Source organism: Aulonocara stuartgranti (assembly GCF_965226115.1).
Source record: "Aulonocara stuartgranti genome assembly, chromosome: 15".
NCBI classification, from domain to species: domain Eukaryota; kingdom Metazoa; phylum Chordata; class Actinopteri; order Cichliformes; family Cichlidae; genus Aulonocara; species Aulonocara stuartgranti.
The window spans coordinates 13,993,807-14,062,965 of NC_138951.1; the positions used below are offsets into that span (position 1 = coordinate 13,993,807).

The window sequence follows — 69,159 nt, forward strand, 5'->3', positions numbered from 1 at the left end:
AGTAGCGATGTTTCCCTTACATTTTTATTTCATTTTAGTTCGTTTTTCGAGTTCAAAAAATCATTTTAGTTAATTTTTTTCAGATTTCTTATTACTACCATTTTAGTTAACTAAAATGTTTTTTGTTTTTTCGTTTTTTACATCTAGTTTTAGTTTTAAGTTTAGTTTTGGTTAAATAGATTTTTTTTTATACAAAGCCAACAGGATCCTCACGCGATATGATAGATAAAAAGATAGTTTTAAGGGTCAAACTACAGCACGAATAAACAAATTACAGTTTTGCTTTTATTTCCTCCTACGGTAGGTTAATTTATTAATTAACTTTTTATTCATTTATTTGCTCTTACCCAGGGGTCTGTCTTATGTACAGACTCCAGCGTATGAGCCCTGCCACCTGTTATCAGCTACAGTTAACGTGTGTTTTATTGGTGGGCGGGATTTGGACACAGTGACACCGGGAGAAGCTGGAAGTTCAATAAAAACACCTTCGCAGGCAGCTCCGGAGAAGAGCAAAGCGGACACCAGCTCAGCTAAAGCATGCGGCTATCTTTGGCAGCTTCTTTATTTCTCTCTCTGGGATTAATACATCCGGTGTGGACGTCGGTAAGTCATTTTTATCTTGTTCAACACTTTTAAAAAGCCATACGTGACGCTAAAGATCTCGCGCTCACCTTTCTCACTTCCTGAAGTTAACCGGGCTGCATTAGACTTTCGAGCAAGAGATGTTAATGTGTACATTTTCAGCTAAGAGTGTCTTGTGGTTTGTTTTTATTTTTAGGAAAAGTCAACTGAAGATAATACCAATTAAAGACCAGTTTCTGGCTTTTGTAGAGTCACGTGACTGCAAAAAACAATAACACACACCTATTATCCACCATATTGTTATCGGTAGCAGTGATGAAGTAGTCTAATTCTATTAATCAAAGCTGAAATTCTTAACTATAAAAAATAACATAGAAATAATCAAAAGTATTAGGAGGCTTCTCGCTTGTTTATAACGATGCATGGTGTAATGTAAAGGCCGTAAAATCAGATTATTGTATCTGGAAAGCAGGTTTCAATAAATTGTTCAAACCTAAGAATCCGAAAATATTAATTATTTATACAAGAAACCGTTTTTGAATCAGTCGAAATTTCTTTATGAGATATGGTTTGATCTTTTCATGTAAGCCTCGTTAAAAGGCAAACTTGTGTCTTCTTCAGGGTTTCGATTGGAGCCTTTAATCCTCCCTGAAACGTACATGATGTATGAGGCCTGTTATTACTAAGGCTATAAGCTTAAGTTGGGTTAGCGTCACGACTCTGATTTGGCCTCCATAGCATTAGTTTTCTTCTCGTTCAACCATTCTGTTGTTGATTTACTTGTGTTCATTATGTCTGGTTTCAACATCCAGCCTCTCCTTACCTCAGGGCATATACACCTGCTGTGACACATGACTGAAAAAATATTTTGATGCGGTCTTAAAATTAATTATGATCTCAGTGACTGAAAGCCCTCCAGGCCCTGAGCACCTATAGCAGGATTGTAAGACTGGTTCTTATACAGTGCCTTCCTACTCCGGTTGAGCACTCAAAGCACTTCCTTCTATGTTTAGGTGTATGCAAGCGTCGGAGCACTTTAGGGTTCAGTATCTTGCCCGAACATGCAGACAGGGATCAAACCATTAACCTTCTGATTAGTAAACAGCTCCACTTCCTGAGCCACAGCCAGAAAAGATGTTATGTTGTTGTGGAGTCCCCCCCCCCCTCACTTTTTGCCAAAATGTTAAACTTTAGTGTCATTTCTTCATGAGCATTGTCATAATGGTGGTGTAGAGCAGGGGTGCCCAATCCCGGTCCTCGAGAGCTACTATCCTGCAGCTTTTAGATGCATCCCTACTCCAACACAGCTGAATCAAATGGTTTGATCTCTTCAGCATGCCATCATGTTTGGCAAAGGCCTGATAACAAGCCATTCATTTGATTCAGGTGTGTGGGAACAAGGATGCATCTAAAAGCTGCAGGACGGTAGCTCTCGAGGACCGGGATTGGGCACCCCTGGTGTAGAGGCTTCAACAAGTATTTTTCTCATAACCTCGGGTTCTGTTTACCGCCTTCTTGGAGGGCATCCACAATCTGGGAGAGCATCAAGGGTTCTGATTCCATCCATAATAATACTGTCTGTCATACTCAAGTCATTGAAAATGGTTTATTCAGTGAATGTTGTTCATGGTTCAACCAATTTTCTTGAGAAAAGCAAACTTTCCCAGTACAGACTCTGTATGGTGGGTCATGTTTACAACCCACGTTCCATATCTCATCTCTAAAACTGGAACACATGAATTCAAGTAGCTTTTGGAGGCTGTGCTATGACTCAGTGGAGCCTCTGTTTATTGGCTTAGTATGACTGTGTTTGCCTGTAACTGTAACAGAGCACATTTTATTTGTGATAATGCAGAATACCGGTCAAAGAGTACACAAACTCTTTCTTGCAGCTGTAGAATGGCTTCCTTATGAGGCCTGTATCTGTTCATTACACATAAACAACAGATTGTATATGTTTTATTGTACTTTGGGTTCTGAATTCACTGATTATGAGGACTAGACATTCCCATCTGATTCCCATCTGATTGTTCTAGCTAAAGATGTCACCTGTATTTATTATTACTCCCTGAAGTTGTATTTTGTTAAGTTTAATTACTTTCCAAATGGGTGGAGTTGTATTCCCGCTTAAAGTCATCTACTTGACACTACATGCCAGTAACAATCTAATCACTTGTGCCATTATGGGCTTGTCAGCCACAGTGTGTGTGTTTCAGGTTATTTATTTTGTTGTGGGACTTTGTATCCTGGACATGATTCATGTGTTTATTGGCTTCTTAAGGAAAGTACCTTCGTTAGCTTCCTTCACCTCTTGTATGTTTTCATATCTAACAATATAACAGGAAGCAGTCAGCATGTTTAAATACCCTCTTGTGTTTTTTTTCCCCCCATGATTAGCTTTCTGTCCCTCCAGAGGAATTGGAGGGATCAGGCTATGACCTGGATGGTTCTGGTTCCGGTTCTGGAGATGGGTCAGAGGAGGGTAATTCTTCATCTATAAAATGTTAATGACCCATTTTACATAATGTACATGACCACTGTATGTTTCATCCTCTCTAACTGCACTCTTGCCAGGTGTAACTGAAGATCAGCACAACAGCAAAGACGGCAGAATTCTGGCAGAAACCAGAGACGAGACCAAGATTACTTTCCATGTATGACTTACTTCAATCAGTCCCATGATTTCTTCACCTGTTGATGTTGGTGGTGTAACAGGAAGTGATCGTGTGTAACTGTCTTGTCTTTTGCTTTAGGGCTTTTCAGACAAGACGTTTGGCAACACGCACAGGTCAGCAGCAGACGATGACTCTGGATATGTTGCTATAGCAAACAGCAGGAGCTACTTTGAGAATAGTGAATTCCTTGCAGGTACTTTGCAATATGGCACAATGAGAAAGCTATAAGCTGCGACTTTCTAATATAGCTCACCTAGGTTTATGTTTACAGGTGTTATTGCAGGGGGAGTAACGGGATTGGCTCTCGCAGCAACTGTGGCAGGAATATTAATCTACAAATGGCAGAAGAAAGAGGAGGAGGACCGATACAGTCTGGGCCCAGAGAAGGCTTTAGATCATAATTATCAGAAACCAAACAGGGAAAAAGTATTCCTTGTTTAACCACACCTGCATCTGATAACTGTAAAGCTGTTGTTTGAAAAGTTGATGCTACTTGGCAATTTATGTACCTCAAAATCTACTGTAAATGCATACTTTACTCGTGGTCTCTGGAAGGAAGGTGGGGTTCATATTTCTTATGCACTTAAAGTGAAATATGTCTATTGTTGTTGAATGTATTTATATTTAAGATAAAACATGAAAGATTTTTGTAGTCGATGATCTTCCAGGTGTCCGTCTTTTAAAAATAATTGTGATTCCTTCGTCGTACACTGAGTAGCTGTAGCACTGGGGTCGTATCCTCTGAGTTTTGGGTGATGTGGGATTTTGTTACGATGTGTAATTTTAATTGCCTTCAGTGTGTTTGGTTGAATGAAGGTAAAGCAAAGATGCACCGTTTAATATGTAATTAGTTATCATTATATGAAAGTTTCTGTTTAATTGTTTTGAAGAGGTAGCTTATTGTAGCATTTATATTTGCCTTTAAATGGGCAAAAAAAAATATCTACTGCACTTCTAAAGAAAATGGAGTGAAGCAGGCCTGTCCACCAGACATTCTGACAAATCATAATGCAATAATAAAACACAAAAAAACAGGCAAATTAACATTTTTTGTAGAAACTTGGCTACTCTGTCATGTTTTACAGGGACGGGTGAATAAATGAGAATCATTGTTAAGTTGCCAGAGAGTGATAATCAAAATTTCTGTAATGTGGTGACCATTGATAGGCAGGAAAATCTCTGTCATTCACCATTACTTTAAGCTATGTGACCCATGTGATAGATATGAATTGAAGGGGCAGCTCATTTAAGAGTGCATAACACCGCTATAGCTGCTGTAATGCAACATGTTTTATGTTGCGTATATGTATGTCTATTTTTGCATGTAATAATCAATAATAAAATAACTTTGTAACAATTAAAATCTGATTTTTTTTTTAATGTTTTCTGTGCAGAGGTGGTTTCTTTGAACCACACAGTTTGCTTATACGTGCATATGACTGAGAGTTTGTGCATTTTATTGCATGGCATGTGTTACTACTCAAAGATGATCAGAACTGCAGAGCCTTGTTTAAGTAGAAGGTGGTTTTATACACTGCATCCTGTAGGCTCAATATGAACTGAAAGGCTTTAAATTGTAATACCCTAATGGGTAAATATCATCTGTAAGATATTTTGTGTTAGTGAGCTTGATTATTTGCAGCATGGCATTATTATTATTTTTTTGTTGTTATTATTATTATCATCGGAGATATAAGAGCGACAATGACAGTAGTGTGGTGTGCAGTAGTAGTGATTTAATTTACAATGGAGATGGACTGTGGACTATGATGTTTTCAGATGACATAGACCAGGTAAAAGAGAGCGTGGGAAGGTGGGGATTTGCTCAGGAGAAAAGAAGAATGACAGTAGAGGAAAGTCAGAATATGTCTTTGGAGGGGGAAGATGAAGGTAGATGAGTTTAAAAACCTGTGGTCAACCTTCCAAAGTGAAGAAAAGAACGCAGGCAGAATGGAGCGGATGAAGATGTGCGTTAGGGATAGCAGCAAGTCTAAAAGGTAAGGTTTACAAGATGTTAGTGAAACCCGCTATCATGTATGGTTTTGAGACAGTGGTAGGACTGACAAAAAACACGTGAGGTAGAGCTGGAGGTGGCAGAGTTGAACATGCTGAGAATTTCACTGTGAGTGACGAGGATGGGCAGGATCGGAAATATGCGCATCTGAGGGACAGCTCAGGTCGAGGAGTTTGGAGACAAAGTTAGAGAGGTAAGACTGAGATGGGTTGGAAATGTACAGAGGAAAGTTATTGGATCTTGAAGATAGAGCTGGCGGGTAGGAGGTTTATGGATGTAGTGAACGAGGATATGCAGGGGTTGGTATGGCAGAGGAGGATGCAAGGGGAAAAAGTGAGGTGTGTGAAGATGAAATACAAATAACAATTTATGAACATTTTTGCGTTGCGGAATATTCAGTAAAGTAAATCTATTTAGGCCTTTTTTTTTATTATTTCTTTGCGGCCAATGGTTGAATCCTCTGTCAATCAAACCCTGGTGTCTCTGCCTTTTCCTGCCCGTCAGAGGGTTTGTTTTCATGCGCGCTGCGCGCAGGCCGTCAGGGAAGTGGTGGGCGTTCCTCTTCATTCGCTCGTTGACTGTTGATACTGAGAAGAATTTCTCCTCCGCAATCAGCTCTTCAGATGTTTCTCCCTACGCTTGTAGAGGACATGCATCATTTTAAACCCAGTCGAGACAGACTGTACACCACTAGGTGTTGCGGATGTTGCCACGTCCGAACGGGGACGATCATCCTGGGAACATGGTACATGGTACGTACTGTGGTTCGCAATGATAGGGGTCAGTAAGCTAACGTTAGCTAGCACTTTACCAGTTCCGTTAAGTTCCCCAAAGTAGGAAGTTATGCAACGAAGGATGTTAATACAAGGTGCAAATGGCTCTGAGAATTTGTTGCAGTAGTTTTTAGGGACTAAAATATGAAGTAGCTGTTACTCTGGACTCTTTATTCGTCGAGTTAATGTTAACAGAAAGCTAGGGTTAGCAATAACCCGCTACCGCTGTCATGTCGGATTTTGCTTTCTGTTAGTCTCAAACTCGCACAAGTTTGAAAAAAAAAAATCGCTTAGTAAATTAAAACAGAGAAGACGTAGTGGTTCATCATTTTTTCGAAGTCATCAGCAGCTGGTTGGTTATTATGCGTATTAAAATACATGAAATTTGACTTGCGTAGCTGACATTTCGCTAACTTGCTAACATGGCGTTTATCAAATAGTGGCCATAATAGCAACCCAAAAAAGCAAAAACGCGCATTTAACACAATAACTAATTATTGTGTCTCACATATGTGGTGATGGCAGTTGTATTAAAGTAGTCAAAAGTAAAGTAATTGGGCATGCCCACGTAGCTAAGGTTAGCCAACTGTTTTTTGCGCATCTTGTTGCTGCAGCTCTGCTGGCTGGTTAGAGTTAAATCGCTCACTGAATTAATCCCCTTTTCCTTTGCCCACACCACGTAGCAGATGTTGCATGCTTTGGTTGCTTATGTAAATCCCGTTTTGCTTTTTTTTTATCCCTCTGCAGCTGCACAAAATTTGCCTGGTTTAATCACGTGAACTGCGACTCCCAAATCACTCGGTCGTGTCCATAATGCTCTCTACTGCAGTCGGATAAATGAATAACAGTCGTAATCGACCGGGGTGTCATTTTTACATTATTAAATCCCACCGTTACAACGTATCAGATCAATGTCTGGTAGATAAATAAATACTAGCAGTTACACACATTATACCAAGCTTATTTTCTCAAATTAATATCCATAAATACTTCGATGGAGTTTATAAAGTTAAGCCCTCCACTCTTTCCTTTGTTGTTTTGTTATTGTTTTTTTGTTTTTGTTTTTTTAGCCCAGCTCAAGCCGTATATTTATATGTTTGGTATTGCTCACTATTTCGGGTGGGTGATATAGCCTCAATATTACGTCGCAGCATTTCAAGAAAATTTGCAATAATTATATTTCTGACAATATAGAAAAAAATACTAAACAGTGTGTTTTTTATATTTGCAGGCGGCTGCATTTGTAAGTTGATGACCCAGTTCCTAATTTTAGGTGTGAATCAAATAAAACAAGACGCAAACAGCAGGATTATAGTTCAACAGTTGTAATATATCTAGTGACAGCATAAATCAAATGTCAGCACAAAAGTAGCTTAGGTAGTTTTCTCTTGGGATATTTCAAGTAAAAATAGAAAATGTCTGCTTAACACTTTAGTTTAGATAAAGTAGTTTAACCCTGTAATACTACAGGAGCTGTACAATATTGTCAGCAAAAAAAATCTACCTGAGATGTTGTATCTTGTGAGCTTTTTAACCAGCTGTTGAAGCCCTACTACAAGGTAACCACACGAGTAATTTCCAGCCACTGTTTGCTCTTCCTGTAATGTGTAGTGCATCTAACAAGTTGCAGTGCTGCTTGGTGGAGTCATTTGTTTATATTTACATTGAACTTCATCAGCTGTTAGTATCTCCTCCTTTCCAGAAATTTGATTCTGTTCATTTGGATTTTAGTAGGTGAACTGTTTAGTCACTCATCCAAGTGAGTGGATATTATTCATCCTTACCTGGATGATTAAGCTTGCATCAAGACATATATCCTGCCTTGTAGCCTGGTTGTACTCGACTGTGTATTTTTTATTTATTTTCTTTTTTTCTTTTGAAACAAGTGTGTTGTTTCCACCTTTAGCGGGACCATTTTTCTAGCATATTTTAGTACTGCAAGTACTGCACTTTGTTGGAGGATGTTGAAGTAGCTTCCTTTTTAAGTAATAAATTATCATTGGACCCGTGGCTCTTGCTTTCATGTTCAAGCTTGTATCCTTGTTGCACACTGGGGAACTTTAACACATGATGTTGCTGTAGCAGTGCTATTGTGATATGACACTTTTATAACACGTGGTAAAAATGATCATGGCTGTTATAATATGGCACAGCTCTACTCACTGTGCATTCAGACAGCGCTACACAACAGCAGGCTCTGTAATTTTCTATACAGAGTATGTACTAACATGGTCTTTAATGTGGTTTCGGCGTCTCAGGCTTGTTTGTTGTTACCATTAATGTAAAAAGCGGAAGTAGAGTTACTGAGAGAGGCGACATGAAGACGTACCTACTAGCTGGGGACTTTATTATAGTTGATGCAGCATAGTGGTGCAGCAGTTAACAGTGTTGCTTCAGCCAGAAAGTTCCTGTTCTGAATCTGCTGGCCAGCTGGGGCTTTTCTGTGTTTAGTCTGCAAGTTGTCCTTTTGCTCGTTTGGATTTTCTCCAGGTGTACAGACTTCCTCCTACAGTCATGCACGTTAGGTTAACGGATCCTAAATTGCATGCATGCTGGTGTCAGCAATGATAGAATGATTTAAACTAAATATTCACCTCTTTGTCAGTAATTTTGATCTAGAAAATTTAAATATTGTGTCTCAGATGTGTCGGAGTCACTTAGTCTTACCAATACATATGTGGTCACATTCAGTAAAGAAACATTAGCTGCAAGTAAAGATAGCTGGTAGTACTAATTGGTAAGCTAGTGTCATACATTACAGATTTTAATTATTGAAAGGTGTACTTAGTTTTTTGTAGTGTTTCTTTTTTAACAATTTTGAACTGTTTCTGCTTAAATTGTGCTACTTTAAAATGTTTGGGGATGTTTTGTTTACTTTCAAGCTACAGTTTTCTCAAGTGCTTATCCAGCTGGGGCTCCCAGTTGTCAAATAGCAGGTGGAGTCCATGGAGGTCCATGATAAAGTCAAACTAGTTGAAAGTGACTTTGATCACTTTAAGATAAGGAGAGTGTTTTCCTGTTTCACTGTCCACAAATGAGTCACCAAAAACATTTTTAAAATGGTGTTTGGTTTAACCTGTCAGTATGTGGGCTGGTTTTTCAAAGGCACCGGGTCAGAACTGGTCCCGTGGCTCATTTGTGGGAAGTCGATAATGGTGTGTAGCAGTGATTAATTCGGGCATCCACATTTGGCATAAAAATGATTTTTCAAGCAGATGATATCAAAGGAGAATTTGAAGGCTACATAACAGAGACCCAGTGTAGGTTTTATTTATGTCAGTGAGTAATTGGAGCATAAGTTGAAGGGCACAGGTGTAAGGGGGCTTCCAGATTGGGTTAAAATGGCCTGTATTTATATAGCGCTTTACTAGTCCCAAAAGACCCCAAAGCGTTTTACACATCCAGTCATCCACCCATTCACACACAGGTGATGGCAGCTACATTGTAGCCACAGCCACCCTGGGGCGCACTGACAGAGGCGAGGCTGCCGGACACTGGCGCCACCGGGCCCTCTGACCACCACCAGTAGGCAACGGGTGAAGTGTCTTGCCCAAGGACACAACGACCGAGACTGTCCAAGCCGGGGCTCGAACCGGCAACCTTCCGATTACAACTCTTGAGCCACGATCGCCCCACATTGTATGTTCATCTACTTCACTTAATATCTTTGGGCTTAAACAGTATGTGCTAGACTCCTAATTTTGAAAGCATTCAAAGAAAACAAAAACAGAACAGTTTCTGAAAGATATTGTTGTGCCTTCTTGAATCATGGAAAAAGACGAATACCCAGATAAGGCAAAGAAGGAGGTTTTGCAATCTTGTTGTGATCTTTATCTGATCATACAAGTTTACTTCTCTCCCTTTTACGTAACCAGTGGTTTCAGTTGATCTTTTTCAACAATATACTTGTTGCTGTGCCTTTCAGCTTCAGTGTTGGCATGTTTCTGGAATCTAAAATGTGTCCTGGTAATTGTATGTTCATCTACTTTTGGTGAAGGAATACATATCTATGTATTTTAAAGCCCATTTTAACCTTCTCTTTCCTCCACTCAGGTAGTGAACCTGTTGATGGGCATCCTGCTCACTGTCGCTGTGACCCACCCAGAGAACGTCCCCACTATCGACCTGCAGTATGAGGTCATTGACCACTATTTTGCTTCTGACCGGATGTCTGGTAAGTAAAAACAAATTGTCATAAAACTAATTTCATAACAAAAAAAACTGGATTGTATTCTGGTTAGTGGATCATACACCAGTATTAACTTTCAAAGGTTGGTCTTTGAATTGTACTGTGTCCTATGACAGTAAGGGCTTGTGCTCTGAGGTAGAATGAGTGAAACATTAGTTCACTCCATTGGAATAAATAGTGGAGCCATGCCTTTTCTTTTCAGTGCTTTTCACTAACTCATGAGTCGCTGTTATTCTGTGGTTGATCGTGTGATTCATTTTCCACTGGGAGATCAGCTCCACACTCACTGCAAAACAAAATTTACAAGGACAGCAGAACACTGTTAAGTTGTTTACGTGTCATCTTAAAATGTAGTTTGGGGTGTGGTGCCACTGGTGCTACTTCCTTTGTGATTCCTTGAGGATTTATGTTTGTTTAGATATTTGTGTGTGCGCGACGGGGCAGGGCTGGCAGGACTGAGTGCGTGTTCTGTTTAGCTGGCAGTTGTTTTGTTGGTTGGCTTGGTGAAGGCCTCTTCATTTTAATAAAACAGTGACTCAGCGAGAGAGGAGGGGCCACATCGGCCATGTGGTGACCTTCCCATAACAGGCTTGTGCCAGCACACAGGACATTGGAGGATGTCCACTGCTTGCAAAGGCAATCTTAATATTCAGATGGGTTAAGTTGTTAAAAGTCGTGGCCATTAGGGCAGCTTCATCAGCCTCCACTCATTCAGCAGTTGAAGTCATTTTAAAACGTTGTGCAGCTGATAGAAAGAAGGGGTGAAAGTGGCTCTGTGGGTTTGAGGTTAAGGTCATTTCTTTAAATACTCCTTTTAGATATGCTGGTATAAATAGGAAATCCTGTGTTAATAATATCAGAATTATGAGTTGATGAAATTTTAGCTGTTCGTCTTCCTGCTTTAAAAAATATATTATAATATATTATTGCGGTGTGTGCGTTTGCCCCTATCAAATTTATTTTTCTTGAGCGGCAGTCCCCTGTCAGGTTCATGCATCAGTGAACATGTTGTTCTGCCTGAGCTACTGAATAACGGAAGATTTTGTCTGGACCGCATTTCTGTAGTTGCTCACTCACAGGCATCTCCAGTGCAACAGGCAGAACAGTTCAGTATGAGAGAGACTGAGTAAGTGATGAGGAGAGAGAGGAGGATATGAAAGGCAGACCTTTTAATTATCCCAGACTGAGTTTCATTACGTCTTTACTGACTGAAAGCGAGAGGCTTAATGCTCCCCAGAGCTGGCCTTTAAAATGGAGTGAGCTGGAAAGAGAGAATCCCTGGAGACTGTTCACTTAACCCTGAATGCAGCTGCCTCAAAGACCACAGGCAAAATGTTTAACAATAAAGCCAGTGCTGTAGTAAAATGTAGTAAAATCTTTAACTGTATTCATTCAGTGTATTCCTTCTGTCTTTTTCTCATACAGAAAATGCCTGTGTTGGATTTGCCATCTCTCTCTTGATGCTCACTATCAGTGCCATGATGGTGTACGGAGCTATTACTGTAAGTGTGCACTGTAAATAAATTTTTTTTCTTTTTAAATCTCTTTGACAGCGTGTAATATATTTAAAGTGTTGTCGTGGTTTGTTTTTTTTGTTTTTTGTTTTTTAATGCAAAAATGTAATCCCAAATGTCGTGTTTAAAAGTGTGAAAGAAAAAGAAGCAGGATAAGAGGTAACCAAAGGAGAAAAACATGCCAAATAACCCTGATGTCATGGGGCTGAAGCACACAATACTGTGATCTTATTGCCTGTCGTCTTTACCTCACAGGCTTGCCTGATGGCATCAAGACTGACAGGTTTGATAGCGTTTTGACGTGGACCTGTATTTAGCTGCTAGTATGGATGACTGCACAGTAAAAAGTATGACACCCATCTGCAGGCTGGGTATACTGTGCATGCTGGTTACTGTGCAGGTAGAAACCCAGAGACAAATGTGGCAGATACCCTTTTCCACTGTAGTATACCAGGTACCCCTTTTAGATTCCACCCTCCCCATTGTAATAAGTATTTAATTATAGTGTACCAAATCCAAATTCCTACTTAATGTTAGCAGTGAAGAAGATTTTCGTCAGAACCTGAGTACACTGTGCTTTGGTAGAAAGAAAATGTATCAGAAAGGACTGTTTTGCTGATTTAAACCTTCTCTGTATATATTTATGATAATGCCTGTTTATATCCATGGGTGCTTATTGTTAGCTGTTTGTTTACCTCAAAGCACATCTGATATTTCAATCTGAGCAGTGGAAAATCTCAGAATCGTTACGTTTAGAACTTGGAAGAAGACTTCTTAAGAAATGAGTAGTGCACCCACAGCTGTAAGATTTGTAGATCTAAATAACATTAATATGTTTAGGGTTTATCTTAACTAAGACAAGTGTTTAGAGATAAGGTTTGAATCTGCACTATAGTTCTTCCAAAATTATAAAAGATCTGCCCAAGTGATTCATTCTTTTAATCATCTTTCTTTCTTTCTTTCTTTCTTTCTTTCTTTTTTTGTTTTTTTGTTTTTAGCACCGTGAGGGCTGGCTCATCCCATTTTTCTGCTACCAGCTGTTTGACTTTGCTCTGAGCTGCCTGGTGGCCATCAGTTCTCTCACGTACCTACCCAGGATCAGAGACTACCTGGACCAGCTGGTCAGTTCAAAGTCCGATGTTATTTTTCACAATATCTCAATCTGACTACACCCTTTCCATGACAGTATCTTTACAACTTCTCACTTGGCCCTCATCCAGTATCGCCCTCTTTGCTCTCTCTAAAGATTTAGTGATTCACACCATGCCCAGTTGGAAACTGAGATTTCGGACACTTATTAGTCAACATTTTCCATAAGTGCTGTTGCATAAATGCAAAGGTTGTTAAGGAGGTAGTGTACTTTTGTGTCACACTGGAAGTCTCATGGACACTACAGCGTATAAATGTAACTGGCTCTCTTCCACAGTCTGTCTTTTAACCTGTCTTCCTCCCATCACCCCCAACCGGTCGCGGCAGATGGCTGTCGCTCCATGAGGGGAGGGAGTTTTCCTCCCCACTGTCGCCAAGTGCCTCTTCAAAGAGCGTTGTTCGATTTTCTCTCCATTATTGTAGCGTCTTTACCTTACCATATAAAGTGCCTTGAGGCATCTGTTTTTGTGATTTGGTGCTATATAAATAAAACTGAGTAAATGTGCACATTTATACATCAAACACTCAATTACTAAACAGTCAGTATTTATAGGGAGTCCTTTCAGATGCAGCCATGACCAATGAAGCAACAGTCAACAGTCGCCGTATCCACAACCTAAGCTTTTCATGCTTCTAACGATAATAAGAGAGAGAATTCTGATTTTACCATACGATTTATCTCTACACGTACAGAGATTATTTCCTAGAGGGAAAAAAAATGTAAGAAAACAGATGAGCTCATTGTTATTCTTTCAGTAAGGGTGCTTCCAGAAGAAAAAAAAGAAAACGATAGTAGTCTTTTTACATTTCGAGTGTGGAAATGCTGACAGTAAAGTGAGTAAGAATCAACATTTTGTCTCCTTTTCCTCCTCAGCCGGATTTCCCATACAAGGATAACCTCCTCTATATGAACTCCAGCTGCCTGCTGCTCGTTGTGCTGGTCTTCTTTGCCTTCCTCATCATCCTCAAGGTGAATCTATCAATTATTCACAGTCAGTCACAGTTATATTAGGATGTTTGTTTGGTTTTGGCATATGTGTTCATTTAGGAGGAGGAGACAGGAAGCTGTCGACTGTAACGATACAAATATTTTTCCCTCTGCTTTCCAGGCTTATTTGATCAACTGTGTGTGGAACTGCTACAAGTATATTAACAACAGGAACATGCCAGAAATCGCTGTGTACCCTGCCTTTGAAACCCCTCCCCAGGTATGCAAGCCACCTCAGCATCTATGAACAGAAAGTATTGAGGCACTGGCACCGTGATGCTGTAGTTGAGGCAGCAGGCGACACGGTGTCTCCACACTGAAAGCTGACCTGCTGAGAGGATAGTCTCACTCCAGATATTCTTTACGCCATCTTTAAAGAAACATTTAATATTACCGGTAGTTATTATTTAGGTTGCACTAAAACATGCTTCTACTATGGTAAAATTAATTCATAACTCAGGCTAAAATCGACAATATAAATGATTTAGTTTGCCGGTTATCTTCTCAGTTATTAGACTGAAAATGTGTCTGTAGACAAACAGAAGTTGCCAGCATTCACATTTAAAAAGCTCCGATTCACTTTGTGCATTTTCCTTTATTTTTAATCGAGTTTCAGAATAATTTCAAACTAATTTTAACTTCACTGATGCTGCTCTGCTCAGAATGTGCTGAATACTGCAGATGGGCCAGAGTTCTGATGTCATCGCAGCTTAATTTCATTTATTGATGTTGAATTCAACAAAGGAACTGAGAGTCACAGAACATGACTCTCAATTCCTTTTTTCAGAGACATGCTTGGTTGGGTTTTTGGTTTCATGTTGTCTTTTTCCCCCCTCCCTGTACAATGAGCCCTCACTACTCTTTAAATGTTTCTCTCTCTTCTTTAGTACATCTTGCCTACTTACGAGATGGCCATGAAGATGCCAGAGAAGGAGCCGCCTCCTCCTTACATGCCAGCCTAAACACCAGCCCTGTTGCCAAAACACACACGCACACACAGCCATCATATGCATTCCTTCTTGCCCTCACCTGATCCCCGACCCCTCTGACCTGTTGTGTAAGTGTAAGACCCCTGAAGATGTTTAGTTCAACCCTCCCACCTGCCCTCAGCCGCTGTATTTCTATAGTGTCTATAGAGCGTTCTGGAGATGAGAGGAGAAAGGTGGCAAATGAGAGCATGACTGAAAATGAATGAATGAATGTGTTTAAAAAGAGGCACAAGTGTATCCCTGTCCCACCCCATCTTCTGCCAACATTTTTTTTTGTTGTCTTAGTAAAAGGGATATATGTGAAAGTTAAACTGCTTGAAATGCTCTTATCAATCCAGCACATCCCATTAATAGATTGATATATGAAGTTTAAAAGAAAAACAAACTGACAATCCACTTACTATAGCACTTATTGTTGCATTGTGTTACAGTTTTCCCCTCAATCATTAAGAAGTAAATGATTCTATCTCAGTCTTGAATGGAGTCTGTAGCATTTTTTGTCTGTTATTTATTTAGCTTCACTGTAATTAAGTTTTACCCCCACCTTAGACATCATCACCACTCTCTGCTGCCCCTATGTGTTGGCTAAGGTAGTAAACTGTGTTCCAGCTAAGATAAACGTGTGGGGGCAGAGGGCACTGATGGTGGATCATTTTCTCTGCTTTTTCTTTTTAACTTTTACCTGGTACCTGTAGAAAACGGCTAGTCTTGTGAAAATTAGTTGTTGCATGCTTATCGGCAAACCTTACCCTCGTTCCTATATTGGTCATATGATTTATCCTAGTAGAAATACATTTGACTTCAATAAACCTTTCAAAACTATTACATCTTAGTTCTCGTCTTTTTTTCTCATCATAAATAAACTGAAGGAAAATCGAGAGATATTAAAAAGGAGCTCTCACTACAAGTCTTGAAATAGCGTTAAGGACAAAAAAAACAACCACATGGTCTCATAGACTCATATGCTGGTGATTGATAATACTCATACGCCATCTAGTGTCAGCAGGTAGTAATACAGTGTTTAGGGACGTCCTCAACCCAGCCCTTATTTGTTTATTTTGTTTCCAAGTAGCCAGACTTTCTTTTAATTTTTGAAAGTGGTCTTAAACAGTAATTCTTCAGAATTTTTTAAGCTAATGTGTTATTGTCTATAGCTCCACAGGTTTTATAGTAAGTTATTCAAACTCTGGACTTTGTTGGTAGAGTGTATTTCAGACAGCATGTTTAGATCAACAAAATCACATATTTACCACTTTATTGTCCCAAATGTTTTTCATTATGCTAAAACAAGATTTGCATATTTGCAGCACTGTTGCAAAACATTGAAAAAGTAAGAACAAAGAAACATTTTTGGCTCTTCTATACACCTCCTGAAGTTCATGACCCACCTTTTTGGGGCAGACAGTTTGACGTGTCTCACTCAGGTCTCCTCCTACTCAGTGGCGGTTTGACCCCCTGATCCTCACAGACAAAGTGTTCAGAGAGGTCAGACCACAGAAGGCGCTCTGCACACTGAAAGGATGAAGGCTTTTCACTGGATCGTCCTGTACTGCGCTGCACCCCTGCTGTCTGATGTACAGGGCACATACCACCTCATGGCAGGGGATCCCGAGCTAATGGCTGCTCAGAGTTACGCTCAAACCAGAAATAATGGGCACCCACCGCTCAGGACCCTGAATCCAGCAAGTAAGTCTTTAATTTTTAGTATTCTGGTTTTACACAAAAGTCTAGCAGTGGTGGAATAGGTAGGCTAGGAAAAGAAATACAGCAGCTTACAAACATGTAAGACATTTAAAATATCAGAGAGCAGAGCAACTAGAATTTGACTCCCAAGTTTAGTGGAGTTGACCAAGTACAAGATACTTGAGTGAGCATACTTTGTCCACCGCTCCTTTCTAGCAGTATTATTTTTGCTTTTTTCCACAAAAGATTAATGCACATTTTTTGTAGTAAAAATCATTCATTTTTAATATTACAGATATTTCATTCATAAAAATTCATTCTAACAAATAAATTTTACACTCTTCTCAAACACATCCTGCATGAATTCTCAGATCTTGGCTGGGGGTTTCACAAGCTCTGTGCAGACTATAGTAGAGGCTTGTCTGAAACAGCCCGGATGGCTGAATGCACATACTAATAATTTGTCTGTGATCCAAAGTAAACAAAAGAGATTATTGCACAGTATGTTTTACTTACTACACAATGTCAACTTACACAACTTTCCTGTTTACCTTCTACCAACCTACTAATGTTCTCATCACTTTTCCTTTCTGGTGGCCTCGTAGTTCACAGAAGTGACTACACGTATAGAGAAAGGTATCACTACCACTACCAGCCACCAAGGATCCCTCCACCGGTAGTGTATCACCCCTTTCCTCTATCTCCACCAGTGACTTACCACAGACCCCCAGTCCCTATATCACCTTTTCACCACACATTCAAAGGCCCACATATGCATCACATACACAAAGCTCTCTCACCACCACTGGTTCGTCATCCCCAACATGGGATCAAAGACCCGTTCCCTTACAAAGTGAAAGGTCTCTGCCCCTCACCTGTGGTACGCCCTCCAACTGAACCAGAACCGGCAATTCTACCAACCCTGCCAGCGAGTACAGTGCCACCGGTGACCGCTGTGCCGCCAGGGAAGACCACCACTCCTGTGACGCTACCGGTCAGTACCCAAAGCGGCTTCATCACCACCGTCAGTCCTGTGCCGACAGGTAGAATATTACCAGTCAGGTTTGCTTTCCAAACCAACCAATGCTCTTTTTTCAGGTCAGATATTTTAGTTCCATTTCATCAGTGATGTTTATGTAAAGAGGTAAACACTCCAGAAATGATCTAGTTTAATGTATGTGTGTAAAACTGGACTGGCAGGGATTCTAACTGCCATTGACATGCCATTTTTCATGTGTTGGGCATCCTTTTCAGTCAGGAAAATGACATGAAAGGATAAAGCATGTCTCTGATGGACTGTTGAATCCCTGAAATGATGCATAGTATGTAAAATAGCATACAATATCATTTTAGAGGAACCACCGCGGCGATGCTCAATTGTTTCATTGAGTGCATCCCAAAGTATTCTTTCTTCTTTTGTGGATGAATAACTACATAATGACCTCAGAGAAAGTACAAATGTTTGTCTGAATAACGAACTGAATTTTTTTTGTATTATATCGATTTAATCCTGCCATGGTTTGATCACAGAGACAGACTCTCAGTGCAGAAGCCATTCCCTGGACCTGGTCTTCATCATTGACAGCTCTCGCAGCGTGCGTCGAGGAGAGTTTGAGAAGGTTAAAATCTTTCTGGCCAACATAGTCGACACCCTTGAAGTGGGCTCAGATTCCACCAGGGTGGCTGTGGTCAACTACGCCAGCACGGTCAAGACAGAGTTCCTGCTCAAAGACTATTTTAGCAAACTAGACTTGAAGAAAGCCATCTCCCGCATTGAGCCTTTGGCGACTGGCACCATGACCGGCCTCGCCATCAAAACTGCAGCGAATGAAGCTTTCACCGAGCAGTCTGGAGCCCGGCCTCGTTCTAGGAATATCTCCAAGGTGGCCATCATCGTGACAGACGGGAGACCTCAAGACCAGGTGGAAGAAGTGTCTGCTGCAGCCCGGGGAAAGGGTATCGAGATCTACGCTGTCGGGGTGGACCGTGCAGACATGCGATCCCTTCAGCTGATGGCCAGCACCCCTCTGGAGGACCACGTCTTCTACGTGGAGACCTACGGCGTCATCGAGAAGCTCACGTCCAAGTTCAGAGAGACCCTGTGTGGTAGGACAAAGCCGGCCTGCAAGACCTTTTTCCATCATTAAGTCTGGGGGAGGCTTTTATGGGTCATTGACAGTTATTGGTAAAAATGTGAAAAAAGTATTAGAACAGATGGTCTCAGCCCCCGTATGGACTGCAGATGTCGGCTCTAGAACGTGCTTGTAGTCGCCAATTTAAACCCACGGAAAGTCTTAAGACTGTCAGCTTCTCTTTAAAAAGCGAAACGTTTATATGGTGATCATAGATTGATTATTTTTGCAATCAAAGCGTCCCGGTTCTCTGAATTTTTCCTTAGTCTGTGTTGAAAATAATTAAAACGTAGAGTAAAACCTCTCTACAAAACTTTTAAACATTTGGAAAACTGATTAGAAAGCATTCAGATGAACATAACATGATAAGTGAAATCCATCCATATAAGCTGATTTTATTCTTTTTGAAACATAAGAAACATCGAATTTTCAAAGTAAATTTATCAGACACAATGATCAACTATCAAAAACAGTTTGCTAACTTGTGTGACTGCTCTTCAATTACATTCGTGTACTAAAAGACAGATGTTGAAGGTTTGAAATGGATGTTTTGCTGTATTGTTTCTCCATATGTGTGAATTTGTGTGCGTCTGTTCGTTAACTGTCCAAACTGATGTGCTTTGTTATGTTACCTCAGTTGTCCAACACACAGCAGTTCACAGATGCGGTGAAGGTGTTTCCGCCACATGTGTGGTCAACTACAAATATCTTCGAAAAGTTTCCAGTCATACTTTTTTAACTCGTGCATGCAGAAAAAAATCATAAAATTCCAAAATGTGAAGTAAAAAATAGCTTCTATCTTTTTTTAGCATAGTCTTACGTTTCACAAGCTACCCACCTTGCTTGCACGCAAAAAACTGTACCCATGCTGCCATCCCTTAATCCTGGCTTATTCTAGGTGTGGACCCCTGCTCCATGGGACACGACTGCGAACACATTTGTGTCAACAGCAACGCCTCGTATTACTGCAAGTGCCGGAAAGGTTATATCTTGAATGCGGACAAGAAAACATGTTCCCTGAAACGTAAGATCATACTGTGTGGATTCCTGCAGCTCTTTGGTGTCATACTAATGCTCCTCAACAGTTTAAAGACGTGTAGATACCCAGCTTGGATTCTGATCAGGGCTTCATAACACTACAAAAATCCTGAATCTGTAGCAGATGGTTTTTTTTTTTTGGACAGTTTACATGAAATTGGTACTTTTCTGCCTTAAAAAGCTTCCATTCATTTAAGCTTTGTTTTGTTCTCCATCAGCAGTCTAGTGGGGGAAAGTGGCGTGGGTGGTGCTCTGTGTGCTTTTTCACTCTCTGCGTGATCTGTTACCCTGATGTGAAATTTGCTTTCTCCCGGCAAAGAGGTGAAGGTCGAGGTGGTGGAGGATCCCTGCAAATGCGAGGCTAGACTGGCTTTCCAGAAGCAGATGCAGGCAGCCATCCAACAGCTCGCAGCCAAGCATATCCAGTCTGTTGTTTCAGATGGATGACAGTTTATTATAAACAGTCTCTGCAGCTGACAGCTGATGGTTTCTTCGTGTTATTATTGTTACTGGTGTTATTGCTCCATTGTATAATTGTCAAAAAAAAAGTCCTTGACTCCTCAAACTTGCTGACGTGACTGGGAGAATAGAGCGTCTTGAGAACACGGTGGGCCGTGCCTGAAACTTTGCACGTAAGTAAGAGTCAGCGGCTTTTTCCTCCATGATTGGTAGTAAAAGGTTCCCACCCACTGGGAGCAATCTGACCTCCTGATTATTTATATTCCGCAGAGCCAGATGACTTTTGTTGCTCCCACAGACTACTGCATCATGGGGAGGAACTTCCTGCGATCCACTCTAACTTCAACCACAGACTGAGAGAAGCAATGACTCACAAATCAACCCCCCAGGTTACTGACTGCTGAGCAACAATGTCTACAAATAAACTTTATTTTAACTTTTTATTGATGATTTTTTTCCCCCCAAATCTACTGTAAATGTTACTTAAACTAAACCCCCAGGAGCATATTAAAATATATAGTAATCTAACATTTCTTTAATCTTTTTTTTCTATTTTGTATAAATGAATATTGTATATATTAGCCTGGTGCTGAATTACACGTAGCCTTAATAAATGTGCAACTTGAATTCAACTAAAAATACGGAATAATGAATATTTTCCCATTTATCAGGTGGTGACACAAACATGTATCATACCATATATATAGTAAAAAATTCCATTAAAATCTAATCTCATATTTGTACATTTGTTGTTGTATTATTTTTGAAATAATATTACATGATGCACTCTATAAAATACATATTTAAAAAAATACAATTACTATCTAAAGATGTAACAGCGTTATAGTAAATTCTTTAAGTAGTAAAATTCTAGCTGATTGACTGAAAGATGGCATTTATTTTGTGAAAATATTTAGGATTATAACTCTGCATTCCAGAATTGTTACAGTTTTTGTAATATTTTTTTTTAGTTTAGTTTAATTGTATTTACTTTTCAGTGTATTTTTCCTTGTTTAAGCAAAGCTTTTATTGTTTGGAAATGATTAGTTTCATTGGTTTTAATGTTAGTTTTAGTCTTTTGTAGATGTTACTGTATGGAGGAAATATGCTAGATGTAGGAAAATGAACACAAATGTTACCAAAAAAACCCAGAATTTCTTTGAAAGCAGGTATCTTAATTAAACATGTCTGTTTAAGCCTCACTGCTCACTGCTTACCCAAAAAGATTACTGTAAATGAAGCCTGGCGCTCAATGATTAAAAATCAAAATTAAAATTAAATGTATCAAACTGTCTCTGTAACTCTTCTAAAATTCATTCCAAGTCCTCTCAATGAACATCTATCTTCAAAAACTTGAAGGTATTTGGGAAAACATGTAGATACAAAAGAGTCTCTTACATAACTGTACATTTTTATGGCATACACATATTTCTATGTCAACTTAGAAAGGCAAATATGAAGGTAAAGCGCTAACATTTCTGTTTACAGTGCGCTGTAACACTGTTTGGCTTCACAGAACGGTAAAGATGTGTGGGGTCAGGGGGAAATTAGTTTTTAAACCTCTATTTTTTTTCACTCAGAAACATCTTTGATAGTAACATAACATATAGCAGGATTAAAGTCTACAGTTTACTTCTCTGACTGCTCTGAGTTGAAAACTTTCTGGTTTTGTACCCTGCTATCTTTTACGCTTTGGCTGGTGCCAGAAAAACAACAGACAGACAGAGGTTACCGTGTCACCTCTGGAATGACTCTGCAGCACAGACAACAGAGCTTCTCTGTCTGCGCTGTCTGTGTGAGTCAACATGCCAACGTTTACCTCAGGTCTGCTCTGGATCCTCTCCCTCCCTCCTTTAAGCAGACAGCTGTTTTTGGTTTGTTTGGTATTTCAGTTCATAGTTACCCCCCCCCCCCCCCCCCCACCCCACACACACACACACACACACACACACACACACACACACACACACACACACAGGCACACAGAGGTGAGCCCACCAGTGTTTCGGGGGGGAAAAGATGAATGGGACTCACATGCAACCAAGAAAAGGAAAAGACACTACAACGGATGTCTCTTCAGGAGGTTTAAATAGCAGAATCCTCTGCTTACATTCATTGATTACTCTGTTACTTTAACAGCTGCACATGTCCTCATTGAAATGCTTTTCTCGTGTCTCCTTATAATAAACCGTTTACCGTTTCTCACAAGTGTTAAGCTGGGGATGGTTTAAAGTAACCATATGTGCTCGTCAGAGGTGCAAAGCAGTGAACTCCCTGCTAGGTTTTTATTTTGGGAAGGGAAGTGTGAGGCCACTCTCATATCTACACACTAAATATTAAACAGCTTAGTATAAAACCTGGAAACAGGAAGAGAAGTGAAAATGACCATAATTTTCATGACCGAAAAAATTTGCCATCTGTCTCAGGCTCCAGAAATCAAATCAGCCTCATGGATCAGCCTCAGCCTCTTGTAATCACTAATCCAGACAATAACTGTTTTGTCATTAGAGCAATAACATAAAAAATGGACTTTGACTTGTGTAACAGCCAAATCTCATGATAAACAGTCTGTTCTGTAATTGCGATCGATGTATCTGAATGTATCACAGTGCAGACTGAGAGTTTTACATCAGTTGCACTTCACACGAGCTCCACATTGTCAGCGTTTTTCATCAGACAATTTATTTTAAATCTACATTTCTATATCATGTTTGTGTTGTATGATGCACGCACAGAAAGGTTTATTTTTATGTTGTTTGTTGCCACGGTTGCATTCATTTCTACTTAATTTAAAAATCTGCCAAAATACTCATAAAAGTGTAGACAGCTATATGTACGAATGGCACATATGTTTTACCTTCAGAGTGACTCTGTGCTGTAGTTCACCTTCAATAGGACCCTCTTATTGAAGGTGTGTCTTTCCTGGTTCTGTCAGTTCACAGTGATCTTGGATGTTTTGTGTTAATTCTCTCAGCAAACAGCAACATTTTGGGTGATGAGACTCGGCGGTGCTGAGATTTCTGAACATTATGTTTTCTTCATGATATCGCCGTCGAAATAAAACGGTTAAATCTTAAATAAAATGTGACAATTTAACACATAACCGCAAAGCCAACTTCTTCCTCTTGGATTCCTGTCATGTAATAATTTACAGTCACACTGACGTGAAAATTAGTATATTATATCCGTTTTCTCAGTAGTGTCAACAGACAGTGGCCTACATGCCCTTCCTCTGGTCCAAACTGTTTCTGTTTGATCCGTTTCAACTCGTCCACACAGTCTGGAGATAAATGGGCTGTAAAAGGGAAGTGCACAGCCTCTGAATGACCTTTAGCTCTTAGGGTGTAATTTGTTTTCAGCGGGACAGTTGACTTCTTCACCCTGGACATTCTTCCTTACAGAATTCCCTTCTTGTTGTTCACTGCAGTGAGAGTTCCCATTGTCTTGTTACTGGTGTTTGGGGTGATTAATAAGCAGTTTTTTTCTTTAAAATATATTAAAAAAACGTCTTTAAAGATATGAAGCCTCTTGTTGGATTTCCTACTCAGATGCTTTTTATAGATATAATCAATATTATTTGCACTAACTGCATCATTTACTTTTTAAATCAAATCTAAGTTGAGTCTGACACCTGCTGTTAGAAAAAGAAAGCACAGTTTGGTTTTCACTCACATGGTGTTTTGTCTTCTGTAACATCCATCCATTTTCCACAACATATCCAATTTAGGTTCACATTAGGGCTCGAGTCTATCCCAGCTGACATCACGGAAGAGGCGGGGTGTATCCAGGACAGGTTTCAAATCTATCGCAGAGCTAATACATAGAGACAGACAACCACTCACACCTACAGAAAGCCAGAGTTCCTGTAGAGAAGTCATGGAGACACAGAGAACATGGAAACTCCACACAGCCAGCTGGTGGATTCAAACCCAGGACCTTCTTGTTATTAGGTGATGGTGCAGGTAGATAGTTTGCCCCCTGAGAGGCACAGTAAAACAATAAGAAGATAATCTCTCTTCCACAAATGTGTGTACACATGAAAAATCAAGAAAAACAGAGAAAGATGTAGTTTAGTAGTTATTATGAGCAAAGAAAATAATATAGGAAAGGTGCATTTCTACGACAACTAAATGAAGAAAATGGAAGAGAGAGGAGAACAGATGGAGAAAGGTTAGTAAGGAGGGGGTGAGGGCATCTATGAAGAGGATGGAAAGGGGACAGGCAGGTGGTCCTGATGGCACACCAGTGGATTTTTAACAGGTTGTTTAATGCGATTATTGGGAGCGATCGGATGCCTGAGGAATGAGGAAGGTGTACTGGGACCAGTTTTCAAGAACAGGGATGATGTGTAGAGCTGTAGTAACAACAGAGGGATACATGAGCCATACCATGAAGACATGGCAAAGTATTATTAAAGGTATGTTAAGAGGACAGGTGACAATCAGTGAGCTGGTTTCATAATGTGAAAGAGCACTACGGATGCAACGTTTGCTTTGAGAATGTGATGGAGACATACAGAGATGGTGCTTCACTGTGGCTTTGTGGCTCTAAAGAAAGCATGTCATGGGGCGCCAAGAGATGAGCTGCGGTACTAGATGAGGAATTCAGGAGTGACAGATAAATATGTCAGAGTGGTACAGGACATGTATGAGGACAGCGAGACTGTGGTGGGGTGTGCAGTAGGACAGACAGGTTCAAGGTGGGGGTGGTATTACATGAGGGAGATGCTCTGAGAAGCTTCAGAAAGTGGTGACGGACAGGCTGACAGATGAGGTCAGGCAGGAGTCTCTGTGGACAATGCTGTTTGTAGATGTCAAATCTGTAGTGAGAGTAGGGAAGAAGAAGAGGAATGAAAGTCAAGCAGAAGACCTGTTTGTGAATGATAGAGTAGAGACAGCGAAAGTAAATGAGTTTCTATACCTTGGATCAACCGTCCAAAGCAATGATTAGTGCACAAGACAGACAAAGTTGATGGTTTGGACATGTATAGAAGATAGAGATTAGATGAAGGATGTTGGCTTTATAAGGAGCTGCCAGGCAGGAGGGAAAGAGGAAGAGCATAGAGAATAGTGCTTCGTAGTATTCAAAACAATAAAAACGATTTTTTATTTTATTTTTTCTTACTAATAAAGGTTTTAAAACTTTATTCGTGTTTAGTACCATGAACCCTCACTGATCTACGCCGACATGTGAACCACGCTATGATTGGACAGTTTGTAGTGCAACGTCACATCCGCAGGTGAAAAACAAGAAAACCTTTCGCACACATGGAGGAGAATAATTCCCAGATACTCGAAAACGCCCACGCTGAGTTTAAAAGGGAGAATTTTAAAATGGCAGAAGAGCTGTACACAAAGTTTATTTCTTCCTGCTTACAGTCCAGGTATCGTCATTTTATTCTGGAGACGCTAAAGGCTAGCTGTTGTCGTTTATAACATGGTGGTGTTACGACACATTCTGTTACACATTAAATTTTGTGACCCGTTGTCGCTAACTGCTAGCTAATTTCAGTTCCCTTCCTCTCTCTCATGTTCACATTTAACTGTAGCCATGATTTTAAAAGGGGGTTTTAACTGTGTTATATTTGAACAGGGAATGTGAAGCAAGCAGTTTAGCAACTGCTTATAACAACCGCGGGCAGATAAAGTACCTCCGGGTGGACTTTCGTGAAGCGGTGGATGACTACACCTCTGCGACACAAGCTGACAGCCAGTTTGAAGTGCCTTTCTACAACAGAGGACTAATTCATTATAGATTAGGTAAGAAGAAGCAACAATTAAGCGACAGACAGCTCGCAGCAGCAAGCCAGTTCACATCAACAGCCAAAAAACCCCACCTCAGCTTCCGCCCATTACCTTCAAAATAAATGTCTTTTTCTCTGCTTCGTTTTTATTAACCTCTGTAGGTCCTATTTGAAAACAGTCCACTAACATTGTATACCATATAAAGAAATATAAGCACACACTGTGTATTTATATGTGTGAGGTCAACATATAGGTTGAACATCTCCATTATAGCAGACTTGCCTGTGTTTCCTCATAATCATCATCTGAAACACAGATGACACTACGTCTATTAGAAGAATGACATTACTCCTTCCAATTGCGTTGAAAAGGTGTTTTAAACTATTTTGGCTATCAGTATTTATGTATCAGTATTTATGATACAAGTACAAGTCAGGTTTTTAGATCCAATCATAGCACAGAAACAGCTGTTATCAAAGACTCACAGAGAGTTTTGTGTTTCAGGTAGTACATTTAGATCTGCAAAAATAAAAGCTCGGAGGTTCCTCCGTTCTTGGTCCATTATTCTGACATGCTCCTGCTTGGTACTATCATGAAGGATCATTATATATCCTATCACTTTTATGCATATGATACACAGCTGTACCTACCTATTTATCACCCTTTTCTCTGAAACACTTTGAAAAAGACAGGAGCCATGTTATCATTTTGATCTCAGTTTCGATCGCTAATTAGCATAATGTGCTTTCTACGTTTAAATATATATATCAATAGTTAGAAAAATATCATCTCAAACTGACTCTTAGAAATGGGTCCGTGCATTCATATCGAGTAGGTTAGACTACTATAACGCTCTATTTGTAGGATTATCCAAATCATTAGTAGGACAACATAAACTCTTTCAGAATCTGGCAGCCAGAACACTTACACGTATACACAAATTTTAACATATTGTCACAAAATGTGGCTTAAAAAGAGATGTGATGATCTGTGGATGGCTGCACCTCCACTGAAAACTAAAGATGATTACAAGAAAGGACAAAGACAGCAAAGGCAAAAGACATTGTATATAAGAATAAATGCAAGACAGTAGAAACAGTAAAGGCTTCTGAAATCGTCAACTGTTATCCTGTAACTGTTTGGTGCTTTCTTTTCTATGACACTAGATGGAGCTGTGTATTTGCACTTGCAAAGGGTTGTGGCAAGTTGCCACAACCCTTGTGCTTTTACTGCTGACTCTTTAAAATCCAGCCTAGAAGTTTATTATAAAAGATACCCTTATATTTAATATGTATTTACAATTTTTATTATCTTACAGGCTTTTTTGACGATGCCAAGAGTGATTTCCAGCAGGCATTAAAGCTCAACCCGGATTTTGAAGATGCCAAAGTGAGCCTTCAACAGACACTTCTGGACCAGGAGCACAAGATAAACAGGGGATACTGACAGCTTCTGAACCTACATGTCACGTGTAACCTCTAATCCTGCTGATAACAAAATGTACACCAGTGCACTTAATATCACTAATTGTCCAACTGTTTTTATTCGCTTGTTATTTTTTTGTTTTTAAATATAAAATCATTTGCACAAAGAAAGACAGAGCTGAAAATCAGAGGATAATTGATCTGATGAAGCAGACGTCCCACTGGATCAGGGGTCACAGATGATGGATTTTTTTTTAAGAAGAGCATTAATATTCCTTTTTCACACCGACTCAAGCTCCTCTCAGTTAGTGAAAAATTGATATCCCTTTATAAAGGGCCGTATAAGACTGAGACTGGACACTGCAGACTTATCGACCCATCAGGTGAAAGCTTGATAAATGTTGAAGCCCCCTGTTGAAGGTTGTAGGAGAGGCTTTGTGACTTTAAATGAACCCTAATCAGAAGCTGACATAAAATAATAATGAGGAATGTCTCAGCTGCATAAAGCACACTTTGTGTCCTAAATTGAAGCTCAGACACAGCTTAAGTTTTAATACAAGGTGATGTGGTTTTAAAGGAAGGAAGTCAGCAAATATAGAAACAACAAACATACACAGAAGACAATATAAATATAATATAGACAAATGTAAATAGAATCACAAATCAATGACAATAAATTTTTTAATGACACATGTCTGTCTCGCGCTTGCTTATTCACACAAATACAGATTTTGTGATGTCCTACGAGAAGCAAAGGCATCATAAGTGGAGCCTCCCCACAGCGAGTGAGGCAGGAAGCATCACTGATGCGTTTCACCTGTGCAGAGGTGATTACCTGCTGTATAAAACAGCTGCTGACGCCTGAATGAAGCAGTCAGCTCTTTTGCGTCAGAGCTGGTTTGTTGGTGGTAGGTCTTGCTTGGGGTTTCAATGCCAAGCTCTGGTTGTGGTTGGTTTCAGTAAATTTTTGTTTTTGCATGGTTACATTGACACTGCGACATGTGGCGGCTTAAAAACATGTAAGTTTAAGTTAAGTCTTGTTTAGTTTTCTGACAGTTACTCTAATTTTTCTAAAATGTGCATTTTTTTTCTCCCCCTTCAAGTTTATTATGGAACTTGATGGCTGCAGTAATTGTTTTAGGTCAAGCATGGCCAAATACGAAGCTCGCTTCACAGTCAAGTAAGACTAACTCGTTAAACTGCTCCAGATCAAATTGAGGCTACACTACCTGACCATCGTCTTCTTTCACAGGCAGTGGTTTAAAGGCAGACTGTTTAGGAAATCTAATGAGGCTGTCAATGGATGAGGCTTTAGCAGTGGGGAACCAGCTTGTAGTGGAAGCCATCAGTGAGTTAAAGGGCTAATTGGGAACAGGCTATGTCATTGCTTTGAGAAGAGATCCCTCATGTTTGCATGTCATCTCCAGATGGCACCCAGTGTGTCTTGTTGACACCCACCTTGGCTGCTCAGTGTGGGTACAGCATGGAGTCTGACCCCTGGGGTAACACAAGAATCTACATGTCTCTGATGGGCTGCTTTGTGGACAACAAGGTATGTTGAGCTGAGGTGGAACTTTTTTCTTTCCAAACATTACAAATTTAAATATCACCTAGATTTTACTCCAACCTTCCATTTAATAGAAACTTTAAAAGTTTAGGTCTGCAAGTTTTGCAAATGAGTACAGGTAATAGTGTATCAGGAACGGACTTTCAGGGGGAACTAACTGCTTACACTTCTCTTATAGGATGATGCAACATTTAAAATTGGCTTGAAACTCCAAATGTACAGCCAGAGGCCATCAGATGTGGTAACTCATGAAGTGAATCAAACGTGCAGCTACACTCGCTGGGCCCCTAAAGAGATTCTCTGTGACAGGAACTACATGGAAGTGGGTTACGTAACACTGCCAGGTTTACTTTAATACTTATGCCCTTCAAACTCTTCAATTAACTTTGTCTTGTCTTCTAGGTGTCAAACTACTTGATGAAAGCTAATCCACAAACTAAGCGGCCGGCTCAGGATCAAAATGTTGACTCATATCTGCTTGAGGTGCCTAGATTATAGAGTTAAGAAAATTACTAAATGCAATCCAATGAAGGCTCAAAATGTTCCATTTTGCTGCAGGACTCTGGTGCATCACATGGTATCTGGAAGATGACATTTTTCACCCCTGAACCAGTGGTAATGGTGCCAAGGGAGGCTGAACAAGCTGGCTACAGTGCAATGACTACCTCTAACAGACTGATTATGCGAAGCCCTTACAATACACCAGAGACCTTCTCAGAGGATGTAAGGATTACTTCATAATGGATAATTATTTCTGGTAATTAAAACTGACAGTAAAGTCCATATATTTTTTTTATTATTTTTCCTTAAGGTGGCTGGAATCCCCATGGAAGTCTTCAAGGTGAGCGTCTACAACAAGGCAGAAAGTGGTCTGGGTATCGTGAACTTGGCAGCAGCTTGTCCCACAGGTGAGCATCAAACCTTCTTCACAGTAAGCATTAAAGTGTAGAATTGTCAAGAAGTTGCTTCCTCTCTTCTAGGGGGCGTACTCTTCACTGAGAGTGTGATCTCTTGGTACATCCCTCGCCGCATGACCCCTCTAATGGACGGCACATTCAGAATTGTAGAGATGCACATGGGCATCAATGGGCAGAGGCTGGATAGGTCTCAGATGGCTGCGAGAGGGTACACACTATCCACCACAGACTTTCACATTGTTGCCGAGATCCCAGTGGGCTCACCCGATGGTTACTACAAGGTCTGGAAATCTACCTCAACATGCGACTTGTGTGTTTGTATGTGCGTTTTATTAAAATGCTATAAATAATTGCAGAGTCATGCCCCAGAATATCAGTACTATGTCACCTACACTGTGGAGCCAATGCTCGAGGTACTCTGGAGGGCGGATGGGACCCAAGATGATATAAAATACAAGGTTTTGTTCCCCATTACAACGCCTCTGATGCCCAGACCTCCCCAAGTGGAAGATTGTAAGTCCCACTTAAAAGTAAAGAACTGAAAGTCGAGCCTGCAGAAAAAGCCTAAACGTGTGGCTTGTTCCTCAGATACGGTTCCAGAGGACGGTGTGTTTAGCGTCATGTTGGGGGGCTTCTTTCATGATGTGGAGCTGAAGAACATCACCTTTGTTACTGGTGTTCTCACTGTGGAGGAGAGCAATGCCAGAGGCCTGATTGTCCAGGAGCACATCTACACCAATGGCACAAAGGGCTTCTCTTTACAAGTGTCCTTCAATGCCGATGTTGTCCTGAAGACCGTATGTGGCCAACTATTGGAAATTGCACTAAAGATTGTATTCCAACTGCCAACATAACTTTTTTTTTTTTCTCCCCCCCTTAAGAATCCCGAACCCTTGGTTACAACCTACTCTCTCCCTTTGACCGTTGGGCTGATCATCCTGCCTGATGGAACTTCCTTTGCTCATGAGGTGACACTGCAGGCGTCTCTGCAGGATGTTGGTGAGACTCTTTTCTAGAATTGCACATTGAGCTTTGAACTCCAGATTGACTTTTCTTTCCCTTGCAGTGCTGCCTGCACTTACTGGCACCTGTGATCAGAAGCACTTTTACATCAGGGTGAAATATGGCAGTCAAGACCGTAATTTTGAGACCGCGGTTGGAATGCGACAGCTAACCCCCGACCTGGCTAAAGCCTACAAGCTGCAGGAAAACCGCACACACTTGATCCTCAGAGTGCCCTACAATGCCCAAGACTCAAACTTTGAGGTGTATATAACATGACTCTTTGAAAACCTTCCAAGCACAGACCGGAAAAGCCCTGTAAATGCCAGTCTCCTTAGGATCCAAATTAAATGTGCTCTGAACATTTTCTTGCAGCTGGTTTCCTCAGTTTCCATCCAAGCCAGACTTGACATCGTGCTCTGGGAACCAAACAATCAGTGGGTGCTTGGTGACCTCTCCCTGGCCTGCAGCTTTCCCTTGATGACAACTAGTAAGATTTGATCACTTAAACTACTCATTAAAATAACAAACACAATCATAATAATGTCTACTTTCTTCAGAATGCTATCCTAATGGAACAATAACAGCAGTGGCTGTGAAGCTGGAATCTGTGCCCAGTCTCGTCCCAAGTCAGCTAACATTGAAGGACCGGTCTTGTAGACCAGTTTTCAGCAACGATCGCTTTGCCCACTTTTCTTTCTCTGCAGATTCATGTGGAACAAGTAGAACAGTACGTTTACAGACCTTTATCAGTTGAAAGTGCCTTTTGGGAAATGTGTTAATCAACTTGTGTTTTTTGTTTTAAGTTCTTTGACAACTACATGGTTTATCAAAATGAGATCAGCCTGTATCATAAGGTGACAGCAAAAACCTCACCTGCTGAACCTGGGTACAGGTAGGTAGACCTGACCAGTGAGTTATCCCGATGAACTGCTGATTCAAAGTTTAAAATGTGGTGGGTTTTTTTTCCCCCCATCCTGTTTAGGCAAACCATCTACTGCTACTACATGGTCAACAAAACACAAACTGTCGCATTCAGTCACAAACCAAGGAGCGATGATCCTAGAGCAGAAATTGGGACAGGGCTGCTAATGGTGCAAATGAGGCAAGCCCAGGGTAAGTCTGACAGTCGGTTTGCTACAAGGTGGAGAATTTGACATCTGTTCTCTTTAGGTGTATACACTGCCTTAGAGTTCTAATTGAGCTTCTCTTCCAGATGCTGCTTATCAGCACTTTTACAAAGCTGAAGATTATCCACTGAAGAAATACCTGAGAGACCCCCTGTTTTTTGAGGTGGTGCTGATGCAGTCAACAGACCCCCAGTTGGAGCTCATCGTGGAAAACTGCTGGGCTACTCTTCAAGAAGACAGGACATCTGTACCCCAATGGGACATCATTGTGAACAGGTGATGGCATAAGTAAATGCCAAAGTGGAAAATCTCCACTACAACTATGTAGTCCAGCTAACTTTGCCATAGTCTAGAGTGGGTGGTTAATTCACTTGGAAAATGAGTCTTCATGGTACATTTAAATTATATATTCTTCTCACTAGTTGTGAGAATCGCGATGACACCCATGTGACAGTCTTCCATCCAGTTAAGGATAATATTGCCATGCCATCCCACGTCAAACGCTTCTCTATGAGGATGTTCACCTTCACCAATAACAACGAAGTTCTGAGAGATCAGGTGATTCGGGCAATCTAGTCATAGGGCTGTCTAATGCAATACTGTATCAATGTGTGCTTAACCTTCCAGTCTCCCCACAGATCTATGTGCACTGTGATGCAGTGATTTGTAATACAAATGGCCCACCAGATGGCATCTGCAGAGGCCAATGTGTGCATCCCACAGGCACAAAGGGCACTAAATTTCAAGGACTCAAAGGTGCTAAAAGGGGTAAGTGTTAATGGTGTAAGTAAGACTGGGACAAACTTGAAGTTTGAAGTGCAGTTGGTGACTTTTTTCTTTCCCATTTGCAGAGCAAAGAAGTACAGAGTCAACCCACCAATGGCAGCTCTCCTCTGGACCCATCCTACTTTCAAATTGATATTTCAATAAAAATAAATCTTAAGCTATATGGTGTCTAAGCTTTTCAATTTGTAAGCTGGGTCATGACTGTTGTAGATGCAGGCCTCAAGTTCTAAACTGGTCTGACATCTTTAACTGGCTATAACAAGGCCTCAAATGTAAACGTATCAGTTTAATTAAAACGATGCCGCTTGAATTTGCATATTGCACTTGTCTGAACTCAGTGTTCAGACAAAAGGGCATTGAAATGTGAAGTAAACTGCATGGTGTAGTGTCATGGGCTGAGCTTCACATGAAGCATTAGGCTTAAATTACTTGTACAGCATTGCTAAAACTTTCCAAAGGGTGTAACTGTTCATAAATGCAATACTCTGTGGATGGGGTGCTCAATTCACAACCCAGTGTGGCTGAGTCAACTTCGTCTTTCTAGCTGACATCTTGCTGTTTCCCATGGCTCGTAAATGCTGAGTGATTCTTAGTGACTGAAAATGGTACAGACTGTGGTTAATGCAGAACAAAGTATTCAATTGTGCTACTATGGCATATTACAGAACTTCTGTAGTTGAGCAAGTTCATCTAACAGAATTGCTTCTCATCATATCATATTTTAGTGACAATGCATTTGTGCACCTTCATAGCTTTTAATTTGTCTGTGCAAACTTCTATACTTTAAACTAATCACCTGTAAATTATGATGGCAATTAAGCTACAATTTTGTGGTTTGATAATTCTGTTTAATCCTATAGTTTAAGTGGCTTGGAGGGGTAAAAAGTCTTTAATCAGATCTTAATGAAATAAAATTGCTCTTGATATTCACTAATTTGAGAATCAACTCGTCAAGGGTTAAAATTGCACCGCAAATCAAATGGTTTCATTTTTATAATCCAGTTTTCACAAAAGGCAGCTTATGGTTGCCACAGATCAGATGTTGTCATAGTCCTTTAATTTATGTAGTCTTGTATAGATGCGCCATAAAATCACACCCTCACCCATAAACTTCTAATTGAAATGTAAGTGTATAGAGCACAACTCAAAATGCATGTGGAATAAGGACAATCACTGGCTACAGGGAAAGCCATAAATTGCTTTGACAAAACGTTTATGGACAAACTAAAGTACTTCGCTTGCTCTGACTGCCAGAAAGTGGAGTCAGCATCCATCTTGTGCTTCCAGGGAAGAAGGAGACGACACATTTACAGCAACACCGGCTCAGACGCCCCCGCACAGAAGTGGCTTGAGCAGATGGAGATAAGATAACCTTTATTAGTCCCACACGTGGGAAATTTGTTTTGTCACAGCAGGAAGTGGACAGTGCAAAAGTTATGAGGCAAAAATTAGAATACAATAAGAATAAATACAGTACACAACTGTACAGAATAGAATAAAATAAAATACTATATACAGTAAAATAAAATAAATATATAATAAGATAAAAATAGAATACAAATACAAATAATAATGAATGAGTGCTGACGGAAAGCATCTTCTTTAACCAGATATGTCCTTCAACATGCATATCAAACAAATATGTAGGACTGCTTTCTTGCATTTGTGCAATATCTCTAAAATTAGAAACATTTATGACAGTAGGCGGGACTACTGTAATTGATATTACAAGGCTAAAAACTAACAGAAAAGCCTTTGGTTGATTCCAAATGCTTCTGTGAGAGCATATTTCTCTCATATTAGCTCTTATTAATTGATCCTTCAGCTTTCCAGCTTTTCTCTTCTGTGGAATGCTCTCACTTTGGGCTTTCTTTAAAACCGCAGAGGTGTTAGAGCTCCATTGGAGGTCTGTGTCTATGTGCACACCCAGAAACTTGAAACTGGAGACCCTTTCCATGCACTCCCCGTTGATGCTGACAGGCTGCAGCTCAGACTTCCTCCTTCTGAAATCAACTACCAGTTCTTTTGTCTTGTTGGTATTGAGGTCTAGGTTGTTATCGACACACCAATCTGACAGCCTCTGAACTTCAGCTCTGTACGCCGTCTCATCTCCCCCTGAGATGAGCCCCACCACAGTGGTATCATCTGCAAACTTGATGACTGTGTTGTCTGGGTGGGAACTAACAGTAATGTGTGTACAGAGTGTACAGTAGGGGACTCAGTACACAGCCTTGTGGAGAGCCGGTGTTAAGGCTGAGGGCTGAGGAAAGATGATGCCCCACTCTAACTCTCTGTACACGGTCTGAGAGGAAGTCTCTGATCCAGCGGCAGGTGGTAGAAGGAAGTCCAATTTCCAGCAGTTTAACTATTAGTCTGTCCGAGAGTATTGTATTGAAAGCAGAGCTAAAGTCAACAAAGCGCAGCCTGGCGTAACGGCCCTGCACTTCCAGGTGAGAGATGGTGGTGTGGAGCGTTGTAGCAATGGCATCTTCAGTTGATGTGTTAGCTCTGTATGCGAACTGGAGCGGGTCGAGGTTGGGTGGCAAGCAGGACATGATGTGACGTCGGACCAGTTTCTCGAAGCACTTCATTATAACAGGTGTTAGAGCAACTGGTCGGTAGTTCAGGCTGCTAATGTTAGTACGTTTTGGCAGTGGGACAATTGTGGCTGACTTTAGGCACGGCGGGATGCAGGACTGGGACAGTGAAGTGTTGAAGATCTATACAACATCTATACGACACTTTGCATTTAATCATTAGTTATTAATCTCTGGCCCTCTTCCACAGTGCGTCTTTCATCCCGTCTCCCTCCCCTCTGACCCCCCTGGTAACGACAGATGGCTGCCACTCCCCTAAGGCTGGTTCTGCCAGGGGTTTCTTCCAGTTAAAAGGGGATTGTTTGACTGTTGGGTTTTCTCTGTATTGTTGTAGGTCTTTACCTTACAATATACAGCACCTTAAGGCTACTGTTGTGATTTGGCACTGTATCAATAACACTGAATTAACTCCAATCCTGTTGTTCCACCATTGAGAGCCTCCTGATAGCACAAGATCAGAAAGATGTGCAGAGGATGGCAAAAGTGGCCTCATTGGAACTACACTACTATGGAAAGATGCACTGGTCGACTGCTCAAGAAAGCAGAGTACTCTGTTTGATTTAATTAGCTTCATTTACCATTCAGGAGCTGCTGAATGTCATTTAAAAAAATAAATAAATTCCAGAGTATCTATTTATGAAGAAATATTTTGAAGTGGAAAAATGCACCCACCACACTACAGAAATCCTAGTTAATGCCTCTGAAAATATGAGTGTGGAAATTGTTCCTGTGGGCTGTAAAATGAGTCACTTTATACTGATGCATTTCGAAGACAACTACAAATATTTATTGGGCTTTCTAAAGTACAAAAGCAACTTTAAATTATTAAGATTCTAATCAGTCTTTTGGCTACTTTAGGCACCACGTTAGATCTTTCATTTGCATCCTCTGTCATACACTAACATTCTGGTCTTCCTCCTGCCTGACAGAGCAATTTGTCTCCAAGCTAAGCTGTCCTCCAATCATGTCTCGTCTGGCACCCCCCAATGAAAATATTGGCACCTTCATTTCTCCAGCTTTGACTGGAGTTTTCGTGAGTGCCACCATCTCAAAACCACACGTCTCTCCATATCATAAACCTTTCATTTGTCTTTTAAGACACATGGTCACTAGTACTCCTCTTGTGAATGCACACTCACCTCTGCAAGAGTCCTTAACCCAAAGAGGTACATTGAATTATGACTTCTCACATAATTTGATAGGTGAGGCAACACAACTGACTACATACTCAGAATTATAGGTGGAAAATCAAATTTCCACATGTAGCAAAGCATAGGAAAGAACAGACAATAAAGGTGAATTTAAAAAAATCTTTATTGTATCAACTCATAATTACTGGTCCAAATGTCACAAATGATTTTGAACTTTGTTCCTCTGAGATATGTCTTTTACCTGTGGAGAGAAGAGAATGAGGAAAGTTAACAGTAACCAATTTCAGCAGGCTGAGAAGAAAATTAGTCTGAGACAGAAGTACTATGGCACACCATGTTCTCTTCTTTTTCTGGGTCAAACCCTTGAAACAAAAGGTTCCATTATAAAAGACCTCATACTATACCTCTTCTGTACTCTGGGTCTGAACATTGCCCATTACAAATGCCACCTAATGGATTTCTGGTATCACAGATCACAACGTCACAGTGGACAAAGACCTAGAAGATGCAAGTGTTTTTATGAGTACAGATTTGCATGTGCAGTTTTCTGAACCATGGATTTTTTTATATATATATATTTTTTTTTTAACAGGCTGAGTTACCTGAGGACTTAGATCCTCTTCATTTTCAGTAAAGGCAAACATCTGGACCTCAAAGCGCTTTAAGTGAGAGGGATACTGAACCCTAGCATCAGTCCACACTGGATGGAAGACCACATGGTGTGGGTCTGTGTGTGGACAGCTGGACAATTTCAAAGATACATTAAAAAGTTAAATTTTGTCCCCCTACCCCATCCTTGCATCAGTATGAAGGAAGAGCTTATGCTAATACGCAAACACCAGCCTGAGCGTTACCCGTTTATGATCAGATCCCATCTGGGTTGGGACATCTTGTCCTCATCCAATGTCGCCCAGCAGTTCTCCAGCTCCAGTGATACTTGAGGATTTATTGCACTCATGAGCTCCACCTCAAAATACAGCGGCTGCTGGAGATGTTTCATGATGGGAGAGTCCTCGAGTCTGTAAAACTCTCTGAAGGAGTCGTCTAAGTGCAGAGAGACAGCATGAAATGACATAATGACAGGAGGCTTTGAACAATATAATCAGCTCAGGACATTGAGGTTTTTCCTCTCACAAATGCTGCATATACACCCGCCAATTATGGCCATGCACGGACCTACTTACTTGGGAGCTGCCAGCTCCCAGAACAAATTCCTGATTTGCTTCTTGCATAAAGCTCAATATCCAAATTTTCTGGGATGTTAGAATAAAAACTAAGATTAGTTAAGGCTTAGCTACTTTAATGAGAGCTGCGCCTAGGGATAAATTCAAAGTAGAATGACGAAAACTAATACCAACTCCTTACACGCAATAGACAAGGCATTTTAGATTATAGGAGCTCCTGGAGTAAAAACCATTGAAGCTGATTGTCAACATTAAGCAGGAAAAATTAGCCACATGCTGATGACAGCAACCTTTAAAGTCTGAACCATCTAGTTGCCAGAAATTTTAAAATGTTTTCAAAAACTATTAGATCTTCTAGAGATAAAGCAGTAAGGTTTAGTTAGTAAAGGCAGTTAAAGATTAATTTAAAATTGCTTAATGATTTGAGGATGACTTCCAGTTTAAGGGAGAAGAATCTTAAATCTCTCCAGTGCTGGAGTTGTATTTGTGTTGTGGAAAAATGAAATTATGCCAACTTCATACCCAAAGAAAGTCTCATTGCCACTTGCAGCTGGCCTTTTGCATTTTCAGCATATGGTTCACTCCTGCGAGGTCTGGTGTGGAAGGACACAGCGTGGGTTGTGTTGAGGTCGTAGTAACATGAAACCCTTAGCCTAGAAGACAAGCCATGAGATTTGAATGCAGTCAGAAGTGCAAAGACCAGAGAGAAAAATTCCTACAGACACTCATCTTTGTCTCAGGATCAAAGATTGAATAAGGGATAACGCAAAGCTGAAGGAGTCCATTTAATCCAGAGATTCAAGTTACTTTTAAAAACTTTAGTCTCCTAATTTTCCTAATAACGATCAGCCACTCACGCAAATTCTGCTTCCTCAGAGTCTGATGTACTTTTTGTTTCGAGGTCATGTGGCACAGAGATGTCATTTTCGTAGAGCATCGCATTGGGCAAAAACTAAGGGAACAAAGTTAAAGACAATACATCAGATCAGCCTCACCATTAATAGTCTGTATTAGTCATGAAGTTGTGCAGTGACAGTACCTTTCTGGTAGTCCCACAGGAGTTAGCAGTGAAGACAAAGTAAGCGTAGCGGTCATCACTGTAGACTGGACCGCAGGTGGGGTCGAGCAGCGTGAGCTCACTGGGGTTCAGGCTGGGAACAGACTCCAGTTTCACAGCCAGAGTGGTTATGGTACCATTAGGGAAGCACTCTGAAAAGAAAAGTTTAAAAACTCGACTCAAACTCTCCAATGAAATTTAAACAACAAGAAACCCAAACCAACCAGTAAGCGGTGAGAAGAAATTGCAAGCCATCGAGAAGTCACTGATGGGCACGTTAGATTCTGGATCCTTCAGGATCACGTCAATTCTGGTCCTAATGGAAGTTGGTGTAATAGCCTGAAACATTGTTCAAGTTAGAGCAAGCAGGACATTAAACAGAAGATTCTCATCTACAGCAAAGCACAAAATACCTCAAACTCAACATCAGGGGCTGCAAACGGCACAACAAGATTGAAGTGAGTTCCATTCTCCATGTAGCCATACTGCTGAGCCAAACCTGGTGTCAGCAGTCGCTTTCCCACCATGGTATGAAAGTTGAAGTCTGAGGTTCCATGTTCCACAAGGACATAAAAGTTCTGGTAATCACAGCTTCCAGAGACGGAAGGAGGAACTGCAGGTAGATTAAAAAAGGCATCAAGAACCCTGGCCTGCAGCTGGTGCAAGGTCATGACAAACATTTCAGGCTTGTGTGTTTACATTTGTATATAAACAGCCATACAGACCCTTTTCTTCCAGTGTGGCTTCCAGGTAAACCGTGTGAGAAAATGGAGCAAACTCATTCAGCACCAGCAAACCAAAGGTCAGGTGAAGAGAGTAGACTATAAATCCCATTCCTCTCTGTAGGGAAATGGAAAGATTAGCAGTCAAATTAAATATGCATTAATATTCTGCCCCCCCAAGCTGAAATTACATCTTACCGATTGTAGCACGGCAGGGTCTGTGAAGGGCACTTCAAGTGTAAAGACTTTCAAGCTGCTGTTAGGGGACACATGCTCTCTGATGTTAAAGCCTCTGGCATGGCACTGTGCTATAGTCAAAACCTCAGAGGGGAAGGTGATGTTCATCAGCGCCACGTCAGGAGCAAAATGCCCAAGCACCAGCTTAAACACTTGCTGTTTCGGAACAGTCTCTGTAGGGACGAGAGAAGAGGAATTCAGTGAGCTTGCACTTTACACAAATAATCATAATATATGATAAGTGGAATGGAGAGACTCGCCGTCAAAAACTTGAAGATTCAGTGACAACAAAGGCGTCGTGATGGGAAACAAGACTTTGTATCTTGTGTCTTCTCCATCTTCAGTCCAGAGCAACTCCAGCATGGGTTCGATTGTATAGGAGAGGAGATACCGATTTCCCTGGATATGGCTCTGTTTATCATTTTAAAACCAAGAATTTGTCATTATAACTACTCCTAATGGAACATATTTAAAAGCAGAACAAAAGCTGTAATAATTCTTTATAAGATTCCTGCTTTAATGCTTGTAGAGCAACTCTTTTGGAGGCTCAGCTTTGGAAATGGGCCCTCATTTCACAGTGAGAAGTGGCTTTTACTACTTTGCCATCTTAAAAGGCCAAGGAAGCCATTTATCAGTATATACTTGATGCAAATCTTGATTTCTTATAAAAACAACTGCCTTTCACCTTAAAGTATCCACCGTTGGCCCCAACAGGAAGCTGAACAATGATGTACGAGTCGTCGGTAGACAGCTTGGCCGGCATCTGAGTAGGATCAAGCGTCTGACCGTTGATTCCTAAGTACACCTCCAAGAGCTGAACCCGCCCAGAGGACATTAAGGGGTCAATGCGTTGGGGCAGGCGCCAAGTGATCATGGTGGGCGTGAAGGAAACACTATGACCTGCACATAAGGCATAATATGAGGCCAAAACAGACACTACTATAGAGGATTTAGAGGCTACAAGGTCTGCTGGCAGACAACTTTGCTAACAGCTTAGCATTTCTAAACCACACATGCATACAAGTCTTCATATTAAACCTGGGACAGACAGCAAGTTAATATTTCTAAACGTCCAAATGCATCACCACCCTAGGAATAATGAAGACTAGAAAAAACAAATTTGCAGATTTAACTGCTAAAGCCTTCAGGTTTTAAACACAAGATGACACAGGCTCCCTGCAGCTTTCACATGGTTAGAGTTTAATTACCGTCCAGCACTGGACAAGCAGCTACAGCATCAACTCGAGCAGTCAGCCACTGCTTCTCAAAGATAGTCGAGGTTTTGAACACCTTCATGGGCACCCCTGCTACCTGCAGGGTGAGATAACATTTAATACATTGAAGATAAAGCATGTGTGCAAAAGAGCAGTTCGTTAGAACATGGAAATGTAGGCTAATGGGCCATATGTACTTTATCTTGTCAAATGTCAGACCGTAACAAGTTTAAAAAGGTAGTCTGATCATATAATGAATCTAAATCCAATTGGTTACTGACTGCAAGTGTGAGCCATCTAATGGGCTACAAGTACTTTAACCAGAGTCTGTCTGTAGAACAAGATGCCAGGTCATGTCAGGCATGTGTGAAAAGCATGCGATCTGCAGTTTACTCACAGTCTGGGTGTACGTTGCCAGTGCAGACTTTGAACTCCGGAGAATCACCCTGGTGGGAGTGTTTCCTACCCCGTACCCCCTTTGGTGGGCCTCAGTCGCCTTCATGATCCTCTCCTCAGGTGTGAAGAACACAACTGTTGTGATTATGTATCCTGCATCTATGGGGCGTTTCTGTAAGGCAAACACCAAATCGTGACTTTACATGCAGAGATGGGGTCTGAGAATAGACTAGAGGCCAAACGAGCTCCTCCAACCTTTGCGGCTTGTCGAGTAGAAGCAAACTCTGGACTGCCCTGTTGCTCTGAATATGCAGGAAGGCCATAATCATCTGCAGCTGCCCTCTTCACGGACACCTAGAAACAAGACCCTTCGAGTCAATGATAAACCATCTCTCACCTCTCTAGGAACTGTTTTAGCCTTGATGCTCTTATGGGCTATAGCACCACTGTCATATAGATGGGAACATGACCACAGAAGGTTTTGCTGCAGTCACTTGCCTCCATATAGCTGTGGTCACAGACGATTTCCCTGAAGGCCCAGGGAGTGTAGCGGCAAGTTTTAACCACCTGGTACACCTCGTCTTCAAACAACTGGTTTCCATGCAGTCGAACATGCAAAGCAGTGGTGAATTCTTTATCGTCCTACAAAAAAATAAATATTTTTTTAAAAAAAGAAGTTAATACTAGAAGCATAGGACACATTGGGTGCTTTGAAAAAAAAGAACAAAAAAAACAAACAAACAACCTCTAATAATTCTGTCTTTATCTTTGTTACGTTACCACATTGTGAGCAAAACAGTTTTGAAGAGAGGCATAAATCAAGGCGTTTCCCAGCAGATCAATCTTCACACTGATGCCACACTGCGAGGCTAAACTTGGCGTAAGAGGAATTGCAGTGTTATCTGAGGAGAGGATAAGGAACACAAAAAAAAAAAAAAAAAAAAAAAAAAGTGGGAAAAATTAAGCTTTAAGAGGCAAGAAGCCAAAGAAAAAAAATTTTTTTTTTTTTAAAAAGCTTACTCATGACGGCAGTAATTTTCATAAGATTTCCTCCAAGTGGACCAACATCCACACGCATCACATTCCCCAGACACTGAGCGGTGATATCTGGAAATAAACATTGACGTGAGTAAGTAGGCAGTAGTTTGATTAAGTGACATTTTTAGGAAAAATTAAAAAAATAAATAAAACTTACTTAAAGGGGGCCTCTTTTGAGCCTGTGTGTTCATAACAACTACCAAAAGAATGAACCACCTGAAAAAAACTTAGTCAGTTAAAGACAAAAATCTGAAAGTTTGACTAAAAAGGTTCTTAGAAAAATAAAGCTACAAACCCCAATCCTAATGAGTGACCCATGGCACAAGAGGTGGGGAAGTGGTAATCTTAGCGTCTCTGTTTTTGCCGTTTTTAAAGAAGTTTGTAGGGGACCTAAAGGCACCTCTTTGGGTAAGATGAGGGAGGTTGCAGCCACACACAGGTGGATCTCGTTGGAGCCTGATGAGGTTGATTGGGTGGAAGTGAGTTTTAACCAGAGCTGCAAAAATGCTGACGGCACTTGTACTGGAATTAAATTCAAATATGCTTGTCCAACCAAATGAACTGTTGTAAAGTAAATAATTAATAAAATGAAGCATGTGTGTTTGTTTTGTTTTCTTATATACTGAGAATTCATCCAAACTCTGAACAGCATTTAAAAATTAAAAGTTATAGTACAAAACCAAAGCAGAAATGAATTTTAAAAAGGCAGCAGTGTTTTGTACTATTGCTAATAATTGCTGGTTTTATGTTCTTCAGTTGAGGGAGCAAGTCTATGTGAATAAAGTAAAATAAAAATGAAGGTGTGAGATTTTTCATACAATCTTCCAATAACTTGCCGAAGTTGAAATGAGTGGTGCAAATTCAAAAATGTCACAAATTCATTTTGACTTTTTCTAAAACCAATTAGAAAAAGTCTAAATGAAGTTGGGGTCTTGAGAGGTGCCACTGAGGTCAGAAGATTGTCCTTGTGCAGGTTGTGAGTTCATGATGGTTGCGCCACAGAAGAGCAGAATAACTATAAACTTCTGTAGCCCTGAACTGTTGTAAACAAATTTATTCAGAAAGCATGGATATTAAAATGGCAAATTGAGTTTTTAAGTCCTAAAGAGCAGGAAGCACTCAGGAAATCCCCTGTGCTTTTAGGAAGTGAAGAAATTGATTTTATGGTTATGATTTTACTGCTAAAAATCAAAAATTAAAACAAACAAAGATACTTCAGACAAATTATCATCAAATGCACCATAAAATATTATTATAGTTAATTTAGAAAGCATGAAGTAATTTCATATTTCTGTATTATTTAGGTTTTCATCAATCCCCCTATTTATTGTTTAGTTCATTTTATTTTATTATTTATTTTCCTCCACTAAAACATTATTAATTAAATTTAAAAAAAAATACCTTAAGTAAATACTTATACAATCCAGCAATAAAAGCAAACAAAATAAATTATATCAGTTTTTTTTAATGCCTGCATTAATTTATTTTAATTTTTTTTTTTATAGCATATGCATTTATTGTGTCAAATTTTTTGTGCTTCTTAACCTTGGCCGTTTTGGTCTTCCGTATCGCACACAGAAGTTGTGGGAGATGCTGAGGTTTCTTTCTTTGAGGGGATAAAAAACACGGAGTTTGGTAAGTTATAAAACCTGATTTATAAACGTTGAACAGCAGCTGTTTGATGAGTAGCGTTTTAGAGTCTGGTTTCTCAAAGTGGATTCAAATGTCATTTATTAGTTACTTCGCTCTCTGCAGCCAGTGCGCTGTCTCCGCGTTGGTTCAACTGCAGCTGTTTCACTCAAATACAGAACAAGTGGGGTTTGTAAGGGACATTGAGCACATCTGAAGTGACATTTAAAGAGTGAGTAAGTGATAGCCCAGGACAGAAACATAATAATTTTGGAGGCTCTTTTAAAATAAAGCGACTAGGTTACATACGTTATAAATTTCTCAAGAGGTGTTCCCAGTCTCTCGCTGCCCTCTCCTCTCCTCCCTCGCCCCTCCCTGTTCCCTAGAAAAGGGAACAAACTGCCTCCGTGCTTCTGTCCCGCCTCCAGCTCTTCTTGTCCCGTCCGGGGAGCAGCGGCGCCTCACTCCCTCGCTGACCTGCTCTGTGCGGCATTTCAGGAGAAGATGAAAAGCAAAACGGGAGGATAAAAGTTCTTTTTCATGGAAAGAAACGCTCCGAATACAGGTATGTTTTTCTACCTTTGCCTTAAGACCCTATAATTAACAGACTTATCAGGTCCTTATTAACCAATTTAAAAAAACAAAAAACTTTAATTTGAAAAACTCAGCTTCACTTAAGTGTCTAGAATTCAACTGTTTAAAAATATCTACACAAAAATGTAGACGAGGGCTGGAAATCAGTTTGTAAAATGATATTTTTCTAGTGGTAATCCTGTACATGTGACAGCACCTCATGCCTCTCTGCTCTCTCAGTATAAGCCATTTCCTGTGTGTGCTGTATTGATCCCCCTCCCTCCTTCCGAAGACTAATGTATTCTACAAACAGTGCAGTCAAATGTGTCTTGATAGAAACCATCCATTTAAACGTTACAGTTAGTCTTCACTGGGGTATCCTTGTGGGCATTTTAGTTGTCATAAAAAAAAGACACAAAAAGTCTGCTAGAATGAACTGACTTCACTGTAAATGTCTTTTCAGGATCATGGGGTATGGGCAAATCCTCCACCGGCGAGGGGATGAGGAGGACCAGGTCCACCTCAATGTGGGAGGGGTACGGCATGAACTGGATCCTGATATGGTGCTCCGCTTTCCTCACACGCGTTTGGCTCGTCTGCTGTGCTGCCAGAGCGAGGCGGCAATCCTGGAGCTGTGTGACGACTACAGCCCGGCTGAGAAGGAGTACTACTTTGACAGGAATCCTCGGGTTTTCCTGTGCGTGCTTAACTTTTACCACACGGGACAAATCCACATGATGGAGGAGTTGTGCGTTTTTTCTTTCTGTCAAGAGATTGAGTACTGGGGTATCAAGGAGCTCCACCTCAGCCCCTGCTGCAGCAACTGGTACCACGAGAGGAAGGAGTACATCGAGGACAGAGACTGGGACATCAGGAGCGAAGACCAGCAGGAGCCGAGCTTCGACTCCTCGTTTGAGGAGCTCTCTGCTCTCGATAAAGACCTCGCCAAGTTCAAAGGGGCCTGGTGTGCAGAAATTCGCAGCTACATGTGGCTCAGACTGGAGGATCCGGGTCACTCGAGAGCCTCGAAGATCATTGCTGTGGCTTCCCTCAGCGTGGTGTTGACCTCCATCGTTGCCATGTGTGTTCACAGCATGCCAGAGTTTCAGCGTGTGGATGACAGTGACAGGCCCATCGAGGACCCCGTGCTCACTAGACTGGAGGCGGTTTGCATCGTCTGCTTCTCCGCAGAGTTCATAATCAGGTTAATTGTCGCGCCCTCCCGACGGAAGTTTCTCGGAAACCCCTTGAACATAATCGACGCCGCTTCGATTTTGCCGTTTTATGCCACTTTAGCTCTGGAGACCGCCGACGAGGATAGCGCAGAGGAGAACGAGGACATAGAAAACGTGGGGAAAGTGGTGCAGGTTCTGCGCCTCATGCGGATTCTCAGAATCCTCAAACTGGCTCGCCACTCCATCGGACTGCGAGCGCTGGGGGCCACCGTCCGCCACAGCTACCAGGAGGTGGGCCTGCTCCTTCTCTTCCTCTCAGTGGGAATCTCCATCTTTTCTGCTCTCATCTACTTCGCAGAGAAGGAAGAGGACACCGATTTGGGGACAATACCTTTAGGTTGGTGGTGGGCCACAATCACCATGACCACAGTCGGCTACGGGGACACCTGCCCCGTGACGGTGGCGGGGAAGATTGTGGCCACCGTGTGTATCATCTGTGGCCTGCTAGTGGTGGCTCTTCCCATCACCATCATCTTTAACAAGTTTTCAAAGTACTATCAAAGAAACAAAGCCATGGAGGGACAGTGCATCACCAAGCCCGAAAGACAAGACCCAGAACTCCCTCATTACAACATCAGGGAACTGTTAACGGGAAGCGTGTACCCCTTTATAGGAAGCATCGCCTTTAGGAACAGTGGGAGCAGCGGAGGGGACGATACGGACGCCTCCAGTCTCCAGGACATCGAGGTGTACGATAATGACGCTTGTGAAAATGGAGCAGCCAAATGAGATTCCTGCCATTTCACTGAGCATCACTCCCTTTATGACTGCGAGTCAGTCTCTGCCTCTCTGGGCAGAGTGCTCCATCACTGACCCTGCCTTCCTGCACTGTCTTCCCCCTGCAATTTGACAGAGAAATATTGTGGCCATGAAGTTTTTTCCCTCCTCTATCTCTCTCTCTCTCTCTCTCTCTCCCGCTCTCTGTCTACAGGGGAATAGCTGTGGCTGAAATATACAGCGTCGCTAAAACCGGGAAATCTAAAGGGAATTATCTCAACCTTGCTCAGAGGTTTGAAAGCCCATTTTCTGCTTGAGAAAACTGCAATGATGCATGTAGGAGGCCATAATGTTAATGTTTTTCAAAGTAATGTCCTTTATTGATTTCCTGCTTGCTGAAAAGTTCAGACAGAGAGTTTTCCAAATGCAAAAGTCTAGGATGACAACAGCACAGTTTGATGTTTAAAAATGGCGTTATAGATCTCAACGTTGGCTGCATGACCAAAAATAAGTGCATTTTGAAAGAGAGTAATAAAAATAGTAGAATTAGGCACAAAAATTGATGAAGAGAGGTGTCACATTCCTCTCAGAGCACCGTGGAAGTCGCTGATGTGCCGGGTTTTTATTTCGTTTTTGTTCGTTTTGGACAGTTCTGGCATCTCGGTGAAAGGGGAACTCATGTGGACATGAAATAAAACTCACAAGACAGGTGCTGCTCATTTGTGCCTGTTCAGATAAGCTTAAGATTCAGGCGTTTGCATTTATTTCTTCTCGCGAGTTTAAACTCACATCAGGTAATCAATGTGTCGAATTTAATTTTTGAGGAGTGCAACACTTTGAAAATGCAAAGAAACCTTCTTTTTTGTGGTATTCTTCAGCCTTATCTCTCCCTGAATGTATTGATCTCCTGTCCCCTGTTATAATTTCTGCTTGGATGGACGCTGCCCTACCAAACTTTTCTCTGCAGGCGTCTAAAGGTGCTCATGCAGCTGAACGGAAACAATTCAAACATGAATTTGATGGCGGTTGAGGAAAAAACATTTAAAAGCACCTTAAAAGGCTGCACGAGAAGCCGGTTTCTGTTCAAACACACAGACTAACTGAGGCTTAACCTGAACAGATAAACGCCATTACCGTCTGATTATTCCTTAGAAGTAACAAATGAGTTTCGATCACTTGGTTTCGTGTATCAGGTGTGCTCAGTAACCAGATTAGCATATTGCTTATTCCACACTTTGGGTTTATTGCCTTTGTCAGTTGCATTTTATTGTAATGACAGAACTGGCGCAGACACCTACTGATTATCAATAAATTTACATGCACAAGTGAAGAGCACAGTTGATGGCATACAGTACGTGACAGTGATTTTGCAGGCATGCATGCAGTGTGCATCCTTCCATAGGCACGACTGTCCGTATTTGTCAGGATATCTTTCTAAAAAACAAACAAACAAAACCATGTGAGGAGTCACCACATGAATAAAGGGAAATATTGGACGATTTCTGCTCTCCGTTCAATTCTTGTTTGAACTGCTCACACCTCATGCCCTTCACTGAGAGGTCACAGTTAAACATCATTCACGTTAAAGCCCCGAAGCATCCGCTGCAACAAAATGAAAGGAAGTAACGATCTCATACATTTGAGGCACTGTTAGAATAATGGTTACAATAAAATGGTAGTGCTGCTTTTCTGAAAGGTAGATTGCTGTGAATATTGCGCAGTGATAATAATAAGGCACAACACCTCTCAACAGAGTAAAATACTAAAGTCGAGGTTCCGTTATTCGGCCACGATACAATTTCTTATGACTTCTTGATGCAGACAAAAATAAACATCAAAAGAACACTAAAAGTTTTTGTAAAAAAGACTTTTTATACGACTGAAAAACCTGTACACACTCATATATGTCTTTACACTTAGTCGGTGAGGACAATATTTAATTGAAAACCAAATCTGTAATCTTTATTCAATGTATGTGTGAGCATGTATATCTCTGTATGTGTTAAGAAATCTGCCCCAGGACATTCAGCTGACAATGCAACACAGTTGGCAACAGATAACTGCACAGATATCTGTTCCTCACCATTACTCACAGCCCTGTGGCTTCTTGGGCTTTGGTTTTGAAGAGGGAAGTGGATTTCAATATCTTGTATAGGCTTCCTATATAGCCCATTTCCCATAGCAGGTGGTGTCTCTTATCTATTTATTAAGTTTGCACTGTAGCATGACAACAGTTGCACCTAGGTTCAAATGTTTAGTTGATGTTGCTCTTAGGTTGCACATATTTCTGCAAGCATTTCCATTTCCAGTCCTCAAATAATTCAAATATTACAGTTTTTTATTTTAGTGTAAATGCCTGGATGCCAGAAAGTTTCACAAGAAAGAACCGGCTGCCAGAAGCCAAACAGTTTATTATTCAGCACCTGTCTCATAACTGTTTGCAGATGCTTCCATTTTTTTATGCAGACCTTTATACTTCTGTATTACTATTTGGACTCCTTCCCTCAAAGGTCAACACAGTAAAGATAAACAGTTATAGAGACAGAGTGCAGTGGAGTCATGGCTTCTACTGGAGGAGAAAATTGCATGTGCTGGTAAAAATGATGGATACCTCAAAACTTCTGTGTGGTGAGATCAACTGGAATTAATTGTTTATAAGCTGAAAAATGAAGCCTTTCATGAGGTGACATCGGGTGATTTTCAGGTGGGATTCAGAGGGATTCTGATCTACTGGATTGCTACTGATTGTGTAGCAGAAAGCATTTTATCCTCAATAAGCCAAAAATGAAAATTTGTTAAAAGTGCCTTAGTTAACTACAGTAGTAATAATAGGTTTCATATATATAGTTGGATGTCAGCTAACTATATATGAAGGGTGTAAACAGAGTGGCAGCAATGTGGTGATGAGAAATTTCAATGAAATTCAGCAACTTATAGCAATGACAGACAAAACAACTGACCGACAGACTTAGTATAAGGTGGATATATCAGCCATCGGTTAGTGCAGACCTGTCATGAAGCCCTGACCTGAGTGCTTTAGATGTTTTGAAACCAAAGGATGGATTAATGAGCGCTAACCCTGGCTATTCCTCCTTTCTGACTCGTCATGATTTACAAAATGAACATCATGGTTTATTCAGTATGACCTGAAGGTAGCGACTGAGCCTGTAAAGTTATATCACAGAGCAAGAGAGCTGCAGACGTCTATACAAGTGGAAGTCTTTCTGCAATCAGAGCAGTTGAACTCTTCTGGCCATTGTTAGGTGGTTGCTCAGCAACGTGATGATAATACGTCGTGCATATTTCAAATTTTGTGGATATAAATTAGATGTTAGTGTTATGACTATAGTACATGCTTAGAAGCTACAAATGGGTCATTTTAGCCTGTTGGTTGGTGGTCGTTTATGCTGCCTATACTGTGAGGTGAGCTGGTGAAACTACTAGCACTGGGAGTAAGGAGAACCATTGATTGACATATGATGGCGTGCTGAACATTAGAGTTGAAGTTGATGTTCATTAGTGGCTTTATGATATATGATGATGAGCACTTTAAAAATGGACAGAGCTATAGGCTGACAACGCAAAACATATTTTTTAGCCTGTTAAAAGGTTTGTTTGGGGAGGGGGGGGGGGGGGTTTGGTTAGAATATGAGACCTCATTTCTGAAACTTGCGGCTCTCACTCTGTCTGTTTTGTTAGTTAATCTTCGGCTGTGATTCGATCCCTGCGTGCTCTAGTCGGTGTGCCAAAGTATTCTTGGGCAAGATACTGAACCCAATGCTTTCATTACATTGCGTGAATGCGTGTGAATGTTAGATAGAAAGCACTTAGGCATAGGGGGAAAGTGCTTGTATGAATATGTGTGTGTAAGTGGGTGAATAAGACATGTTGCATAGAGTCCTTTAAGTGATCAAGCAGGGTACAAAAAACTACAGAAGAAGCAGTCCATTTACCATTTACAGGAACAATCTATGGTGATCTGTTTTTCTCATGGAATCAAATAAATCAATACAACTTTATTTTGGTATTTAAATATGCCTACAGCTCATTTATTTTAAACCGCCTCGGCAGTTTTTTTATAACTGGCACTGCATCCAGCCATTAAGTAAACCTTGAATAGATGTAACTGTGTTACTTTCACTCCAGCAGAACTCTCTAACAGGTACTGAAATTCTCCACTGCATGTAAATGCATTTACTACAGGAACATGTCATTTTGCAGGACAGGGTGACGTTGGGCAGGGTGTTGCTGGTGTAAATAATAAATGCACTTACCTGTTAAGGTCACATCGAATGTGTCAGCAGAAATGTCACAGTGAGTTTCAGGGAGTTCCAGACTTTCCCGTTAGGCTTTTCTTTTTTTAATTTTAAATGAAACAACCACCTTCATTACATTAAGGCTGAAGTGAAACTGCTTACTACAATACTTCTGTTGGGCCAAAGAAAATCTTAATCCGAGTTAATGTAGAGTATTAAAGTACTGGGATAAAAGGTGTCACTGGACAATTGAACTCCTGTCAGAAACTCTGTGACTACTTTCATTAGCTGAAAAATAAAAGCAAATCAATAAAATGTATTTAAGGAGCTTCCCCCCCTCCTCTGGATTTATGTCCATAATCGCCAGTCAGCACTTTGATGTTAATTTGAAGTGAGTTGTTTGTGCGCAGTAGAGACAGTGATGTCTTTCAGCTGGCAGTGCTGTCAGGAGGGGATACTTCAGCAGTGTCTGGTGGACATTAATGTTAAACAAAAGTCACCGAAAAGAATGATGGAGGGCGGAAAGAAGCATTGCAGGCTTTCACACTTATCCATCTGTGTGGCTTCATTGTGTTTTGATATTTCAAAGAGAAAAACAGAAATCTACACTTGAAATATCTGACATTTGTTTTTAGGTATGAGTTTAAATCTGTATATTTAAAAACCCTCTGGGTCTATAACAGCATCTGTCAGTGAACCTCTCACATGAGGAAAAGGTCACTGCATGCAGTGATGAATGTGCAAGAGGCAAAGGGGACTTTTTATGTGGTGTGAAATTCTGCTGAGGCATGCTGCACCAGCCCACCATGCATTAAAGTTAGCCTAGTATAGAAGTGTTATAATATATATAACAGTGTTATAATATAAATAACAGTGAGTTAAGACTTAATGAAAGATGGTAGACGTGCATGTGGGCTCCAAATGAAAAAGAAAGTCCAGATTTGTAGATCCTAACATGTTCACAGGTGATGTCCTTAAAAAATTAAGTACATCCTGTAATTCAGTAGTTCATAGAACCACCTTTAACAGGAATAACTTGAAGTAATCATTTTCTGTATGATAATAACAAAACACGAGCTGCTTATTTGGCTGATATAAGTCCCAAAATACAAATACAAAACAGAGACAAAGAGATCCCCGAAATACAGAGTAACAAAATCCAGGTGGCTCATGAAACACACGAGGAAACAGTACAATGCAATAAAGAAAACAAATAAAAACTGAAGTTTTAAATACACATAGAAACACAGAGGGCAATCAGAGAGGAGTGGAAACACCTAGATAACAGAAAACAGCTAAAACTAATCGAAAACAGTGAGCTAGGGGAAGTAAAACTACATGACACAGTGACTGTCAAAATAAAACGGGAAGAGACGAATACTTAAAATTTTGTGGAAGACACTGGGACGACTATTAAAGTACAAGGGATCAAAAATATAAACAATATCAAACACTAACGGAAACCAGGTAAAAAAACAAAACAAACCATAGTAATAGGTGCCAGCTGAACTACCTCCAGATCAACACTAATAAAACCAAGGAGCTGGTGGTAGACTTCCACAGGCACAAACATCCTCCACTGCAACCACTGAACATCCAAGGTATGGACATTGATGCTGTGGACAGCTACAGGTACCTTGGTGTTCATCTGAACAACAAACTGGATTGGACTCATAATTCAGACGCCCTCTACAGGAAAGGGCAGAGGAGACTGTACCTGCTGCGGAGACTCAGGTCTTTTGGAGTGAAGGGCCCACTCCTGAAGACCTTCTATGGCTGTATCCCAATTCAGGGTCTGCAGCCCTAAAGTGCGCAGCCTCAACGATCCTCAAGGGCTGCGTACTTAAAGACCGCTAGGGCCGGAAGTGCGAGGCTTGTGAAATGGGACGGTCTAGCCTCTGTTGCGCTGCCCAGGTTGCCTAGCAACCATGATACTAACAGCTGGAAACGTTTCATACAGCATTGCTTGACAGAAATGAAGGAGGAAATCTTTTGTTCATTTGTTTGTTTGTTTCTACATGAGCTTTGATCATTCTCTGTAAGATTAAGCTCAGCTATTGAACGGCGTATATTTTAAAGTAAAGGCTTTAAAACCAAGTTAGTACAAACGTCACTAATGTCTCTAATGTCACTAATGTTCTTCGTTATTAAACATTTGCACATAAATAAGTGACGTAATATTCAGTACTTACTTAAAGTTTACTCTTCGGGCGGCAAAATTATCCACACCCACCGCTGCGCTATGCATTCTGGGATATGTTGGGCCACGAAGTCTACACCGCCACGTCCTTAAAATTCAGGGAAATGAAGGACGCATTTGAGGGCCGCATTTCGAGCAGCCTTCGAATTGGGACAGCCTTCGTCGTGTCGCTGTGACGTAATCGGCCTTAAAATGCGGCCTTTAAGGCTGCAGACCCTGAATTGGGATACAGCCTATGACTCTGTGGTGGCCTCAGCCATCTTTTATGATGTGGTCTGCTGGAGCGGCAACATCTCTGCCGGGGACAGGAAGAGACAGAACAGGCTGATCCACTCTGTTCTAGGATGCCCTCTGGAGGCTAAGCTGTCATCCCTGTTGGACAACATCTCCCACCCCATGCAGGAGACTCTGACAGCACTGAGCAGCTCCTTCAGTAGCAGGCTGCAGCACCCACGCTGTGGGACAGAGAGATTTCACAGGACTTTCCTTCCCACTGCTGTCAGACTCTACAACAAAGACTTTTGCAGCTGATCAAACACACACAAACTCACACATGTGCAATAAGACTAAGTGCAATAAGTGCAAAGTTGTATTTTTACTCAGTTGTATATAGCATTTGTATTCTATTTATATCCTATTGTATATATTTTATTTTATTTTGATGTATATATTATTTTATTTTATTATATTATATTCTGTACAGTTGTGTACAGTATATTATTATTATTGTATTCCAGTGTTCTCTAATTTTTGCTACATAACTTTGCACTGTCCACTTTCTGCTGTGACAAAACAAATTTCCCACGTGTGGGACTAAAAAAGGTTATCTTATCTTATCTTATCGTATCTTAAGAAGACTAAATATGGAGAAATTATTAAATTAAAGAAAAGCCTGAAAGTAAAAAACTAGAAAATTCTAAAGAAACTTTTCAGTGACCTGTTCCTGTAGGGATCTAACTGGATTCTAATCACGGCAGCAAAATGTCCCTCAAAGCATAAAAGAGCCACTGAATTTCCTCAGTGTAGGCGTCGAGGGTTCTTGCTTTCCCATTTGTCATCCCTTCTTTATTTTGTCACTTTACCAAAGTGCTGCTCGTAGCAAGGTTAACAATGACTTTACACTACAATTCACAGGAAAATAAAAGTAGTGCACAAACTGTAATCATTATGGTTGTAGCTATTAGATAAATTCATCAAGTTGCTATTATATTTCATGGTCCCAGGGCTTGTTCTTGTCTTCCAGAAACTTTTTTAATATTATTGATTGTTTTGTTGTAGTTATTCTAGTTCTGAGCTTGTTTTTCTATGATATAATTGTTTCTTGATTTTATTATTTTCTTCCTATCCCAACTGCCATAAGGCAACAGGTCGCCAGTTTGTCTTAGGGCTAACATAGAGAGACAGACAACCAGTCATACTCACAATTAAGAATCACCAGTTAACCTAACTCCGCTGTCTTTGGAAACCTTAGTATCAACCAGGCCAGTTGGTGGATTTGAATCCAAGATCTTCTTACCCTCCCTGACATTATGACATTATATATATATATTATATTAATGCACACAAATGGGGTCTTTTGTAGAGGTTAGGAGTCCTGTGGTAGGAATGTTAACTGTTGTGCAGCTAATATCAGTAAATTATTTATTCATATCGAGTCAGTTTAGTTATAAGCACATTAATAAACCTTATATAGTGACAAAATGCTCTGACAATGTGACAGAACATCCATTATGTCACGTTCCTGGGTCTGTTGACCCAGCGTTTTAAGTTTTAGTTTATTTGGATGTTTATGTTTATGTTTAACTTCTTTAGGTTAGCTAATCTTATTTGTTTATTAGATTCCCATTTGTCTTTTCTACCCCTGTATTTAAGTTTCCCTCACCTTTTATGTGTTTCATGCTGCGTGTCTTATGCTGTCAAGTTTGTGTTGTCATGTCTGCATTCCATTCTGTTTCCTGTTTTATTGTGAAATTCCCTGTCCTATGTGCAGTGTGTCTAGTTTTGCTTCCCCTTGTCTCATTAGGTCTGATTTGTCCCAGCTGTGTTCCCACCTGTTCCCAATCCCCTCATTATCTCTCGGTGTACTTAAGTCCTCTGTCCTCCTTTGCTTAGTGTCATGTCGTCTGTTGTCCTTTGTGCCACGGTTCCATGGTCCCACATCAGGTTTCATGTTTTGGGTCTTTTTTATGTTTACCTTCAGTTTCCCCAGTTTAGGTTATTTTTTAAGCTTCACCTCTGCCTTTTGTTTTGTAATGTTTTTACCAGCCTTAATAAACGGCTCGCTTTCTGTTAACATTCAAGTTTTGTTCCACGTTCCTTGGTGTCTGCATTTTGGGTCCTCTTCGTCACTCTATACAGTCTACCTCCTCCAGACTGTGACACATTCATCCATGCATTATCTTATCTGACCCATCTAAAGTGTTAAAATAGTCAACAAAAATAGTTTTTATATTGATCTTACATTAATTTTGTGTCTCTCATATAAAGGTCTTACACCTGTTGTACCTTATATAAAAATTCAAGCCAAGCTTTAGTTTCCAAAGCTTTATAAATTGTGCCAAAAGATGGGCTACATAGGGGGAAAGGGGTTTTATTTCTGGTCCTCCATATTCATTCAATGTTCTATCAAACAGCTTAAATTTCAAATTGCAGGTTTATGTTGGCTGATTTAGCCAAAAGTGATCTGTAATACATTTGATTACACTCTCATACATGAATTTTTTTAATTTGAATGGGAGTGTACTAAAAGAAATTAAAATTTAAGAAAAACAATTGCAGTGATAAACCATGTCCCAAATTTACAACGAATTATCCACTTAGGTTGTTACTGGCCTTCTAAAACCGAGGAACAGCTCTTCACAAACTGGATTCACTGATACATTTCTGCATTTACTGACGAAAACATTACGTTTAAATCTGTTTAAGAACATTTGTAATTGGTAGTGTTTACTAACAAAAAATCAGCTTGAAGACTGTTTACCCTGCAGGTCGATGGCCAATTATAAAAATCTATATTGGGAAAGAGATATTAGAGAGGCAAAGCTGAGGTGGTTGGGACATGTGCAGAGGAGAGATGGTGAATACATTGGAGAAAGAGTGTTGACGATGGAGCTGCTAGGCAGGAGTAAAAGAGAAAGACCACAAGTGGACATGCAGAGAGGGATGGAGTGAAAGCCAGCGATAGGATGAAATGGAGGCAGGTGATCCACCGTGGCGAGAGAAGCCGAGAGAAGAAGAATTCGGCGGTATAGTTTAATGCAGTAACTTGGGCAACAACACCATAATGAGCCAACTCTAAAATAAATATATAACTTTAATGTTTCCACATTTGTGAAATGTTAATGAGCCGGAACATGATTTTGTCAAGTGAGAAATGAAGAGAGAAGTAGAAGAGTTTTTTTTCTTTTTCAGTTCCTCGTGTGAATCAGAAACTGCAGAGACGACAGCTTGGAGAAACTGTTTTAATACTTCCATTAGCCCTTGCACTTAAATGTATATATAATGTTTTGATCAATCATTACATAGTACAGCCAGCCACAGAGTACAGCCACATCACATTCACTCTGCGGCAGCAGTGGTTTCTGCTAAGGTCACAGAAACAATTTTGTTTATATTTCTCTCCTGCTTTTCCCCTCTTGTGCAGGGATACTGAGACTGAGTGAAAGTTGTTATTATGTAAGTCTATAATCATTTATTACACTGACAGAGGTTTAGTTTTTAACACCAAGACCCATAAATCTTCAGCAGTTTATTCAAAAAACAACTGAGGGTTTTTTTTTATTTTTTTTTATCTTCAGTTACATAAATAACCATAGTTTCCTAAAACCACTTAATTCCAGAGTTAGAAAACCTTTATTGTAAACCACAAAAACAAACATTTTTACTTGATTATTATTTAAAGAGTTTCCATAGCATGTCTCTTTTCCATCTTTTATTATAAATTTATTAGTCACTGAAGGAAACCGTTTCCAGGGCCTACTCCGTGGATCGGCTTCCTCCGAGGCGTGGACGTCTATCACCAGAGAATGTACCTTCACCTATCAGCAGAGAATGTCCCTTAGTCTGTAACACAGTCAAATATATTCTCAAGTAATATTCAAGCATGCCATTCAGCGTGTTAGTACGAGCTCGGGAGCAGCTTGGGAGAACAAGAAAACAGAGACTGCTTTAGATTGTCTTCCCAAAGTGACTCAACTTTATTCACAAGTACAACAGTTTATATAGAGGGTAAAATTCATGAGACAGCAGATTTATCAGTTTAAACCAGTACAGACCAAGATAAGGGAGCGTCTTCCTGCCCTTGGGTGAAGAAGCATCCTTTGTGTAGTTTATTAGTTCAGCTACAATTGTGATTATCTCAGCGACATATTTTCAAGGCACAAAACGAAGAGTTCTTACATTAGCGAAATCTGAAACAAACCATTTGGCCTTCAACAGGCGTCTAAAAGATTAAGAAACTAATGTAGCTGAGGGAGTGATCTCTGTGGTATTTCAACCTTGTACCAGCCTGTGATTCTCACACATCAATTCTTGGGTCAAAGAGAAAAATAACTAAAACAAAGGGGCCTTATTGAATGACAGAGTTTTCCTGTATAATGTCACTATAAAACAATATCCAGTAAATGCTACCATGGTACTAAAATACCTAACAGTTCCCCTCTTTTATTATTTTTTTAAATAATAACTCAAATAGAAAGGAAAAATCACAAATGTAATAACATAATATAAAAAGCAAATCATAAAATGTAATGGTTCACAACCTAATGTTCAATATACACATCAGGAACATCATTGGTAACATCTGGCACATCCTCAGGATCAATTTGTGCTAATTGCAAATACATTGAAGTAGCTGTACTAGTAGCTATACGGGTTATCATTGAGCGTACACAGGGTATCACACAACAGGCAATAATCATCAAAAACAAAATAATACATGCTACAACTGTTACAAAGGCTACAATGAGTTCCTTCCATTTTCCAAACGTGTCCTGCATCCACTTGTCTAGCCACTGACCGTGACCTGTATTGGCTCTTAGTTCTATCTGCAATGCTTCAAGTTTATTCATAGCTTGTGTAAATGAACCGTTAGGGGCGGTATTATTGGGAATAAAAGTACAACAAACATCTTCAAACATAGCACAAACACCTCCTTTCTCAGCTAACAGCATATCTAAGGCCATTCTATTTTGCATGGTCATTAAGGAGGTAGCAGACATCTGTTCTCCTAGGGCTTTAAGGGCCGTATTGGTCAGATTGGTATGTCTTTGCTGATTGTAATAAACATAATTGATCCAGCCTACATTTTTGTTTACCTGTATCCACGGTAGTATTGAGACAAACCCTGCTGATATTTCTCCTTGTGCCTTTAATTCATTTGGTATCCCGCGTGGAACTCCTATAGCATCTATGTAAACGTTATGTGAATAAGCGGAGCGTTCCGTCCGTCTGCTGGATACAGGCAGATCCGAGGTTTGTTGTATCAGTAGTTCTTGAGCTAAAGTTACTAGACCGCAGGTACCGGTCCAATTAACAGGTAAGGCTAATCTAAGAGTATTATTGCACATCCAATAAGCATGTGGGATTGGTCTGGTCAGGCGCGAAGCTGTAAAGCCTTTTAATATGCCTCCCCAGTACGAGTCGTTTAGTGTGTTGGGCGAATGCAGGATTGTTGAGTTATCTGAATGCGCACTTATATATGCATATATATAAGAAAACATATGTTTATTTTGTGTCCTGTCAACACTCGCTGCTAGCCATGTTTCGCTACAGCGTGCTCCTGGAGAGTCAGAAAAGAACGTATAGTTTTGTGTGTCATAATTTATGTTTTCAAGTTTTGGTCGGTGTATGCATGTCATCAAGATATTTGGGTGATGGCGCACCTGTGTTGGGGGCGAAAGAGGTTCAGTGCGGTCTTCGGGGCGCTTCATTTGGTTGCAGGGGTGGGTAGAATCATTAATCATGCTAACATCCTTACTAGAGACTTGTCCTGTGTATATGAGTAAACAATCTAAAGGACTTAGTTCTACTCGCAGCGCTTCAATCAGGGTTACCGTTAAGGGCCCCTTTTTATCATTTTTGAATAGCATCTTTGTTAAGGGAAAACCTGAAATTGGATATCCCACTATGACCTGTTCTGGATTACCCTTTGAACAGACATAACAGTTACTGTTTCCTAAGTCACGAGCGGCTGTTCTGGCATTGTCATACCAGGCGTTAGTTCCTGTTCTAGGGGGTGCATAAGATGGTTTATTGGTGGTGTCTGTGTTGCTTTCTACTGATTTTAGAGAACGTGACGAGTGTACTAGGTGGGTGTCTTGCCAAGTGGAGCATAAGGTATTGTCAGCAAAATGTGGCTTGCAGAAATGTGAACAGGGTTGCACTTTACAATACGAAATAGTAAATAAAAATCCTAAGATTAATGCAGTAGATATGATTAATAACCTAAATATATAAAAAAGACAGTTCTTTAGTCGTCTCCTGGCCTGGTCCCAGGTTCGAGAGACACCGTATAAGCGTCGTGTGATGACAATGGGCATTTCATTTTCTCCATTATCAGGATGAAACGAGTCTATCTTTATCAGGTTAGACATTGTGTGGTACTCTAGGCTTTCTGTTCCTGCTGGATGTTCGAGTACCTTGTTGTTGTTCAGGCGGGGGATCAAAGGGCTTTCTGAGTCTTGGCTCTTTCAGGCGTTGTGTGTTAATCAGTGATTGTGTGTGTGTAGGTGGATTGGATCCGGGCGCTGGCTCGCCTGAGTCGTCATCTATAGGTGTATTGAATCCGGGCGCTGGCTCGCCGGAGACGTCATCTACTTGATCCGACGCCTTAGGTGGTTTGGTGGGGCTGGTCTTAACCCTGCTGGCATGAATCCACTGAGGTTGTCCGTCTGTTAGGATGCTGGTTCTCGTCACTGCCAGTACAGTCTGGGGGCTGGAACACGCGCGGCCTCCCAGAGTGTCCTTGGTTTTAGTGGCTTCACCAACACGCATCTCCTTGTCTCCACTGGTGGAACTGTGGAGGGGAAAGGCTGAGAGAGACAAACTTTCTGATAGTTATTATTCAGTGTTTCTACCAGGTTATGAACATAGTCAGACAATGCAGTGTCTATGTCCCCTTCCAATAGCGGTGCCCCTCTGGAGGCTGACCATGGTGTTGGAAACGGTCTTCCCATGATTATTTCAAATGGAGATAATTTGGTTGCTGCGGATGGAGTCATTCTAATCTCACAGAGGACTTGAGGAAGTAATTTGATCCAGGTCATTCCTGTTTCTATCATTGCTTTAGTCAGGCTATTTTTTATGGTCCTATTCATTCTTTCTACAACTCCTGAACTCTGAGGATGGTATGGCACATGATATTTCCAGTCTATTGCTAGAGTTTTAGCACACTTTTGAATTACTTCTGATGTAAATGAAGGTCCTCTATCACTGTTAATTTGGTGAGGTATTCCAAATCTGGGTATTATTTCATTGCACAACTTTTGACAGACTACTTCTGCAGTTTCTTTTGATGTTGGGTAAGCTTCTACCCATTTACTAAATTGGTCCACTATTACCAGTAAGTACTTGATGCTTCCTTGTGCTGGCATGTGTGTAAAATCAATTTGTAATGTATGAAATGGGAAATCTGGTTGTGGTAAATGCTGATGTTTTGCTTTTGGTTTTCCTACATTAGTTCGTGCACATGTTAGACAGGTTGCTAATATGCGTTTTACTGCGTGTGATGTTTTCTTGATTACAAATCTTGATTTTATTGCTCCTATTACCCCTCTTTGTCCGACATGACTCACACCGTGAAAATGGCGGACAAGGATTGGCAGTAGTGAAGATGGGAGGGCAATCAAACCCTCAAGGTTTTTGTATAAGCCGTCTCTGTTATCTAAGGTACAATCATTACTTTCCCAGTAAGTGTAATCTAAGGCAGAGGCTTGCTCTTGTATGAATTTTAGGTCAACATTTGTTTCTAAATAGTCTGGGAGCGTGACAAGTGGCAGCTGTAAAGGCAAAGATAATACTTCCCTTCTGGGTGGTTGCTGTGAGGCAGCAGCTGCTTTCGCGGTTACGTCTGCAAGAGCATTTCCCACTGCTTCGTCTGTGTCAGCCGTGCTGTGCCCCTTCGTTTTAACAACTGCAATTGCCGATGGCAGCTGTATAGCCTGCAAAAGTCTTTGAACAAGGTCAGAATTAGCGATCGATTTTCCATCAGCAGATCTAAATCCTCTTTGTCTCCACAATGTGCCAAAGTCATGCACCACACCGAATGCATAACGGCTATCAGTGTAAATTGTTACCCGCTTATCCACATGTAACTCACAGGCGCGTATTAAAGCCATGAGTTCTGCTTTTTGTGCTGAGTGAAATGGTAATGAGTGAGCCTCTAGTATGATGTCAGGCAATGTCACCACCGAATAGCCACAAAGAAATAAGTTGTCATTTGGTTTTGAACAGGACCCGTCCACATAAACAATGACTGAGTCTGGGATTGGTGTCTGCTCTAAGTCTGGGCGTGGTGCTGTGGATTCCTGTATACGTGTCATACAATCATGATCGTCAGGGTCGTCTGAACCATCCTGTTGGTCAGAGGAACACAGCATACGAATGAGTAAGTGTGCTGGCGAATTGGGTGTGCTGCTTGCTTTTATAGTGAGATTTGCTGTTGAAGTCAGTGTGGCTTCATAACCTGAGTGACGTTGTGCGGTCATGTGTTGTGTAGTTATGTTTGCTAGAATGGTCGTGACCTGGTGATTGGTGTGTAGAATAGTGTCATGTGAGAGTGTGAGCTTCTCGCAGTCCCTTATCATGATAGAGCAAGCTGCTACTGCTCTCAGGCAGGCCGGCATCCCCTGAACTACTGCTGGCAGCACCTTTGAGTAGAAGGCTACTGGACGGTAGCCACAGCCATGCTCTTGGGCCAATACACCTGCACAGGTTGTGCCGTTCTCTGTGACGTACAGGTGGAACGGTAAGTGGTAGTCAGGCAGACCCAAACAAGGGGCGGAGGTCAGCGCTCCCTGTAATGCATTGAAAGAGGCAGTCATTTCTGTGGACCACAGTATTCGAGGAGGCTTGTCTTTTTTGCAGCATTCACGCAGAATGTGGTCATGAAAAGAACAGTCTGGTATCCACTGTCTGCAATAGTTCACCATGCCTAGGAAAGACAGCATTTCTTTCTGTGTAGTGGGCTTAGGGACAGAGGTCACAGCTTTGACCCTGTCTGTAGTCATAGAACGTTGTCCGTGAGACAGTGTAAATCCCAAATATTGAACAGAAGTCTGACAGTACTGCATTTTCTTTGCTGATGCTTTGTGGCCAGTCTGTTGGAGGTGCTGGAGTAGCATGTGTGTGGCAGTTTGACATAGTTTTTCACTTTCAGCACAGAGGAGGAGATCATCTACATACTGGATCAGAGTACAGCCCTCTGGAGGAGCGAAGCCGTCCAGGGTAGCACGTACTACCATTGAGAAAGCCGCAGGGCTGTCTACCATGCCTTGGGGTAAGCGAGTCCATGTGTACTGCTTATCTCTATGTGTAAAAGCAAATATCGGCTGTGTGTCTTCATGCACAGGTACTGAGAAAAAGGCGGAGCACAAATCCACCACAGTAAAATGTGTGGCTGTTGCTGGAATAGATGTCAGTATGCTGGGGACATCTGGAACAATAGGTGGCAGAGGCATAATGACTGCATTAACTTGCCTTAAGTCTTGTGTGAAACGCCATACGCCAGGTTTGTTAGGCTTTGGCACAGGATTGACAGGAGTGTTATATGGAGATACTGTGGGCTTTATTACTCCAGCTGTCAATAAATCTCCTATGATGATGTCTAAGGCTGCGGCTTTTTCAGTGGAAATGGGATATTGCCTGACATATACTGGTTTGTTGTTTTTCAGCTGAGCATGATAAGGTGTACAGTCAATAAATCCTACATCATTCTCACCTCTTGACCATAATGTCATGTTTTGATATTCAGCTGGCAATGTGACAGCAGAGATAGTACAGTGTATGGGGTAGGTTAGATCTGTGTGTCGACATGGTGCAGTGATGTCATAGCCTATGTCTGAGTTATGTGACAAAACCACTGTTTGGCCTTCACTGGTGTGAGCAGTTATCATGTTGTTGAACAGTGTGAGAGAAACAAATATGTGGCTTCCAGGCATGGGGCTACCTGGTAACGGTGTTTGCACATGTTTTTGACACAGAGTGTGACGTGGGATACCAGTCAGATGGATATTGAGTTCATTCTCCGCTGAGGCATCCAGCTGACACAGAGGATGTTCCTTCTCCATGGTGTCGGTGCATAGGGCAGAGAAAACATAGCTGTTATCAGTATCTGCAAACATTTCACCCTTTGTGTTAAATGAAATACACAAGTTCATTTTTGCTCTGGGTGTCTGCGGCTGCTGGAAAACTGAGCCACAATAAAAACACATATCTCTACTTTTATCCTTCCGTCCTCTGAAACTTCCTTGCTGTGCTGGAGCGGGTAATCCTGCATACATTAGTTTCTCACTTTCCTCTGAGCCTTCTACATCAAAATTCAACTTTATCTTAACACTTTTAGCTTTCGTGGTAGTATCTGCACTGGCCTTCAGTTTTACTGACCTGTTTTCTGGCGATAATCGTTCGGGATAGGGCTCCGGAAATAAATTAGAATGCATTGAACTTACAGTCCGTAAGTTGTAAACAAAGTCAGTCACATAAGCACTTCCGCATGTTCTGGATACGTGATCATGGACGTCTTCACCGATTCGCGAGCGTGGGTTAAACGTAACCGGAAGTGGGAGTCGTACTGAGCCGCTATTTGTGATTTTATATTTTATTTTTTTTCGGTTTTACAGTTAATTTTGATTTTTTATCGGACCCGTCTAAGGTCTTTGAATTATTCTGACCCATGGTCAGTGATTTCCAGAGGGGTTTAGACGCTTTGAAGGATTTAAGTTAGTTTTTATTTTTGCTGTGGCACACCTGAGGTTACTTGATTTTTTGCTAGCAATTTTATGTTTTTAGTGAGCAACTTCTCACTTTTTAACGAGCAACTTCTCGTTTTATGACCCCAGGCAACTTCCTGTGTCCTTTCTGCTGGTGAGCAACTTCTTAGTTTATGACAGCAGGCAACTTCCTGTGTCCTTTCTGCTTTTATTTTACAAAACAACAGGCAACTTCCTGTGTTTCTATGTGGGCCACTAAAGAAGGCTCCTCAGTGTATCCCACTTGTTACTATGTGGGCCACTGAAGAAGGCCTCGTCAGCGTATCCCGTTTCTATGTGGATCACTGAGAAAGGCATAACACAGTCTTATAAAATAAAAAGACAAGTGCCTACCTTCGTCAGAATCCCACTTCTGACACCAAAATTGAAGGAAACCGTTTCCAGGGCCTACTCCGTGGATCGGCTTCCTCCGAGGCGTGGACGTCTATCAGCAGAGAATGTACCTTCACCTATCAGCAGAGAATGTCCCTTAGTCTGTAACACAGTCAAATATATTCTCAAGTAATATTCAAGCATGCCATTCAGCGTGTTAGTACGAGCTCGGGAGCAGCTTGGGAGAACAAGAAAACAGAGACTGCTTTAGATTGTCTTCCCAAAGTGACTCAACTTTATTCACAAGTACAACAGTTTATATAGAGGGTAAAATTCATGAGACAGCAGATTTATCAGTTTAAACCAGTACAGACCAAGATAAGGGAGCGTCTTCCTGCCCTTGGGTGAAGAAGCATCCTTTGTGTAGTTTATTAGTTCAGCTACAATTGTGATTATCTCAGCGACATATTTTCAAGGCACAAAACGAAGAGTTCTTACATTAGCGAAATCTGAAACAAACCATTTGGCCTTCAACAGGCGTCTAAAAGATTAAGAAACTAATGTAGCTGAGGGAGTGATCTCTGTGGTATTTCAACCTTGTACCAGCCTGTGATTCTCACACATCAATTCTTGGGTCAAAGAGAAAAATAACTAAAACAAAGGGGCCTTATTGAATGACAGAGTTTTCCTGTATAATGTCACTATAAAACAATATCCAGTAAATGCTACCATGGTACTAAAATACCTAACAGTCACCACCTGACAAATCTCTTTTAAATAAAGTGTAAAATAATCCAAGCGATTTGGGTTACAGATTCTTTCTGCTGATCTCCTGATTAGTTTTAAAAAATGAATTCTTCGACACATTCCCTCAGCCAATAGTTAGATTCATGCTTTATTCACTTAGTGCTGCAGTTCCTCGAAGCAATCAGTGCTGTTATGTTAATACCATTGGCGGATGTAGTTTGCTAAGCTGACATGAAGATGATGACTTTGAGGTCAGTCATTATTAATTTAGTCGCCATTAATAATTCAGCCTAATGTCCATATTCAAACCCTACATGAATTTGAAATTGTTGAGCATTATAAATACTTTGAGCTCTGTCTGAATACTAGACTCGGTTTGAGACCAATGTGGAGTAATGTTATGGGCAGCTGAAAGTATATACTGGGCTCTCTGCAAAGCTGACATTTTCCTCAGTCAGCTCTTCTTTTGGTGACAAGTAAACTCACCTGTCACGTCATAAGTTTCCACATAGACTTAGACATTTCTCTATCATACCTTCTTGTTGCTGTTTCTCACATGTATAGGGTACGTGTTATTTATCGATGCCATTTGCACTATTGTTTGTTAAAATTCTCTTTTGCACAAGTGGCACCTCTTACACTGGGTTCAAATAGTTTCCTGTCTAAATATAGAATGAGTGCTTTTTTATTATTTATTACTGTTTACATAAACCTAGCATAAAATGTAAAGAAATTAGTGTTTGGTCGATTTTTTTCTTTGTTGTTACAATGCTTCCTGGCAATAAATCTTATTTTGTTAAAAAAGCCTATTTATTTCCCCTCAAATAGTACCACATTTGTAAGGAAATGCATTTGTGGGTTGAGCAGCAGAATTGAGTATGTGGGTTCCATCCATGAAAAACTTCAAATCTTCTTCCAGTGCTTTGAAAATGATAAGAGTTTCTGTTTTGTCAGAGTGTAGAACATTTGCATTCAACCAAGACTAGATGCCAGTCAAACAGAAAGCTGAACGTCATCTGCATAAAAATAGTAAAACATGTTTTTTTTACAAAAAGGAAAAAAAAAGCAATTGAAAGTTAAAGATATACGATATCTAGGTTAAAGTTTATGGGTCCCAAAATTGTTCCCTGTGGAACTCCACAGGACTAGACAGCTTCTGACAAGAAATACTACTGCTACTACTAACAATAATAATAATGCTAAGGAAGCTGCAAATGGTGAAGTAGAAGATCTTCATGACTCAACAAGCTACCTTAACAGCTATATTAAACTTGTAAGCAAATGTGAACAAAACTTATTTTTTAATCATCAGGCATGTAAAATTGTATTTCACATGGTTCTGGGTTCTTGTTTAGTTTCTCTTTAAATTTTATTGATATTTTCTTTAATGTTTTTAACGTTTTCTTGTTCCTGGTATTCCCGTCTTGTTTATGTCTGCATGTCCCAGTGTTACTATTTTGTCTTCTGGCTAACTTCTGTTTCTGTTTCAATTCAATTCAATTAAAATTTATTTATATAGCTCCAAATCAGAACAACAGTTACCTCAAGATGCTTTATATTTTAAGGTAAAGACCCTCCAATAATACAAGGAAAACAGAGAAAAACCTGACAATCATATGATCCCCTATGAGTAAGCACTTTGGCAACACTGGGAAGGAAAAACTCTCTTTTAACACGAAGAACCTCCAGAAGAACCAGGTTCAGGGATGGGCGGCCATCTGCTGTGACCAGTTGGAGAGAGGGAAGCAGACAGGACAAAGACACGCTATGGAATAGAGCCAGAGATTAATAATGACTAATAGCTAATTGATTGTTGGTTTTCTGATGTGTTGTTTTTGTTTAACCCTTTTCTTTGTCTTTGTCTGTCACATCCACTGTCTTCTCATCTGCTATTAATAGTTTCCATCTGTGTCCTCTCCCCAGCTCTTTGTCACATCTACTGTTTGTACTCTCCTGAGAGGTATGATGAAATAAGTTCTGCATAAGTCTATCAATGCTTAAAACCCCAGTCAGAGATAATGGGTATCATGATAGTGGTTCTCACCTGTCTTTGTTAACTCAGGCGTTCTGCTTCAGACTCTGTGCTCTCATGAAAGGGGGTGCTGAACATGCCATTTGACTCTTCTTAAACAGGAAATGGATCAATTGAGCAATCCTTACTTAAGTCCGAAACATTATTAGATGACCAGGTGAGAAAGATCTTTAGAGAGCATAAAGAAAAATATTGCAGTATAATGTATTACTTTTGCTGCCAAGAAGACAAGAGCAGTTCTGTAGAAAATCATTAATCTTGTGAATTCATGATCATCACAAGCACAGCAAGAAAAAAAAAGAAAGATATTATCTCACATTACATTTTTTTAGGGCTTTGGGCACTCTCTGTGCGGCTTCACATTAGAGATCTGAAACATTTTGATACATTTAAACATTAAAAATTACTCAGTGTGTTAAGGTGTGACACTCACATAGCCTAATAAAGGAGATGTGGACATCACTTAAGTTTGTCACCAGATCAAAGTGGAATTAATCATAATGATTAACTGATTAAGTGTTTGATCCAATACAGTAGCTGCAATTGCAGTCATATAAAAACAGGGTGTTTGGCAGAAGAAGGGAGCCGAACAAAAACTTTTATTTTCCAGACCATTTGAGTACATTCCTGTGACAATGTGCGCATAGTTTGTGCTGCTGTAACTTTACAGCATTCATTTGATGTTTTTTATGGTTGATTATTTTAAAGCAAAATTCGGAACATAACCTGCTCTTGATGTAATATACCACTTCAGATCAATTCATGCTTATTTTGGGCTCCTGTCCCATTTTATTGATTTATTTATGTTTTATATACGAACGTTCAATAAGGAAAATCTGCAATCAGCCATCTGCCTGCTTTCCTGGGTGTTAGGTTGCTATTCTGTTCTTTACATCACTACCACTTTCCCACGCTGTCAATCTCAATGCTGTCATCGTTACTCTAGTCCAATAATCTTCCTGCACCCCTTCTTTGAGCCAAAAAGCCTCCACTTTGTGTGGTTTAAATCTGTGCTTGCTGACATTCTCCATTTCAAATACTCATTCGTGAAACTCAACCTCGCAGACACCTCAGTTAGAGCTCCATCCAAGCTTCAATCTTTACCTTCACCACCACCAGCTTTTAGACTCCGGGGTGTCCTGTCCTAAATCTTAAAAATGCCTGGAGTCTAATTGCCAAATACATGGATTTCTGTATCTCAATAAGTAATTTTCAATTCTTCCAAGTAATTTATCCTTATTAAAATATAGTATATCCAATGTAGGCTTGCTTTGTCTGTTATACTTGTTTCCTGTGTTCTACATTTGGGTTCTACACTATCATTAGGATGCTTTTCCCACTCTGTTCACTACTTTTTCCTGTTTCTTTTTTACATTGTGGATGGCAAATCTATCCAAAACCTAATGTGTTGTTTCCTCATTTTCTAATATAGATTTTTTAAACTTACAATACTTTGATATTGGCTGAGCTTTGGAGGAAAATCACTCAATATAGAGCTTTTACACACCAGCAGACTTGTAACTTGTATGCAAACAGAAGCATCTGTAGCATTTTGTATCACAAAACAGAACTTTTATTATTGCACTCAGCATGACCTAATATCAATAAGAAGAATATTGAGTTAAATATAAAACAAGTGACTAAGATATTATCTTCCTGTGTCATGACTGAACTGAATTTAATCATTAAAAAAATATATGGATTCTTAGCCACAGCCAAACTCCCCTTCACCTCATCTCAATCACTGCAGTGTGACTTATCCTATTTAGAGGTCGAGGAGACTGAAGCATTTCAGTAAGCCTTTTTGGTCATGCCTCGACTTCTCTACCCTTTCACTCACAGGAAACCCTCAGTAATTACGAATGCAGAGATAAGCAGATAATCCAGAGTCCCATGTGCAGCCTGCTGTTCGTCTCAGAGGGGCCTGACCTCAGTCCTCAGCTCCAGTTTAGCCCTCGCAGTGACAGTATTTGCTCCTCCAGGACCTGTGGTATTTGCCTTTGCACGCAGATACAATTTCTGTTTGTTTAGACGAGTTACCTGAGGTCAAAACCTAAACGCTGCAGGGTTGCTCCATAGCTTGAATCACCGTGATGCTCAGATGCACAGAACAGATTGC

General features: G+C 40.6%; 7 protein-coding genes across 11 annotated transcripts; 6 read left to right on the forward strand and 1 right to left on the reverse strand.

Moving 5' to 3' along the window:
• The first annotated feature begins 416 nt into the window (after positions 1-416).
• On the forward strand, positions 417-4,594 carry LOC309689405 (uncharacterized protein). Its single transcript, XM_082505798.1, has 5 exons — positions 417-603; positions 2,980-3,064; positions 3,157-3,236; positions 3,336-3,450; positions 3,529-4,594. The coding sequence occupies exons 1-5, from the start codon at positions 538-540 to the stop codon at positions 3,696-3,698; spliced, it is 516 nt and encodes a 171-aa protein (XP_082361924.1). The 5' UTR covers positions 417-537; the 3' UTR covers positions 3,699-4,594.
• A 1,195-nt stretch (positions 4,595-5,789) lies between these two features.
• Positions 5,790-15,695, forward strand: laptm4a (lysosomal protein transmembrane 4 alpha). Its single transcript, XM_082506277.1, has 7 exons — positions 5,790-6,023; positions 10,098-10,218; positions 11,659-11,735; positions 12,746-12,868; positions 13,771-13,866; positions 14,006-14,104; positions 14,772-15,695. The coding sequence occupies exons 1-7, from the start codon at positions 5,895-5,897 to the stop codon at positions 14,844-14,846; spliced, it is 720 nt and encodes a 239-aa protein (XP_082362403.1). The 5' UTR covers positions 5,790-5,894; the 3' UTR covers positions 14,847-15,695.
• A 410-nt stretch (positions 15,696-16,105) lies between these two features.
• On the forward strand, positions 16,106-20,217 carry LOC309689311 (cartilage matrix protein-like). Its single transcript, XM_082505613.1, has 5 exons — positions 16,106-16,559; positions 17,162-17,599; positions 18,087-18,662; positions 19,587-19,712; positions 20,046-20,217. The coding sequence occupies exons 1-5, from the start codon at positions 16,394-16,396 to the stop codon at positions 20,171-20,173; spliced, it is 1,434 nt and encodes a 477-aa protein (XP_082361739.1). The 5' UTR covers positions 16,106-16,393; the 3' UTR covers positions 20,174-20,217.
• Positions 20,218-25,393: 5,176 nt separating this feature from the next.
• Positions 25,394-28,043, forward strand: ttc32 (tetratricopeptide repeat domain 32). The gene is made up of 3 exons (XM_082504868.1): positions 25,394-25,568; positions 25,778-25,944; positions 27,248-28,043. The coding sequence occupies exons 1-3, from the start codon at positions 25,453-25,455 to the stop codon at positions 27,373-27,375; spliced, it is 411 nt and encodes a 136-aa protein (XP_082360994.1). The 5' UTR covers positions 25,394-25,452; the 3' UTR covers positions 27,376-28,043.
• A 167-nt stretch (positions 28,044-28,210) lies between these two features.
• Positions 28,211-32,918, forward strand: zpax1 (zona pellucida protein AX 1). Its single transcript, XM_082504867.1, has 21 exons — positions 28,211-28,372; positions 28,457-28,533; positions 28,606-28,701; positions 28,781-28,905; positions 29,099-29,242; positions 29,323-29,403; positions 29,479-29,643; positions 29,732-29,828; positions 29,901-30,118; positions 30,194-30,350; positions 30,426-30,634; positions 30,719-30,836; positions 30,904-31,103; positions 31,215-31,329; positions 31,400-31,569; positions 31,646-31,734; positions 31,825-31,955; positions 32,056-32,245; positions 32,392-32,527; positions 32,608-32,737; positions 32,821-32,918. Exons 1-21 carry the CDS (start codon positions 28,353-28,355, stop codon positions 32,886-32,888), a joined length of 2,736 nt encoding a protein of 911 aa, XP_082360993.1. The 5' UTR covers positions 28,211-28,352; the 3' UTR covers positions 32,889-32,918.
• Positions 32,919-36,658: 3,740 nt separating this feature from the next.
• Positions 36,659-42,784, reverse strand: LOC309689012 (uncharacterized protein). Its single transcript, XM_082505142.1, has 21 exons — positions 42,647-42,784; positions 42,509-42,567; positions 42,334-42,420; positions 42,094-42,215; positions 41,812-41,955; positions 41,569-41,667; positions 41,315-41,485; positions 40,912-41,014; positions 40,389-40,603; positions 39,964-40,114; positions 39,665-39,876; positions 39,470-39,584; positions 39,158-39,357; positions 38,969-39,083; positions 38,727-38,896; positions 38,545-38,639; positions 38,210-38,340; positions 37,358-37,547; positions 37,106-37,244; positions 36,908-37,001; positions 36,659-36,744 (listed from the first exon to the last, which is right to left on the reverse strand). Exons 1-21 carry the CDS (start codon positions 42,667-42,669, stop codon positions 36,674-36,676), a joined length of 2,706 nt encoding a protein of 901 aa, XP_082361268.1. The 5' UTR covers positions 42,670-42,784; the 3' UTR covers positions 36,659-36,673.
• Positions 42,785-42,858: 74 nt separating this feature from the next.
• kcns3b (potassium voltage-gated channel, delayed-rectifier, subfamily S, member 3b) lies at positions 42,859-48,147 on the forward strand. Of its 5 annotated transcripts, XM_082505146.1 has the most exons (4): positions 42,859-42,922; positions 43,930-44,212; positions 44,367-44,545; positions 45,017-48,147. In XM_082505146.1, exon 4 carries the CDS (start codon positions 45,021-45,023, stop codon positions 46,515-46,517), a length of 1,497 nt encoding a protein of 498 aa, XP_082361272.1. In that variant the 5' UTR covers positions 42,859-42,922; positions 43,930-44,212; positions 44,367-44,545; positions 45,017-45,020; the 3' UTR covers positions 46,518-48,147. The 5 variants fall into 5 exon arrangements, with proteins under 5 accessions (XP_082361272.1, XP_082361269.1, XP_082361270.1 ...); XM_082505143.1 differs by having other exon boundaries at positions 43,930-44,545; XM_082505144.1 differs by lacking the exon at positions 42,859-42,922 and having other exon boundaries at positions 43,914-43,986; positions 44,409-44,545.
• The last annotated feature ends 21,012 nt before the right edge of the window (positions 48,148-69,159 follow it).

Bases quoted from the DNA above. Each gene is read 5' to 3' on its own strand.
- ttc32 (XM_082504868.1), top strand. From the start codon at position 25,453: ATGGAGGAGAATAATTCCCAGATACTCGAAAACGCCCACGCTGAGTTT. The intron at 25,569-25,777 runs GTATCGTCATTT...ATATTTGAACAG, and splicing joins TCTTCCTGCTTACAGTCCAG to GGAATGTGAAGCAAGCAGTT. The intron at 25,945-27,247 runs GTAAGAAGAAGC...ATTATCTTACAG, and splicing joins ACTAATTCATTATAGATTAG to GCTTTTTTGACGATGCCAAG.
- LOC309689311 (XM_082505613.1), top strand. From the start codon at position 16,394: ATGAAGGCTTTTCACTGGATCGTCCTGTACTGCGCTGCACCCCTGCTG. The intron at 17,600-18,086 runs GTAGAATATTAC...GTTTGATCACAG, and splicing joins CGTCAGTCCTGTGCCGACAG to AGACAGACTCTCAGTGCAGA. The intron at 19,713-20,045 runs GTAAGATCATAC...CTCCCGGCAAAG, and splicing joins GAAAACATGTTCCCTGAAAC to AGGTGAAGGTCGAGGTGGTG.
- LOC309689405 (XM_082505798.1), top strand. From the start codon at position 538: ATGCGGCTATCTTTGGCAGCTTCTTTATTTCTCTCTCTGGGATTAATA. The intron at 604-2,979 runs GTAAGTCATTTT...CCCCATGATTAG, and splicing joins TACATCCGGTGTGGACGTCG to CTTTCTGTCCCTCCAGAGGA. The intron at 3,451-3,528 runs GTACTTTGCAAT...TTATGTTTACAG, and splicing joins GAATAGTGAATTCCTTGCAG to GTGTTATTGCAGGGGGAGTA.
- LOC309689012 (XM_082505142.1), bottom strand. From the start codon at position 42,669: ATGGGTCACTCATTAGGATTGGG. The intron at 38,640-38,726 runs GTACTGTCACTG...TTGTTCCCTTAG, and splicing joins CCTGTGGGACTACCAGAAAG to TTTTTGCCCAATGCGATGCT. The intron at 37,548-38,209 runs GTATGAAGTTGG...CTCTGCACTTAG, and splicing joins GGCAATGAGACTTTCTTTGG to ACGACTCCTTCAGAGAGTTT.
- zpax1 (XM_082504867.1), top strand. From the start codon at position 28,353: ATGTGGCGGCTTAAAAACAT. The intron at 28,534-28,605 runs GTAAGACTAACT...CTTCTTTCACAG, and splicing joins GAAGCTCGCTTCACAGTCAA to GCAGTGGTTTAAAGGCAGAC. The intron at 31,735-31,824 runs GTAGGTAGACCT...CATCCTGTTTAG, and splicing joins CCTGCTGAACCTGGGTACAG to GCAAACCATCTACTGCTACT.
- kcns3b (XM_082505143.1), top strand. From the start codon at position 45,021: ATGGGGTATGGGCAAATCCTCCACCGGCGAGGGGATGAGGAGGACCAG.
- laptm4a (XM_082506277.1), top strand. From the start codon at position 5,895: ATGTTTCTCCCTACGCTTGTAGAGGACATGCATCATTTTAAACCCAGT. The intron at 11,736-12,745 runs GTAAGTGTGCAC...TTTTGTTTTTAG, and splicing joins TGGTGTACGGAGCTATTACT to CACCGTGAGGGCTGGCTCAT. The intron at 12,869-13,770 runs GTCAGTTCAAAG...TTTCCTCCTCAG, and splicing joins GAGACTACCTGGACCAGCTG to CCGGATTTCCCATACAAGGA.